Source organism: Pseudoliparis swirei, chromosome 13 (assembly GCF_029220125.1).
Source record: "Pseudoliparis swirei isolate HS2019 ecotype Mariana Trench chromosome 13, NWPU_hadal_v1, whole genome shotgun sequence".
Lineage (NCBI taxonomy): Eukaryota > Metazoa > Chordata > Actinopteri > Perciformes > Liparidae > Pseudoliparis > Pseudoliparis swirei.
In genome coordinates this window covers 76067-138403 of record NC_079400.1, presented here as the reverse complement: position 1 = coordinate 138403, position 62337 = coordinate 76067, and the positions used below count along the sequence as shown (strand labels likewise).

General features: G+C 42.4%; 2 protein-coding genes across 3 annotated transcripts in view; one reads left to right on the top strand and one right to left on the bottom strand.

Annotated features, from left to right (window-relative positions):
• Positions 1 to 4667: 4667 nt before the first annotated feature.
• cdk19 (cyclin dependent kinase 19) lies at positions 4668 to 27219 on the bottom strand. The gene is made up of 10 exons (XM_056429414.1): positions 27094 to 27219; positions 26735 to 26875; positions 13880 to 13937; positions 12978 to 13109; positions 9862 to 10005; positions 9287 to 9350; positions 9107 to 9179; positions 8168 to 8265; positions 7895 to 7973; positions 4668 to 7147 (listed from the first exon to the last, which is right to left on the bottom strand). Exons 1-10 carry the CDS (start codon positions 27217 to 27219, stop codon positions 6914 to 6916), a joined length of 1149 nt encoding a protein of 382 aa, XP_056285389.1. The 3' UTR covers positions 4668 to 6913.
• A 34098-nt stretch (positions 27220 to 61317) lies between these two features.
• The window catches only part of amd1 (adenosylmethionine decarboxylase 1), a 10564-nt gene continuing 9544 nt past the window's right edge, over positions 61318 to 62337 (top strand). For both annotated transcript variants that reach the window (XM_056429942.1, XM_056429941.1), the window contains exon 1: positions 61318 to 61610. In XM_056429942.1, the coding sequence (XP_056285917.1) occupies positions 61498 to 61610 (113 nt within the window). In that variant the 5' untranslated portion in view covers positions 61318 to 61497. The remainder of the gene's footprint in view (positions 61611 to 62337) is intronic.

Below are 62337 nucleotides of genomic sequence, written 5' to 3'. Positions count from 1 at the left end.
TTTTTATTTCAAATGTACCTGTCTAAAGAACTGACTGCAAGCAGTCGCTGCACTAGAATTATAATAAACTAAAACTTGATTGTCAAAAAAAAGAAAAGGCTTTTTCCAAAATAACTCGAGGAGATATTAACAAATACATCCTAATTTATTTATGTTTTGATTAAGTTTTTAAAGTAATGAATGTATTAATAATTCAATCTCTTAGATAAGTGTAGTGGAGTAGAAGTATCAAGTAGCATCAAATGATAATACGAGCATTTCCTATAACATCAAGTGACTTCTTTCAGTGCATACTAGAGTATGTGTACTTAAATACATAACTGCTTATCTTTACACACACACATGCACACGCACTAGCTGCCCTGTCCACGGTAAGATGGTTGTTGGAGCAAGTGTCCAACGGCAGCTCCCGGACAAGAAATACTGTCCAAAGCTGCCGCTCACAAACGAGAAGAGTCCAACTTCCTTAAAAAAAAGAAAAGGCTGCTTTCATCGAAGTAAAGCGAAGATCGGCCTGTCAAATCTTATCCAGGTAACAGAGTCATGCAGAATATGCAGAACTGAGAGCTGTAAAAAGATTAACACGTTTATCACTTTCCTTCTCTTTAGATAAAGAGAGGTCTAAAAATAAAAACTATATAATAAGAAGAAGATTAAGTTAAATTGTGCATTCATTATTTACCTGCAATTGCATCAGCCAGTGCTGTTTTTTCTTCCTGTGTGACAACATGTGACCGTACTTTTCATCTTCAAAAGGACATTGTTCGTTTGGTTATCCAAGGCAAATATTACACTAGAGGGGACAGTAAAGGGCCCTTCCGCCTGTGTTTGTTTTGATGCGATCACTTCCACGTGTGACACTATTTATAATAACATCGAACTGAGCAAACACGTGACGTGAGGGCGGAAAAAAATTAAAATACAAAAAAAGGTCCTTTATAATCTACATATATGAACACAGCAGTGGTTCTTACAGTTTGGGAACAGTGTCTTTGTAAGTGACATGGTTCTGTGTCTGTGTGTGTGTGAGCGACGCCTTTGCATCTATCTTACATTATATTCACCAGCACGACGAGGCGGATTGTTTTGGTTCCTATGTTTGTTTGGCCTTCCTGTTGCAGTGTCGTTGAAGGCTGTCTGGGAAAGAGGTCAAAGGTGAGGGAGGGCCAACAGTTTGAATTATGTAATGCACAGAGGGAGAGCCGACCCGGGACGGCAGGGTGCCCTGTGGCTGAGTGGAACCTTGGACGCTGCTTTGGTAACCGAGGTGGGAGCCAGAATACTGACGGAGAGACAGAGGAGAGCAAACACCAGTATAAAAAAATTATATATATATATATATATTTATGTGAAGTTAATTTTCCCTTTACTTAAATAAAGCATGTCACCTTTAGGTTTTAGTGTCTTAAACTTGCATTCTCTCTACCGACCAGCAGGGGGTTGCAAGAAGAAGTCTGATCTATGAGAAAATGACTACTTCTCTCTTGATTTATTTCTTCAGTAAACATTGTAAACATAAGTTTATGGTCTCAATCTCTACTTTTCAAGTCTTCTTCAATACAGTAAAATGCTCATGTATTAAATGATGGTCCATTTAGAGTCAAATAGGCCATAAAACAGGGTAGGCTTACTGTGATTGACAGGTCGCTGCCACTACCAGAGCCGTATAAGGCGTATAAGTCTCTTAGGTCCCTCCAATTGATCCAGAATGCTGCAGCTCGTATTCTCACTAAAACTAAGAAAAGAGATCACATCACTCCTGCACTAGCTGCTCTGCACTGGCTCCCAGTAAAATCAAGAATCACTTTTTAAATTCTTCTCTTAACGTACAAAGCCTTGATTGGTGATGCACCATCATATCTTAAGGAGCTTGTAGTACCATATTGCCCCACTAGAGAGCTGCGCTCACTAAATGCGGGACTACTTGTAGTTCCTAGAGTTTTAAAAAGTAGAATGGGAGCCAGAGCCTTTAGTTATCAAGCTCCTCTTCTATGGAACCAGCTTCCACCTTCAGTCCGGGAGGCAGACACAGTCACCTCATTTAAGAGTAGACTTAAGACTTTCCTCTTCGACAGAGCTTATAGTTAGGGCTGAATCAGGTTCACCAGGTCCAGCCCCTTGATATGCTGCTATAGGCTTATAGCTGCCGGGGGACGTTTTAGGATGCACTGAGCACCTATCTCCTCTTTTTTCTCTCCTTAGGGATGAATTTTCATCTCTCAATCACACGTTACTAACTCTGCTTTCTCCCCGGAGTCCTTTTGACTTCACGTCTCATAAGGTCATCGGACCCTATGAGACGGCATAGATCCTATCTGCCTGATGGATCATCGAGGTCTGGGTCGTGGAATTCCTGCTACCGACGACGCCACTGTCCTGTTGAGACTCCGCCCACTGTTGAGACTCCGCCCACTCCGCCTCTCTACCGCCATCTGCCTGATGGATCGTGGAGGTCTCCATCGTGGAATATGCCTACGATGAACTATTCATACACTCTGTCATATTCATTGAATGTATTTTAACTCTAAATCTGTCCTTCTGTACACATTACATCTATTGCACCTGTCTATCCTGGAGAGGGATCCTCCTCTGTTGCTCTCCTGAAGGTTTCTTCCCTTTTTTTTCCCCCTGAAGGGTTATTTGGGAGTTTTTCCAGATCCGATGCGAGGTTTTGGGGCAGGGATGTCTATGTGTACAGATTGTAAAGCACTCCGAGACGAATTTGTAATTTGTGAAATTGGGCTATACAAATAAACTGAATTGAATTGTTACTACTCCACATAGCTTATATGCTCATTTTTGTTCTGTTTTGTCCCCCTCTTATAGACAGTCTATGCTTAAAGCAAACAATTATCGCTCAGTCAGTTCAAATAACATTCTAATGCGGCACAAAAGTGATTAGAATGCATTCTAAAAAGATTGCTATTATTTGCAAGAAATTGTCAGTAACTAATTATCAAATTATCTTACTTGACCTCATCAGTGATTGTAAAATGCTTTATAATGTGGAATACTTATTGTTATTAGCAGCACTATGGAAGTGCTTAGAACTACAATTATACAGTGCTGGAAGCAGATTTTGTGTGTTTAGAATGCATTACAGATCGGGGCAAAAGAGTGTTTTCATATTTTAACCGGCAAAGAGAAGCTTCACATCTGAATGCAGTTGATTCACGGGATGACAGGAAGCTAGGACCTCGGCTGAACTCGTGACCAGTCTACTCTAGCCAGCCCTGGTCACAGTGTGCTACTCTGCATCAGGGCTCTCAAGTCTCACGCATTGAGCGTGAGACTCACGCATTTCGGTCTTATCTCACGCACTCCCGCCACACATCGAATTCCTCACGCTGAAAAAACCTCTCGGCTATTTAATGCTTGAATGCAGGGGTGCTCAATACGCCGATCGATTGTTCCGCTGCAGAGCTCCGACGCCGGTCTGCGCGCATTGGGATGGAGCAAAAATAGTCACTAGCACCCCCGTCAACAACTCTTTTCGGCTCGATGCCGTCGCGCGCAACGGTCAGCTGTATCGGGTGCTGATGGAAATCTCACGCTTGCCTGTCTTCAAAACTTGAGAGCCCTGCTGCATCTATTCAGGAGAATGATTGGAGAGTGATGCATGGTAGTGGTGGGAGTGGGTTGACACAAGAGATCAATGAGTGGGAAAAAATGGGACGCTGTAGGTGCCGCTCAACCGGTTTATTTCTACGTGTGCTGAGGCATGAGCAGCTGTCTCACACGCCGCCTCAGCCACTGCTATATATACACACCTCTATCGGCTGATGTGTACTTTACGGCTATCAGACGCCCTCGTGTGGTATCGCCAACACGGCACACTTGCAAAGAGACGAGACGGCACTGAGAGGTTATACCAGTGACCTCTATCCCACATTGCCCTGTGCCGTTGCAGTCATTGACACACTCTCCTCCCTCTCCCACGAAGCCATCCTCATTTAATCAACCTCGCTCCCTCACTTAGAAATCTCCGTGAACTAGCGCCAACGACAGCAGAGAGGGGTCGGAAACAGAAGCTGGCGGCTGGGCACCGCAGCGAGTCGCTATCAGCTGTCAGCAGGACGATGTGGAATGTCCCTATCAGCAAGCTGTTGTTGTCTGGTGTCTGTCTTCCTCTCCAGCTGCCCAACACACACACACACACACCCACACACACACACCTGACATTCCTCAACACCAGTGGCGGGCCGTGGGCCTGGGGCCTGGGCCTTCAGTGAGGTCCTACACAGTCCCACCCGAATTAATCCACCTCTTATTACTATCATTATGATGCCATGGCTCTAGACCAGGGCTGCTCAATACGTCGATCGCGACCTACCGGTCGATCGCGGCGTAGTATTGGTAGATCGCATCATGACATTAAAAAAAATTGGCCCGCCCCCGTCATTTTCTCTATAGCACGTCTTTGTTCATTTATTAAACTAAACAGCCGTCTGATGTTGATCGTATCTACACAACAGCATGTCATTTCTCTCGGCTCTCCGTCTCGCGCGCTGCAGAATGCGCGCATCGGGACGGAGAAAAAGAAGAAAAAAAGTCACTTGTCTTGCACTAGTTTGTTCACTAAACAGGGCATTGTCGCACCCAAAGCAGTTTCACCGTGATGATAAAGACACATAACTATTCACTGAAAATAAAAGAAAGAAAACTAATAATTTGCAACATAGGCTATTTGCCATTTTATTTTGTGCCAAACATACAGACACATTTAATAAAAAATAGAATGCATTGTATGCCTACTCACCAAAGACTGATTATTTGAACACAAAATCCATCCTCTTTCTTTCCTCAAGAAGACTTCAATGACTCTGTTGTACAGTCTATCAAATTCAGTTTCCTAGTTCTGGAGGTTCTGCATTTACCTGCCCATAGGCCCCGCCTCTCAATATTGGTAATCCAATCAAAAGACGTGCAGCACTACGCCTGCTAGCTGGCTCCTGTGCCGGTTCCGGGGCCTTCTAGAAGGCCTAGAGGAGCCAACTCTAAAGCTGATTGGTTGACACAACATTGTCATTCCCATTCACTTGAAGCTACCAGCGCCCGCAATGTTGATTCTGAAGGCCTAAGGGCAGATTTTAGCCCCCTGGCAACACACGATGGCTGAATATGATTGGCTAAAAGATCTAACATAAAGACCAGCCCTCCAAATCTCAACCTGGGGCTGGCAGCAGCGCAACCAAGAGGAACGCTATGAAATTAAGAGAATAACTCTTACTCTGGGAAATAATTGAATACATATTTGTGGGAAAATATATTGAGAAAAAAATATATATTCTGATGATGTTTAGGCCAGCAGAGAAGGCCTTGCTGGCCCTGACGGCCCGCCACTGCTCAACACCCAGTTACTTCCAAAAAACTCTTTAGCATCTGTAACATTGGCAGGTGACAGACACAGCCAAGGAAAGGTAGAAACGTTTTCATATGTACCCTCTGTCATTATCGGTTATTCAAGGATTTCCCCAAAAAATCATAACGTGGGTAAAATAACAAGATTGTTTCGTCAATTAAAAATCCAAAATGTTATCAATGTGATGACATGTGGAATTCCACAAACGCCTATTGGTTTGTGGAATGCTGGAGGTTCGCATTCTCGATTTTATTTTTTGCAAACAGAAGTGACAGGAGAGTGTGTCAGCCAAGTATACAGGCCCACGCTGAACAGAAATGTTTCAAGTAACTTTCATGAAGTGAGAACACACTGTGAAAGGGTTAAAGTTGTGAGACACAACGTATGGTAGCCCCTACTGGTTTTCAAACCTACTGGTTTCCCTGCGCGTGCGTTGTGTTCTCTTAACATCTGCAGCGGGGCTCTGGCTCGCTCACCAGATTCGTCACACATTCACAAACATATTGCTGGAGATCTTCAAGCCACCGTTCATATCCATTTTGGCGATTACGATTGTATAAGTGAGCAGTGCATCACAGCCACGTATGAAGAAATACATTTTCGAAAAAATAATAATAAAAAGATCGCCCGACCTGGTTTCGATCCCTTTCACGCAAAAGGAGTCTGCGCTCAAAGACACGCAGTCTGTGCGCTGCGCCACCAGATATTAGTTTAATCCCAAGTCATTTATATATTGGCGGCTGTAGCTCAGTGGGGTAAGAGGGCCGTCCTTCAACCGCAAGGTTGTGGGTTCGATCCGCGCTCTCCCCATTAGTTGCAAGTTGAAGTGTCCTTGAGCAAGGCACTGAACCCCCAGCTGCTTCCCGGGCGCTTCACCGCAGCCCACTGTGCCTTAATAACTAAGGATGGGTTAAATGCAGAGAACTAATTTCCCCTTGGGGATTAGTAAAAGTGTATATTATTATATTGATCCATTAAGTCACATTTCTTATGTTTTCATGGGAACAGTTTGGTTGAAGGGATCTGAAACAACTGGTTACCTTGAGCGGATATTTACACTTTGAAACATGTTTATAGTGATGCTTGTTCGCAAAACACTTTTGCCACACAATACCGACGCATTTTCGTGTGTGACTGTTTACCTGTGGAAATATACATTACTGTTTTTAATTTTTAGCCATTATTTGATCAATATTCTGTGCGGCCCTCACACCCCCCGTGATTTTCTTATTCAGCCCACTTGCTACTGAAGTTGAATAGCCCTGCTGTAGATTGTGTAGAACCTAAAGGTTGCCGCCATGCTTTATTTAAGTTCAAGACACATGCATATTTTTACAGTTCTGGTAAGATGCATTTCATTGTCTTAATACCGTTAAATGATCTAATAATCTAAGTCAAATTTTGCAATAAATAGTAAAAACATCAAACTTTATTTCTTGAAGTATTTTTTAATTGTTTCAGGACAACAATAGAGTCCTGCGGCACAAAGGAAGAAAATAGATCTGGATTTTCTATACTTTAGTGGATATATTTATGCTGTTGTGGGTATTTTTATGGTATTTGTGGACAATTTGTGGGTATTGGTGGACAAGAAGACAAATAGAGCAACCTTTCTCCTGGAGAATAAATCCCACAAACATGGTACTCCGACTGTAGCACCCCATCGCCTGAGGGAGCCCCAGAGGGCTCGATCCGAGGTTTCTTGTTGTGGGCGCCCTGGTCCTGGCTGTGTTGTAAACCCCCTCCGGCGGTGTCGCCTCGCTCTAGCCTTTCGTTTCTGCTTTGTCACCGAGGTGACTGAAATGCGACATAACTTATTATTATCTAAACATCACTTTAACAATTTTGCATATTTCGATAGCCTCACATCTGTTCTACTTCACACTTGGTGGGTGCATTACATCAGTGTCGAATTTGGCGCAATTTGGAAAGGCGATACCTTCAATATAAAGACATAAAAATAAATGAAATAATCACAGTGAAGAGAAACTTCTGAACACAAGGAATGACTTCCCAACTGATAGGACACATGCACAAAAAGAACTGGGTTCAAAACCACCTGTTTGTGTGTTGAGGTTAAAGTGACGGTAATGAGAGTGTTGCCGATAGTCATGGAGGCCTTCCGTCTATTACCCGAATGTTTCCACGTTGTTAAAAGAAGCCAGCTGATGGGATCACGCTGCAGATTTGTTGCCCAAAGATGCCCTTTAATCTTTAAAGGAAAAATACGCTCCGACAGCCTGCAATGCAATCTACTTGCCTCCAATAGTCAATTCTCTCTCCCACCGTGGCGTTCATTGGAAAAATGACTAACTGTCCAAAGTGAAGTGGTAGATTTCGGATAACGATAAAAAAAACATTTAAGAGAAGGACATTTTGAGCCATTCAAGGGATTAAGGCGGATGTCTTGGACTGGGGTTGTATGACGTACTGTAGCCTACTTATCCAGTGTGTTACCAGACAGAGATGATGGTGAATTTAAGTGTATTTTGTATTTTAAAAATATTTTCCCCGGTCTTGATAATTAATTACCTTTTCTGTTTTCTCCTCGGGCTCGTCTTCGTTTAGAAACTCTCGTTTAGGGTAGGGGATCTGACACCCGGCAAACACACTAGAGGCAATCGCAGAGAACGTTCATATTACTACTCTGATTCCACAACGCCGACCAAAAGTTACAGGACAAAACACAGGTGGGTTTAAAAATGAAAACCGCAAATAGGACTTCTTGGGGTCTTTTTCTTCTTTTTGTTTTACTTGAATCAAGGCAAAAAGAATAGCCTCTTGTAAAAGTTTACCACGGCTCACTCGGTGGTTGGTAACGGGTCCTCTAGGAAGTACGGGTCCTGCAGCGCCTGCTCTGATGTGATTCTTTTGGTGGGGTCCATCGTGAGGTGTTTCTGGAGCTGAAGACAGAGAACCATATCACCGTGCTATGAGGTAGTTCAGCTTCTTAATTCACGTCAGAAAGTACGAGGACATGTTCTGCATTGTTTTGGTTTAATCAAAGAAGTGGCACTCACAACGGACATTTAAAGTCCCAGTGACGGGACGTTAGAGCCCCTTGATCTTGACGTAAAAACTAAACATTTGACCGCTGTGCAGTTACAAGGGGAATTTAAAATAAAATCCTTTGCATTTGATTGGACCGCTAAAAAGTGGGCGGGCTCAGACTGTAGCGGGATATGGAACTGCAAGGACAGTGGCTCCACACACACACCTCTTTTTTTGTTTTAAAAGTTGCAGGTTGATTAATTGAATTGAAGGAAATCCATTTGGTACTAAGCATATCTTGATGAGTGTGAATGATTTAGTTTTTAGTATTTAGTTTTGTGTTTTATATTTATTTCATTGATGCTCTGATGTGCATCGCTGCTGTGATTTTAGAAATTTCCCCACTGTGGGACGAATAAAGGAATATCATATCATATCATATGAGTGGATATTGATATACAAATACAAAGACAGTTTTTGCCATATATTGTTTCCCAGAATTTGATCTAAAAGCATTTTTTATTTCATTTCGACTTCAAGCCTGCGCTAATCCCCAAAACGCCTGATTTGGCGAGAATGCAGCCCTGGGCAAAATAGATCTGTCAACAAGATTTCTATGTGTATGCTAACCCTGTTAACTATGACACCTCCCTCAATCATACCTCATGGTTGTTCTTCATAACACAGTTCAACACAATAAGCAATGTTTCAAAGGACAAAACAAGATTTCTCTTAATGTTGGAACAGACTTACCAACAGAAACATCTTGCTGTCTGGTTTGACCTTGTGCTTCTCCATGTATTTGATTAAGCTGCTGTTTGTATACCTGTTGGATGAGAAAAACAACGATTCATTAAAAAAAAAGCAGTTAGACGGTATTTCATCATTTGTTCGTTGGTCTATAAGTTTCAGATTGTCACAGCATCCGCTCACGTTGTCCGCCTGAAGTCTTTCTGCAATGTTGGGTACTCTGGCATCTTCCTGATGTCTTCCCAGTCTGTGCAGTAAAAAACTTTATGAACTATATCTACGATACTTTTAATTTTTTGGAGAATACAGCACTTTTTTCACATAGTGTGAGTGAAAGCGAGATAGGAAGCAGTGATGTAGATTACCATAGTAAGGCAGTCAATAAGGTTATGAAAAATGTAAATAGGGCATTAGCCGAGTCAACGTTCGCTTAGCTTAGACTGGTAATAACTGAAAGGGTAAGTTTGGTAAGATTTTTATTGTACTCCTGCGTTCAGTGAGGTCAAATGAGTGTTTTTGTCAACATAGTCCGGCGGCTTTGACGTGAGCGCTTTAACTCAGGAATAAAGCAAATGTTGATGCAAAAATCAAGATCAGATCAAATGCACACTGTATTAAGAATATTTGCATAGCTTTCCCAGCTTATTTTAAATTTTTGAAATGACCTATAAAGCCCCCCCCCCCCCCCCTCATACAAAATTAAATAGTATTGGTGATGTAAACCAGTGCCATGTTTGACGCTGGTCCCGTGTGCAGACCTGCAGGGAATCCCATGATGCTGAATATCCGGTCGAGCTGGTCGTGATGGAAAGGATTACTTGTTTTGATGTCTTCCTGGCGACAGTGAAAGATGGGCTCGGACGTGAGCAGCTCTGCAAAGATGCAGCCAATTGCCCAAATATCTGGTGCATGTAGACACAGACACACAAACACATACACACACACAGATGCTATTTAGTTAGAGTGAACTTGAGGTACATTAGCTAAAGTGCATAGAATAAATCAAAGATACTTAACCCTTGTGTTGCCTTAGGGTCATTTTGACCCAAATCAATATTACACCCTCCCCCCGCCTTAGGATTAATTTGACCCCATTCAATGTTTAATGTCGGTGTTCTTTCGGTAGTCAACAAACAAACATAAAGTGCCTCACACTTAAACTTGGAAAACAATATTAATTCTAATAATTTTCTGGAGGTTTTAATTGCTGGCGTCAAATTGAACCCAAAGGGTAAAATATGTTAGTAAATATAAAGGTAACAGGAGGGTGAAACATTGAATCGGGTCAAAAAGACCCAAAGGCGGGGGGAGGGTGTAATATTGATTCGGGTCAAAATGACCCTAAGGCAACACAAGGGTTAAACAAAAGGTCGGAGCAGTTTTGACCCAAATGATTGCTGATCTTAAGATGAAAAAGAATGTTCTACCGTTTCATTGCAACAATATTTTGATTATTTCCTCCCTTGGTTTCTGATATAAAGCAAAGTGAGAAAAATATTACCAGACATCAAGTTTTTTACATAAAACGATACACTGTAATTGGATTGGACGTCAACTATTCCAATTTAACTGAAAAATACAATTCAATAGGGGAACTGACTGATGCCCACTTTTCAAAACTCATATATGTAATTTCTTTGGTCAACCAATTACATTTGCATAATTTCTTTCATTGTCTTATATTTACCATTTACGACTGCAGTACACTTTTGAGCCACAAGACAGAGCGGAGCCTGAATGTTCTGATAATCATACTTACGGTATGTTGTCCCATTTAATAAGTGAACATGTGTATCATTATAACATACATTAAACAAAGTTGAGATTTATGAAATGTATATATAAGTCCTGTTGTGGTTGCGAAGGTTTGGCATTTTTAAAAAGCTTTAAAAAACTTCTGACTAAGAAGACTGTAGCAGGCCTGAGGCCGCCACCCGTGGGTTTCCCCCCCCAGCACCAAGGATCCACCAGACAGCAAGAGGTTTGGTTCAAAGACATATTTTATTCCGCACACACGACACCGAGCAGACCGCAAATCACGTGCCTCTGCTCACCTCTCCCTCTCCACTCTCAAGTGGGAGCTTTTATAAGGGTGGCCTCGGCTGCTGAGTGATTGCCAATCACCAGCAGCCGAGGCCAAATCAGACACAGCTGCCACACTCCCCACCACTCGATTTAGGCCGGGGCTCCATCCGGCCTAACCTACTCCCCCTCCCCCCCCCATGAGAGCTTGGGCGGAGGAGGGGCCCTGGGGGACCGGGACCGGGCTCGGGAGGAGGGGGCTCTGAGGGACCGGGCTCAGGACGTGGGGGCTCTGGGGTCGACTGCTTAGGATGTGGGGGCTCTGGGGTTCGGGACGGGGAGCTGACGCCCGCCGGGCCGGGGAACGGGGAGCCGGGACCGGCCGGGATGGAGCCGGAGCAGCGGTAGCTGGTACCTCCGACAGGGCCCGGGGATCCGGAGTCGGCCCTCCACCGACGGGTCGGCTCGGGGGTCGGCAGCTCCGACGAGTCCTGGACCTCGGGGGTCGGCAGCTCCGACGGGTCCTGGGCCTCGGGGGTCGGCAGCTCCGACGGGTCCCTGGACCTCGGGGGTCGGCAGCTCCTACGGGTCCTGGGCCTCGGAGGTCGGCAGCTCCGACGAGTTCTGGACCTCGGGGTTCTGCAGCTCCGACGAGCCCTGGGGCTCTGGGGTCGGCAGCTCCGACGGGTCCTGGACCTCGGGGTTCGGCAGCTCCGACGAGTCCTGGACCTCGGAGGTCGGCAGCTCCGACGGATCCTGGACCTCGGAGGTCGGCAGCTCCGACTAGCCCTGGGGCTCTTGGGTCGGCAGCTCCGACGGGTCCTGGACCTCGGGGTTCGGCAGCTCCGACGAGTCCTGGACCTCGGAGGTCGGCAGCGCCGACGGATCCTGAACCTCGGTGTTCGGCTGCGGCGACGGGTCCCGGGGAATGGGAGTCTGCCACAGCGCCGGCGGGTTTTGGAGGGTCCCAAGGAACCGGCGGCTCTCCTCTGCCTGTGCCCGCCCCATCTCCTCTATCCGGGCCAGTATCCGGCCCAAGCTGCTCATCAGCTCCTCCTCCTGTCCTGGCTCCATCCCTTTCAGGCACTGGGCTCCAGGGGGCCCCACGTTGGGCTCCAATGTAGCAGGCCTGAGGCCGCCACCCGTGGGTTTCCCCCCCCAGCACCAAGGATCCACCAGATAGCAAGAGGTTTGGTTCAAAGACATATTTTATTCCGCACACACGACACCGAGCAGACCGCAAATCACGTGCCTCTGCTCACCTCTCCCTCTCCACTCTCAAGTGGGAGCTTTTATAAGGGTGGCCTCGGCTGCTGAGTGATTGCCAATCACCAGCAGCCGAGGCCAAATCAGACACAGCTGCCACAAAGACTACAATAGAATAAAGCTCATTTGGGTATATGAAGAAGAAAAAAAAGACAAAATCAGTCTCCCATTCATTGTCTATAATCAGGACCAGGAGTTATATGAGAGATGTGACAGTGGTGTCGATCTTCTCGTCCAACTCTGGAAAGCAAAGACGCGTTCTGTTGTGTAAAACGTGGAATAACTCCTTTTTATATCTGACCCTCTCTGTCTCTTTCACACCTCACACACATTTAGAGATAATCACAAACATACGCACGGTGATGTCACGTGTTCCAGGAATGACAAATACGCGTAGACACACCTGCTAAGTACCGATGGAGATAGATCACATGGGCTGGCGATGAAGGAATGTGTGTTCCTATTGACGCTGTGAGACCTTGGGAGGGAAGGGATGGGCTACAACCCTGGTTTTGCTGCTGAGACTGCAACCTTAAACAAATCTGTCACATTTTTTTCTCTTTAAACATGTTGCCCCCGGACTCACCGATTGCTTTGGTGTAGTGCCTGGCCCCCAGCAGCAGCTCGGGGGCCCTGTACCAGAATGTCACCACCACGGGGTCAAGGTCCGCCAGTGGCTTGAGGGGGGTGTTGAAGAGTCTGGCGAAACCCATGTCGGCTGCGGGAGGAGAGTGCAGAGAAGGCGGAGGGCGTTAGCGATAACGGAGATACGGCGGGGGTCCCCCGGGGGCCGAAATACTGACCTACTGATACTGAAACACTCAAGAGAGCACAAACACCGTCAAAGCGTGAAAACATTGACCGCAAGAAAAGTAAACAGCCTTTTTTTCCTTCACCTTTGTTCACCGATCTGTCTGTCATTCCACAAATACTCCATATACCCCTCTTTATTATTTCAAAGCATTTTAAGCAGCAATAAAACAGTTGATAAATGATTTTTAATTCTTTGATTCTTATTTTGAGTCCTTCGCTTACATACAGGGCTTGCTTTTGGGAATGTGTACTTGTCTGCCAGGAAGTCACAGCTGAGCTCGAACTTCTTCCGTCTTTTTGTTCTCAAGTCAAAATAATAAGGCCAGTTATCCAGTAACAACATATCCTAATAGCAGCAGCTACATATTTTTTTCATATAAGTCAAACAAGATAGCGTGAGAGCCTGTAATAGCCCTGAGACAATACCTTAGTACTACCAAGGTGTATAAATAGACACTCTTTGCATTGCAGCATTACCCTTCAACAGCCCCCTGGCCAGCCGGCTTACGCAACAGCAGTGATCGACCTCTGAGCCAGGAGGTTAAACACTGCAGCTACAGGACGCACTGGAGCTACTGGAGCCACAGTGGTTACAGTAACCGCGGTGATTTGGAGGTGCATCTCTAATTGGGACAGCTTAACACAATCTGAGCAGTTCACGGAAACTTTACTTACCGATTTTAACTCTTCCTCGCTCAGGACCTTCCCCCATCACCAGGATGTTCGCTGGTTTCTGCAGCAGAGAAGAGAAGTATAGGATGCTGGGGCAGAACAAGAAATGTTATGGTTCTGGCTCAAATACCCATGTTGTCACACTTCTGCACTGCGGCTTGCGTCGGCTTTCCCCCGTCGGCTACCGAAACCAACGAGAGCACAGTCGGCCATTTTGTAAAAATGGTGCACTTTAAATCCCGTAGCACACAGAAGAGGTTGTAAAAAAATGTATGCATGTCGGAGTGAAAGCCGGAAAAAAAAAAGACTGTTCAAAAAGTTTAAAAAGTCCAATGTCTATCTGGCTCTGAAACAAATAGGGGGCTGAATGCTCGCTGCTGCTGACTGAAGGTCCACGTCCCAAAGTGGCTTTCTGGTGGAAGTGTGGGCCTAAATGAAAAATATGAGTCCCTGGTGCGAATTATTGAACGATCTGTGTATGTATTAGTTGCATTTTGTTCCACAAAGTCAGGAAGACAATGTTTAAGTCAAGTCTCTTGTTTGCCTCACAAGTAAGAGAAGAATCCCAGTCTCTTCCACACAGTGAGGCGTCTGGCTTGTTGTTTGACGCTTGTGACAGATTGTTAATCGGTATCGGCCAATACAAAAAAAACACCCAAGTATCGGTATTGGGATGGGAAAAGTTGTGACTGGAGCATTACTAAATTGAACCAAACAAACAAAATAACAAAACCACCGTTCCTGTACGTTCAACGTGATTGACAAGACTTACGGGCGCCTCTACTTTTGCCCATGTGCACATCCTGCGCACACAACGCAACACGAGTTTAGTCCAATATCTGCGTTTTGAATGCTAAAATGCTTCACCGTGTTCACCAGCTAGCGGCTAAGTTTGTAACGGCGTCGAGCGGGCAGCAAATTTCTGAGTTAATTTCGGAGAGAGGGCGAGTGCAATCACTGGCACCGACAACTCACTGGCACCTCAGTGGCACCTCAGTGGCAAGTCTGTGGCAAGTGCCGCTCGGTGCCAGTACTCAGCGACAACTCACTGGCACCTCACTGGCACCTCAGTGGCAAGTGCCACAGACTTGCATAGATAATGTATTTTTTTAGACTTACTTACAATATGCAATACGATATTGCTGTACAATACTGCTGTACTATATTGAATATTGTTTTGCTACTACTACGTTTCACTTCGTAATATATAACACTTATATACCATGATATGTATAATGTACCCGCCTTTCTTTAATAATAAAAAATATATAATTAATTTTTTTACCATGTCATACTGTTATACCTCCATGAAATTCTCCTTTGAGGAGATGCCACTGTTAGTCTAAAGTTTAAGCACTGGCACTCAGTGGCACTCAGTGGCACTTGCCAGCAGTTGCCAGCAGATGCCACTACTAGTCAAAAAGTGCCACTACTAGTTAAAAAGTGCCACTACTAGTCAAAAAGTGCCAGCAGACGGAGGGTCGGCCGCAGTGACGAGTCTGCGACGATTTAGTGACAAGCTTCACTGAAGTGCCCGGACAGCGGAAGAAATCACTTTCATGATCACAGAATGGAGGAGCTGCGGTTTAGCTAGATTGATAGATAGATAGCTAAAATAGCTAGATACACAGATGGATATATATATATATATATATAATTAGTGTCTTTTTGTAGACACTTACTTACAATATGCGATAGTGCTGTACATTACTGCTGTACTATATTTAATATTTTTTGCTTCTACTACGTTTCACTTCGTAATATATTGTAGCGACCCTGTGAAGTGGCTGTCAATCAAAGTGTGGCACCGTGCGTGCTGGTCGAGGGGGCGTGCCTGTGATTGGCGGAGTAGAGGGGAGGCGGGGTTAACCTGTCGGAAAACGGGAGTTAAGGGTGGTTGACGGGAACCGTTGTTGTTGACTTTCGACCTGCTAAGCTGAGAGGAACACGCTGTATGTGTTGGTGGATGCCCAATAAAGGGAGGATTAATAACGTTGTCCCGTCTCCGTGTCATCAGTGCCATAACGTCCGAGACGTTACAATATCATGGCATATAAGTGTAATAGATTACGAAGTGAAACGTAGTAGTAGCAAAACAATATTAAATATAGTACAGCAGTAATGTACAGCACTATCTTATTGCATATTGTCAGTAAGTGTCTAAAGACACTAATTAATATATATATATATTAATTAGTGTCTTTTTTATATACACACACATCCATCTGTGTATCTAGCTATTTTAGCTATCTATCTATCAAACTAAACCGCAGCTCCTCCATTTTGTGATCATGAAAGTGATTTCTTCCGCTGTCCGGGCACTTCAGTGAAGCTTGTCACTAAATCGTCGCAGACTCGTCACTGCGGCCGACCCTCCGTCTGCTGGCACTTTTTGACTAGTAGTGGCACTTTTTGACTAGTAGTGGCATCTGCTGGCAACTGCTGGCAACTGCTGGCAAGTGCCACTGAGTAGCTGTGGCAACTACTGGCAAGTGCCACTGAGTGCCAGCGTCGCTAGGGGGATCTCGCCCCTACTGTAATTTCGCATGACAATCGTTTCATCTATTGCCACAATAAATAAACAATGACTGAGTTGCAGCTTTAGCGCTACAGGTTTCCACCAGAGAATCGTTGTGTTGTGGGTGAGAAGTATCAAACAAACACACAGCTTGCTGCCCATTGAATCAGACGGAAAGTTTTACATTCTAATGCGAACCCTCTGGCTTGGCGAACTTCAGATCTGCCTTAGAAACACGTCCCGTTGCCATAGACACCGCAATAATGAGGTATATTATTCGTGTGCGCGACACGACATGCCACGAGTGGCAAACACAAAGACAGATGACTCTTGAGAGGCTCGAGGAGTTCAGGCTCACCAGCTTCACCTCTTTCATATTCAAACAGGCTAAACTGAGTTAATGCGCCATATTGGCTGTATAAAAAAATAAGAAAAGTTATTAGCGCTTGAATGTCTAGTGAAAGGGCTGAGCGAGCGTCAGTGCCTCTTCAAAATGCAAAATGAGCATGCAGCATTCCAGCCCGAGGGAGGGAAGTGATTTATTGTTATTGCTGCTTTTTACTTGGAAATATGTACCAAAATGTGTTTCATGCCCCAAAATCGAGTATTCCTTTTGAATTCATCCGGCACAAATCAATCGGTTCCAGTTGGTTTCATAAATGGTTCAGGAGCTGGGGGGGAATAGCCTCCAACCCCCTGAGGAATGCTTAACTTAAACCTTAGGGACGTGGCCCGTTTTTACAAAACCATCAACATTTTTGCTTCCACAAATCAGGGCCAGTTCAGGAGCCACAGGGGCACTTATACAACAGTTTGGGCAAGTTGACGAACAGGCTGACGAGGCCAGAAGCAGCCACTGGTCCACTTCGAGTATCACAATGAACCCCTGAGCGCTGTTTACTCGCTTCTCCTCATGCCGCATCTCCTGCACGGCTTTCTGAACCCCGTCCAAAACGATCACGGCGACATGTGGTAATGCGGCAAAGCGACTTCTTCAGTGCTTTCCCTGTTTACATCCAACATAAATACATAAAGACAACGACACATTGTTTTTAAACACTCATTGCTAGCTCCGTTGGTTTAGTCACTCTAAAGCCTTTGGTCTGATCATGTCTGTTTGTTATTGTGTCATGTGACTTGACTCCTCTCGGTCATGAGTCAGTGTGATGCTCATGATTCATTCGAATAATTGAGGGTTGAGACGGGTTAACTGCATTCTGAACATCTAAAATGTACCTTTGCGTCATCACAGTGCTGTTGCTGTGCACAGACCATCAGTCCTGATAACAGCATCCGTTCCTATGCTGCTGCAGTATGGGACCAGCAGGCTTATGTATACAGTACTGTATAGCACAGTAAACATAGTTTAGTCTGGATTTACCGCAACCCCCCCACACTTCCCGGCAGAGATTTATTGGTACAGTCCGCAGAGAAGCTTTCTGCTTTGGCCTGCAGAGCTGCTCAGTCAGCATCTTGACTCAGCGAGCCATGCAAGGCGGTGGGCTTAGCACACTAGTTAGAGGCTGTTATATAAGCACCGTGGGTGTGGGGACGGGGAGAAAAGGAGCGGAAGAGCAGCAGGGCGAGTAGGGGGATGGGAGAGCTATGCAGTGGTGCAACGCACATGCTTGGTTGCAGAGGGGACCCAGAGCAGGCTGCACATCAGCGCGAATGCGCAGTTACGTAACAGCAGGAGCGGTGGAGCCACGGGAGGATGAGCTGGTCCGGGTACCTCTCCCCACAGCTCAGACAGCAGCAGATTATATTTCTGGCTTCATGCTCCTCTCATATGTATTAACGTAACTCGAGGCCAGATGTTTGGCTTTCATGTATAAACCGAAATGAGAGCAATACGAGGCCTTGGGGGACTTTTCCATAATACAGCAGCATGCTCGCTATGAATGTCGATTTGATAACACTTCCACCCACAGAGAAAGAGAGAGACTAAGAGCAAGGCACCTGCACAGATATGATAATCCGACCGACGACAAGAACCAAAAAAAGGACTAGTTGAAGAATTCAGGGAGCTCTTTGGACACAATGGCAGGAAGCCCTGGCAATGAGAGGGCTAAATAATGGCACCTCTCATAGGTCAAATCAGAGTTAGATAAGAGTCTGACAATGGAGAATTGTTTCCGTATGCGATGAAAATAGTTATGAAGGGCCGGAAGAGTTGGCTCTCAGATAAGATATTTTGTGACCTTCAGGTAGCAAAACAACTGCTCCGCTTCTGTGGGAGAGTTTATGTTGTTGTGAAGGAGTGGGGGCTTCCCTTCTGTCATACTCTGTCCTGCACAGGAGCACTGAGACGCTATTCGCTTAGCAGCTCAGTTACCCTTTGAGGGTGCTTCGAGAGTTAGTTTTTTTTTCGTGGGGCAGGTGGGGGTGGTTTATTGTTCTTTTGTGCAGTATTTGCACAATCATTAAACAGAAAGCCAGGCAATCCTTTGGTAGATTGCCTCATTTATGTCATTATCGTTGAAGATAAAAATTCTCCAAACACCATTTACAGAGTCTGCGTGTTGTCCATGTTTTCATATTGGAACGTTGATCCTTTGACAGTGTTTCCAGTTCATGACAGCTAATTGTAAAGTTTTGGTCGCCTAATAAAATTGTACACAGTTGAGTTGTACAGTTGAGTTGTACCCATAAATAAACAGTATGGCGAAAGCCGAAAACCAAGATGGCAACTGAAAGAGTGGATAAAGAGTCTAGCGGAGCCTGGTGTTTGAGGAAGAAGTTTCGAAGCCAGGGGTGCATCTTAAGAGTATTTATTTTAGCATAACAAACATAATATTCCTGGTTGTCTTAAGGATCCAGATACGGCCACCACTCCTGACGTTTCTACAGATAAAAAAATCCACAGTCCATCCTAAAGACAGTTTCTGTCGATCACCGATTCCGCAGTGGACCCATCTTACGTCTTCCAAATAGTGTTAATACTTGCATTTATAATTCGTTGAGCATAAAGCTCCCAGATTAGTGTGTCCTCATCCTTCAGCCTCCCCAAACAGAATGAGTTGTCACGCCGACGTCACAGGTCGGGAAGTGCAGGAGCTCATGCGCAGAGAAACAAGCCGGATCGAAACTTCATTAACAAAAAGGCACTCTTTAATGAGGCAAAAACAGGTTACAACAAAAAACAACAAGGTCCAAAAGGAGCAGGCAGAGGATCGTCATTCAGGGCAGGCAGGCAGGGTCAAAAACAGGCAGGATCCACGATGGGAACAGATACACAGGACGACGGGAAAAAAGACAACAATCCAGCAAAAGACAAGGGAAAGAGTGGCCCAATATATAGGGGGGAAAACAGGTGTACGACATGGAAACAGGTGTATGACATGAGACATTAACGAGACGAGAGTGGCTGAGGGCAGGTGCAGGGAATGACACAATCAAGGAGACAGTGAAGACACAGAGAAGACATAGAGTACACACAGAACAGAACCTTACAGACCAGCTGATCACCACTTCCGGTTCGCGGAGTTTTACTTCCAGTTTCAGAAGCCTATTCAAAATAGGAGCTTTCAGCAATCTCCTGAGATTAAATCACTTCTCCCATAATCAAAACATCTCATTCATACAATCAACTTCCTATAGTTATGATAACAATAAGACACCATACAACATTACAGTTACAAATATAATACAGTGACCATACTTTTCTATGCTTTTATAATACATTCTTCAGAATACTCCTCATAATATCCCCTATGTAAATTATCTTTCTATATGAATTAATTTAAGACATAAGACTTCCTTGTTTACATGTGCAAGTGTACATAAAATTCCCTACAACCGAAAAACCAAGATGGCAAATGTCAAAAATCTAAGATGCGAATGGCCCAAAACCAAGGTTGTGACGGCCATAAACTTAGATGGGTATGGCTAAAAACCCAGATAGCGACAGCCGGAAACCAAGATGGGGCTGGATAAAACCAAATTATTGTTCAGCCTTCTTATGTCACTTCTGGTTCCATGAAAAAACAGGATGGCGACAATAACCAAGATGCAGGCGGCCATAAACTGTGTTTGTGATGGACAAAATGCTGAACTTGGGGCAACCAGTGTAAAACGCCCAGTGGTGTACAGTAACTAAGTAGAAATACTTTTTTACTCTACAATGTCGGGGACTGTGGTAGAACACAGCCTCCAAGCAAGCAGGTATGGTGAATCAGTGGTGCTAGCTTGCAAGTTAAATCATTGGTTAAACAACTTAATGTGCAATTGTAAATAAGTGCTCTCAAAGCCGCGTTTTTTAAAATTCTCTATGCCCAGGATGTAGTAAGTAATGACTGGGTTGTTACTTTCGGTGCTGCTTTAGTATTGATCATGTTTTTATATTTGAGTCATTTTATGGATGATCAGATTGAGTTATGAAGGTATAGCAGTCGCCCAATTGCAGATTCAGCTTGAGCAAAACCTTTGCCTACTGTGTTTAAGTCAGGCCCAGAGGAGTTTACAAGGCAGGTGTCCTTTCTCAAAACACTAACCTGATGCACCAAGTTGATATTTTTTGCCTAACACAATATTATGCATTTTCCCTCTCCATCCTCTGGTCAGAATGACTCCTTCATAGTGTCATATTGCTTTTCGGAGAATGATGATGATAAGTTCATAATTAATGCAAAAGTATACTTATGAACATTGTTGCTCCTGGATGGATCTCAACCAACCCAATTATTTCTGACTCAACTCCTTGTCCTTGGTCATTGTGGCCACAGCGCTTAAAATAATTAAACTTCCTAATTCTCAAAATTCTGACCCTTTGCTTTTTTATTAAAAGCATTTACTTGTAATTTTACATTTACAAAAGTACATTTAATATTTTGGAACATTACTTTTGATACTTAAGTCCAATAAATATCAAATACTTTAAAACTTTTACTCACGTAGTATTTTCATAGGCGACTTTGACTGGAGTCATTTTCCAGTAAGGTATCTTTACTTTTATTCAAGTATTGCTTTTGGGTACTTTATACACCACTGAAAACGCCGTCTGGAGGGATTTAAGATCAACTTGTGTAACACGTGTAACATTTGCAACATGTGTGACCCCGGACATTTACTGGACTTATTACTCTCTGACGTCAGATTCTGGGAATGACTCACTTGCTGACTGATTCACTTACCATCCAAAACTAGCTGAATAAAGCAAAAGCAGAGAGTCAGCACATTTTTATTCAACACATTGTCATTTCAGCTTGACAATAGCCTCCTTGGCGCCGCTGTACAGAAAGAGCCTTTAATGCCTTCACAAATATCTCCAGTGGATCACCAGAGAGAGGCAGAGTGTGAAAGCCCGCTCCCTGCAGGTTTATGTAATGTGATGTCCAGCCACCACACGATCACAGAGGATTGCCAGGGATTACCTAAGAGTGGAACACCTTATTTAAAGAGGATGGAGCCCCTGTAGATGAACCTAAACCGTGTGACTAACTTCTGAGCCAGTGTATTCTAAGAAATCAACCGTCGTCTAATCCACATTTCAGTTGGACCGTATCAGCTCAAGTCTTATATTCTCCAATGAGAATTATCTGGAATTAGCCTCCTTCCAGAGCATTTGACATCAAAAGCACTGAGCGTGCAAGTGACTTTTTTTCGTCCAGATGTGCGCACACACGCCGGCATCCGAGCTCTGCGGCGCGCGAGACGGAGATCGGAGTCGTGTTAACGCGACACGTAGAGACAGAATGACATGCTGCTGGTTCGAGACGACCAACAACAGACGGATTGGAAGCTCATTCTGCGCATGCGTTAAATGCGTTAAAAAACAACAACTAATTAATCCTGTAATTTAATTAACTGAGTTCATGCGTTATTTTTCACAGCACTAATATATATATATATACATACACACACACACACAGATGGATTGTGGGAGTTTTTCAGCACACAGTCAGAGATGAGAGAGAATGGAAATTGCTCCAGCTCTGTTTGTCACATGAGACCGATCTGATGGTTCTGCAGATCGGCCCGCTGGTTTAGTTTTGACCTAGCCCAAATTGATATGAAAGACAATCAGTGCGTTTACATGATGGTATAATTCGAATCTTGCTTTCGTCGGACTATGCTATCTTTTGGGGGATCTGCTATTATCCCAATATACATGGCAGTGAGTAATTCGAATCATTGGCCGAAAGCATGTCATATCCGATACGATAGGTGGCGCTGTTTTCATTACAACTCGTGGTGATACAGCCATTTCCGCTTGACCTCTTCACCACTACCAACAACAACCAACAACAACATCAACATTTTGAGAAAGATGGCGAACAGAGAGCAAGGCGAAGCTACATCCCTTTACTATTCTTGCATGATGTTAATAGGAGTACAGCTAATGCAAATGGCGCTATTGGCTGATTTGATAACGGAGAGAAGACGTCGTCGCCGAAGGTACATGGAGAATTTAATTCTGACAACCAATATGTTGTTGCACTTTGCCATTGTACCGCAAAGGTCTCTGCGAGCAGTCTCGATGAAGAGCAGAAATAAAGTCTTCTGGGAGAGAGATGTGTGGTGGCTCTTGTGTTCTCCATAGCGTTGTTTGTTTGTTTTCTGCCAGCCAGGCTCCCGGCAGTGACAACTTATCGTCTCTTTCGACTTCACGACATGGGAGGGAGGGGGGAGGAGGGCGGCGGGATCTCAAGCATGCGCAAAGACGCAAAGTCCAGTTCCTAATCCAATTCACCGTTACATGCCGCGATAGTCGAATTATCAACCGGATCGGATCGAGTTATCCAGGGGTGTTAATCGGATCGTAGTCGGACCGCACATAGTCGAACAAAGGTGTTTACATGAAACGGATAATTCGATTTCAGTCCGACTAAGCCAGTTATTCGAATGCATGTAAACACGGTCAATAACATCTTACAGGAGAACTCCACTGATCTTACACAGTAATGTATTTGTAGGTGTTGGGTAGTTACTGCATATGTGAACAAAAGTAGATCAAAGCTGACTTAAGTGACACCATCATGAAACTTCTTACAGCTAATTCAGCTGAATGATGCTTTTAGCTGTAAAGAGCTTAACACATCTGAATGATGCTTGTAGCTGCTACAAGCTTAACACACCTGAACCATGCTTTTAGCTGCCACTACCGTAACACACCTGAATCATGGTTTTAGCCACTACTAGCTTAACACACCTCAACCATGCGCTTTTAGCTGCTAATAGCTTAACACACCTGAATCATGCTTTTAGCTGCTACTAGCATAACACACTTGAATCATGCTTTTAAGCCACTACTAGCATAACACACATGAAACATGCTGTTAGCCACTTCCATTTGATTTGATATTATTGACCAGATAAGAGTGTATATTCGGCTACCATTGAGCTAAAGTTATGTTGACTGGCTTAAGCAAAATTGACATATAGTGGCAACCCTTTTGTTTTAATTCCTGCCAATCTGCACACAAGACACACAACAAGAGGCCCTGTGTTCTCGCTCCCGCCTGATGGAATGAAGTCTCCCTAAGCAAAGCCCTTTGGGAAAACCAACGTGGGAATCTCAAAGAAAAAAGCAGTGTGTTGCTGCCAGGTTAAAGGGGAGACTCGTCAGACAATATTTAGAGCTTAGGACATTCTGCACTTTGGCCATCATAATCAGACTCCTAATAGTACACCACAGCCAGACAAAACAACACCTGCACTGAAATAACATAGCTCTGCCGGTTGGAATGGCTCAAAGTGTGACCAAAGTGTGGCCAAGATGTAGCCTATAATTAGTTAGGTTTTTAACCACTATCATGGTTAGAGATATCAAGAGAATAAACTTTAGTAGCCTATCTGATGGGAAAATATTTCTCTCCAAGTTTTAAACTCATTGTGTTTAAAAGTTGAATGTGGGCTAATTATTGATTTTTTGCTTTACCATCATTTTCTTGACCTAAACATCTGATTTGCACACAAACTTAGGCCTACAGTAGCTAACATTAGCATAAGTAGCGGTTTGGAGAAAAGCTGAGCTGCTTTGCGTTAAATTCTTATAAAGGCCTTATTAATCATTATACTATATTCAGTTGCACAACGAGGCAATATAAGCACGGCAGTTTGCTTATTGGATTAAATCCACAGTGGGAGTAAAAACAAAACAATTTGTATAGTTGTTTCGCCTGAGTTTCAGCAGTCAAATGTAATGTTTAAGGGCTCGATCACACCAGACGCGACTCTCAAAAATGCGTCGCTAGCAAAACCATTGTTACGTGCGATAGGCCATGATAAGTCATGATAGGTCATGATAGGGCCTTTCATGCGCATCTTTTAAATGCCGCACGGTGTGTTTTTCTAGCGTTTTTAGGCGCGCATACATTTACATTTTCTTTTTAACTTTAAACGCGAGGCACGGAGTCGCACAGCTCATCAAGGTCACACTCGGCCAAGGCAGCCTATCGGATCAAGCAAGAGGTGGGCTTTACGTCCTGTTTGTGTGGTATGAACAGCGAGAAATTCAAAAGAAAATGGCAAACTCCGACTAAACACTAATATTAGCGGTATTTAATTTCGAAGAGCTTTATAATCAGGGGTGCACATAACTGGTACGCAGGTACGCATGGGCGAAAATAATCAACAATGCGTAATGCCACTTGTGATACTTCGTGCCTTTGAGTACTTGACCGATCTGATGTTGATCGTCTAACCAACAGCATGTCATTCTGTCTCTACGTGTCGCGTTGACACTTCTCGGCTCCCCGTCTGCCGCGATGCGCGCACACAGGTGAGCACACTCTCACTAGCACCCCCCCCCCCCCCCCCCCCCCGTAGGTGGACGTCACAAAAGCTGACGCTACATATGGAGTGAGTACCAAACACCATCTCCCGGTACTCACCTGAGTAACTCACTGAAAAAGTTATGTGCACCCCTGTTTATAATTCTAAATCGAAACACTACTCCAACTGTCTCCTGCTCAGCCGAAAGTACAACTGAAAGCGCTTGTCATCGAGACACAATTCGCGGAATAGATGGTGGTATTCGCCATACTCTTTCCTTTTTTTTAATACTTCGTGAACCCAAAACCGCTTTTTGGGGGCTTTTTCCTCCTCCTCATCCCACAACACAGCAAGAGCGCGACGTCTGCTTGAATCGCACGCAGGTCCGCTCCACAGGCGTTTTTGCTAAGGCATTTTTAAAGCGCTTTTACAAGTCGCGTCTGGTGTGATCGGGCCCTAACACTGCACTTATTTAGTAGTAGTTACTGATGACTGTAAACCTAGTGTAAGAGCCATTTTGTTTGTTTTTGTTTTGTTGGACTTCCCACCACTAAGGGTCGTAGGGTCGCTGTTAATTTGTCATGACTAGTCACGGACGTCTCAGAGAGAGAGGACCCAAATGCCGACATTACTGCAAAACCCAATCTTTAATCCAAACAACTAACAGGACGACAAACACGCGGACCAAACAGTACGAAGCCACACTGGCAATGAGACGAACAGGGTTTACATACACAGGCAAGGTGAGAGGATTGGACAACGGGGAACGAGACACAGGTGCATGGACACAATGAGGGCGGGGCCAGCAATCACATAGAAGGAAACAATCAGGGGCAGGGCAGACAATCACAGGGAGACAGACGACACAAGGACTTCAAAACAAGACACAAACTACAGATCCTAACATAATTAGGACAAACGTCAATATTAATCAGGGGGAGCAGATGGCCAGAGGTTGCTAGTCTGGCAGGAGCACACAGTGTTTTGACAGTGGGAGAACAGGTGACAATATGTGACAACGAATGTTATGATTGCCTTAACTTTTTGGAACAGACAAATGGGTTTTGACAGGGAACGTATCTTTTTGCGTTTGTGTTGGAAAATGTTCATGTTTATTGCACCCGTCTAAACTAATCTTCAAGCAATCATAGTGAACTTTTTTCACTACACCTATATTGTATACACCCTGTAGTAGAAGTGAAATGCTGCCCCCTTTTTTGTTGGAACATGTGGCCCGTTATTACACATTGCACCTTTAAATCAGAGTGTAGAAAAGCATGGTTGTAGAGCTTCTAAATAGAGGTTTTATTATTGAGACCCAGGTCTTTTTTTGCTTGTTTTGAGCGAGTTTTTAATTTATGTTATTTAACCTCATCAGGAAAAAGTAATATATTTTCAAATTGTTACACAACATAATTTAACCACATTTAAAAAGCACCATTATTTTCCAGGTGGTGTAATGACATCACACGTGGCTGCCGTAAGACAAATACAAGTGTGTCTGTGACGTTAACGGTGTCCATTTCGGAACGGATACGGAGTGCAGTGTGTGCTCGGGCTGGTGGGAAACTGGAGCAGTGTAGCTGTGTACACTGGAGCAGTGTAGCTAATATAAAGCAGCTCACCAGATCCCGGTGGAGCACCCAGTTGGCGTGGAGGTAATGGATCCCATCCAGAATCTGATACAGGAGAGACTTTACCATCCCTCGGGGCATCTGCATTGGCTTCTTGTTGGCCTTGGAGGCGCGGTGGAACTTGATGATGTGCTACGAGGGCAGTGAGGCATGTCAGTTCTGACCCTGTGGCTACAACAATCACAAGGAAACAGCCTCTCCCCACCTTGGTAATGCCTTGTAAATTAGGAAAACTCTTTTATGATGTATGCTTACGGGAGTTCTAATGTGACAGGGAAAAACGTTTTTAGTTTGAAAATATTATGTCATGTTTTGTTATGTCATGTACACACATGTACAGAGAGACTCACCCATAGGTCGTGCTCGGCATAGTCGAAGAGAAGCCAGACCTTTCTGTCGCTGTGAGACAGGAACACCTTCTGCAGGGCGATCACATTTGAGTGTTTCAGTTCTCGTAACAGCTGGAAGAAACACATTATGATGTTTTGAATGTGGGCACTTGCATGATTATGTCATTATATCATCTTCACATTAATGGCCCAAAATGGTCTTGAAATTAAAATAATATTGGTTATCGCAGTTATTTTTCGTTAAAAAAAACTATCTTGATATTATTCTCAACAACACAGAAGCTAAAAAAGGCGAATGAAATGCTCTGCTAAATTATGAGAGATTAGTCAAATTAAATGCAACACTGATTTACATTTTTTTTTAAAGCCTGATGGTCACATATAATAAAATGCCATTCCTTTTTCATTTCTCAGTGAGTACCCAGCTGTAACGGCAGCTGAAGGCCTAATGGAAGTAAGCAGAGACACGGCTACATAATGGAGGACTTTCTCTGGAACAGAGGCTCTTTCTCTGGCATTGTAATATGTTCTTTTGTTGTGTCTTTTTATTTATTCAGAAACTAAATACAATAAATATGGCCTTTATAGAATTTAATGGACAATATGACAAAGGCACAGGCATAATGCAATGCCTTTCATATATTGCTATCAAATAAATAAAATGTTAAAAAAACAAAAAGATATGTTTATTTTATTCACACTTTTAAGCCCCACCCGATTTTTTGGGTTTCTGCTCGAAATAACATAAATAACATATGCAAACTAAAAAGGGTGTAGCTCTGCAACCACAAAAGCTATTTGAATAATGTTAGTGTTATAATGAAGGCAACACATGTGAGCTTTTGTTCAGATATTAGTATATATGTTACTGGTTAAGAGTAAATAAAGATGAAACCTCTATGAAAATAGAAGTTTCATGTTTGACTAGAAAAAAATGCACTTTCAGGATGAATATCTCTTGGAAGGATGCACAAAAAAGGCCTGAAATCATCCATATAATAATACAACTTGTGAACAGTCTCTCTGCAAAGTATGACTTTGAAAAAAAGCAGAACAATAGTTAGAGAGTTTTTGGTGAAGAGAATTTAGGCAAGACTTTTCTCAAGTACCAAACCATATATTTCACTTTAATATTACTTTTGGTGTTCAATACATCCAAATACATCAGTCTTTGGCTTTAAAACAGTAAACCAAAGCGTGCGCGTAAAGCCATTTTTTTTATCCGTCACGCGCAGCTGTTGCGCACACAGATAACTCCGCTGGGGAAGGGCGGATTTTAAAAAACAACACTGCATTGGAATCCTTAGAGCTAATAGAATCGTACCAAGAAAGACAAGATTGACACCACTGTGTGAGCCAATAGGAGACAGAAAGGCGTCGCCATTTTTGAAATGTGAAATCCAATTTGCTGAAATTGAACTTCCTGAAAGCTGACTTTGACGTATTCCTCAAAGGTCTGCCTTGTTTTGAAAGGGAAATAGACATACACAGAACACATGCCAGCTTGAATCTATAGGAGAAAATAGTTTTTTCTTCTCCTAAACAACAAAAGTAAGTTGAATTTGCTGGCTATAAAGCTATGAAGCAATTAATGTGGCTGTGTTCTTTGGCTCATAGCTCCGTGATGCTTTGGTGCAGAAGGATTCTGTGAAGATATTTAGAATCTGAGTGAAGTCCTTTTGCTTTCAAATATCTCGTCTTTTACGATAGCACAGAGCTACGTGTCACTAGTTCCGGAAACGTTCTGAGTGGACCGACTCCTGACAAAATTATGATTATGATATTTTAATCATTATTTCAGTTGGTGTTTGAGTTATGTTGAAATGGCTTACTGATTCTTATAGCCCAAGTTGTCTTATTTCATTTTATGTGCAGCATCGATTTATTTGCTCCTGTTTATTATAATGTTTTAGACAGTTTAACCACAATGTCCAAAAAGTCCCCCAATTGGAGCTCAAAACAATCCTTTTGAAAAAACATAAAATGACTCACCTTTCATTTATTGATGAAACCTACAAACATCTCTAAAATCATGTTTACACGCGTGTATTGAAAAACAAAAACACCTTGGTACACAGTCTGGCAGTGACTTTGCTGATGGGTTTTACCCACTCCCATTCACACATGTGCCATTCGCTGACCCAACTACAACACCATCCATATTCAAACTTTAGGCGCGGCCTCTAAAATGTGCATTTGGGCACATTTGAGCACTATCTGTGCCATTTGACTTTTCTCAAGTACCAAACCATATATTTCACTTTTATATTACTTTTGGTGTTCAATACATCACAACTACATCAGTCTGTGGCTTTAAAACAGTAAACCAAAGATAAAAGAATGATAAAACAAAGTGGTGCTGTGCGCGTGCGCGTAAAGCAGTGGTCCCCAAACTACGGCCCATGGGCCGGATCCGGCCCGCCTCAACATTTGGACCGGCCCCCTGAACAATACCAGAGACGCGTTCCGATTTATTATTATTTTCACCTGGCCCGCTGCCGTTGAGATTGCAGTGAGACGCGGAGAAAATGTGAAGTGGTGCTCTTCGCAATAAAACATCTTTGATGGGACGTGTCGCGTCTCGGCCAATCAGCGTTCAGATGGCCACAGCGTTTGGGAAGTTAGGTTAGCTTGAATGTTAGTCTGCTACATCTGCTGCTGTCACGCTGCACGGTGTATCGATACTAACAAAGTACCCGTACGTTAAAAACGATGTGATTTAGCATATTTTTAGTATCGATACTTCATTAAAAGAGCGCTCAGAGCGCACACGCTGCTCCGCTCCGTTAAATGCTGTCTGCACGCGCAGCGCTCACAGACTGCGAGTGGCGCGCACATCACGGCTGAGCACACTCTCACCTCTCACTCAAATGCTAATTTCCTGAGTAACAAGTGTTGGCTTCTCATTTACATATGTGAGTTTGGGGATTCTCGCACACACTCGAAAATAAACTAAAGCTGTGTCAATAACATATGGTGTATGAACCAAGTCAGCAGCCTTGGAGTGAAAGACCCTCAAATTTCAGCGAATCCTTTGACACGAATCCTGAGCAAACCCAATGTATCACGTACATCATCTTTGGCGTGTCTGGACAAGTGGCGTGTCAAGGCGTTTCTGCTCTTGTCCGCCCTTCATCTTACTTCAACGCCCTGTGGTGTTTATGTACCCAACGCTTTATTTCTTTTTCTCTGAAATGCCAGAGGGTGTGTAAACAAAGTGTTCTGTGATGGAGACAACAAGTGTGACTGGCCAAACGACTTAAAAAACTCACTTTAAATCATAAACCATGAATTCAAATCCGACATTAATGGACATGCTTTATCGCCCTTCATACAATCCCTTTCAAGAAAGGAGTCAGGTGTGAAATGTAACATAATGAAAGATTTAAAGCGTTTAATTGCCTATAAACAATATATTTCAAATATTTTAATGGTCTTGGAAACAGGAATTTGGTTATTTTTGATTTGAGAGCAAAGGTCCGAGAAAACGGGGGTCTATGACAGCCTCGGTCTTTGTTACGGTCCTTATAAATAAAGATTAAACATGACATTTAGCTTTAGCATTTGTTATTATTTGATAACCGCTAAAAAGAAATAAGTGTGAAATGGTCTTCGGGCACGTAGATTCCTGAGTGCAAAAAAAGAAAACAAACACATAATGTTAAACCCTTGCACTATATTTCACATTTAAATAAAATGTGAAGTGGAACAAAATGAGGGCAATATTGCAGGATTTGTATGCAGGTGATTTGAGCTCTGAATGTGGAAATGAGGTTTGTGTTTCATCACAACCATAATCCACAGACTATAATGAGACATTGTGATAAAGAACCCGGGGCTTATGGTTTCTATACACCCCCAGCTCTATGGCACCAGTTTCACACCTAAACCCCCTCCCCCCCCCCCCCCCCCACACACACACACACCTGAACATGTGTTTGACCCATCTACTGTGTACTAGCACTCAGTGCGTTTACATGATGGTATAATTCGAATATTGCTTTAGTCGGACTATGCTATCTTTTGGGGGATCTGCTGTTATCCCAATATACATGGCAGTGAGTAATTCGAATCATTGGCCGAAAGCATGTCATATCCGATACGATAGGCGGCGCTGTTTTCATTACAACTCGTGGTGATACAGCCATTTCCGCTTGACCTCTTCACCACCACCAACAACAACATTTCGAGAAAGATGGCGAACAGAGAGCAAGGCGAAGCTACATCCCTCTACTATTTTTCCATGGTGTTAATAGGAGTACAGCGAATGCAAATGGCGCTATTGGCTGAGTTGATAACGGAGAGAAGACGCCGTCGCTGAAGGTACACGGAGAATTTAATTTATCGTCTTTCGACTTCCGGGTCACGACATGGGAGGGAGGAGGGCGGAGGGATCTCGAGCATGCGCAAAGACGCAAAGTCCAGTTGCGAATCGAATTCAGAGTTACATGCCGCGAGAGTCGAATTATCAACTGGATCGGACCGAGCTATCCAGGGGTGTTAATCGGACCGAAGTCGGACCGCACATAGTCCGACTAAGGTGTTTACATGAAACGGATAATTCGATTTCAGTCCGACTAAGCCAATAATTCGATTGCATGTAACCGCACTGACTGTAGTAGTAACGGGTTAACAAGCGGGTTGTCCTGAAATGACACCAGCTAGTTTATTTACTGAAACATGAACCTGGCTTCCAGTCTATTTTGTCTGTAATAAGTGATGTTCAGTGTCATCACTTCGTCACTTGGTTATTATCTTAAACTGATTAAACTACTCAGGGTCACGGGGGAGAGGGGGTGATGTGTCTTTACGAAGTCACAGCGACTTTTGATCGGCAAACTCTAATCAGTTCATCCTTGAGTCCAGGTTGATGTTTATGCCAAATTTAAAGAAATTCCGCTCCAGTCGGTCCTGTGTTTTACGAGATTGGACCGGACGGACGGACAATAAAAGTATACAATATCTTCTTCCACTGTGCCATGGAGCTCCACTGTCCAGAAACTATTAAACAACACATTCAATGTTGAACGCTGTTGCACTGACTCACATTTATTTATTACCTCAGGATGCAATGAAAACAGTTACCTGTTGATCATTTCTTGACGATGAGTGAATCGATTGGAATCAATCCAATGTCAGAAAGCCGTGGAGAAAGCACAAAGGGCAGGCACGTGCACAGATAGACCCCTCGTGGTGCTCAAGCACCAGCCCTTTTGCCCTAGATGAGTAAAGTGCCCTTTCTGCTGGAGCCCACTTTTTTTTCATTCATCAGTATTTAAGAATAAAAGTTACTCTGTCATCAACTCCACACAAATGTGTTTTGATATCCGATGGGGCATTTATTTGAGTTCTTGTGAGAATTTCGCCCCGACATGCCCGTCATTGTTTTATGTGTTATCTCTTTGTTTGGTCTGTTCCAGTCTTACAACGACCAATCTTGTTGAAAACGGACAACACGGCTCAGCTAAGATAGTTTTAATTGACAGTAAGGTAACAACACAAGTGATTCAAACTATAGTTTCTAGTCTTCATCATTTTCAATAAGACATTTCCTCTTGGCTGTTGATGTCTATCAATATCGCTCACTTTGAAAATGAGGTCAGAGGGCAATACAGATCCATATCAGACTGGCGAGGAGGGCGATAGTGGCTGGCATGACGACCCATTAGCCAATGAGAACGCTTGTGCTGTTGTTGCCATATATCGTTCCTCCATCTGCCTGATGGATCGTGGAGGTCTCCATCGTGGAATATGCCTACTACGAACAATTCATACACTCTGTCATATTCATTGAATGTGTTTAAACTCTAAATATGTCCTTCTGTACACACGCCTCATTCAAAAATAGGAACACATCGATAGCTTAATTATACATAAGAGAAAACATAGTTATTCATATTATCTTTCATATATACTGTAAATGCTACACACTGGTCCTTTAAGCCATCTGATGCATGACTATAAAACGTTTACTTATCTCTGCAGCAAATAAACACATTCACACGAGGACTAACACCGTTAATGTTGAATGTTTGGAAGCTGCTGGTATAATAATATCAAACAATGAGTTCTGGGAAAGCGCCACTGCGAGCACCAATCACACTTCTATAATCCAGCCTGAGCCACGGGAAAGCCCAGTGCCCTGTGGAAAAATGTCCCATGTGCAGAACATCTTGTGACTCACTTTCATGTGCTATTCAGTAAAGGCCAGCTAGTGCTGAGGATTGAGGGCAGACCTCTGGATGTCTGTACCATATTGACCGTTTCTTTGAGCCAGAGGTAAGACTGCAAACATGGCAGGAATATATATATATATAATATATATACACTACCGTTCAAAAGTTTGGGATCACTTAGAAATGTCCTTATTTTTCAAAGAAAAGCATTGTTTTTTTCAATGAAGATAACATTAAATCAATCAGAAATACACTCTATACATTGTTAATGTGGTAAATGACTATTATAGGTGGAAATGTCTGGTTTCTAATTAAATATCTCCATAGGTGTATAGAGGCCCATTTCCATCAACTATCACTCCAGTGTTCTAATGGTACATTGTGTTTGCTAATCGCCTTAGAAGACTAATGGATGATTAGAAAACCCTTGTGCAATTATGTTAGCACAGCTGAAAACTGTTTTGCTGATGAGAGAAGCTATAAAACTGGCCTTCCTTTGAGCTAGTTGATTATCTGGAGCATCAAATTTGTGGGTTCGATAAGACTCAAAATGGCCAGAAAAAAAGAACTTTCATGTGAAATTCGCCAGTCTATTCTTGTTCTTAGAAATGAAGGCTATTCCATGCGAGAAATTGCAAAGAAACTGAAAATTTCCTACAGCGGTGTGTACTACTCCCTTCAGAGAACAGCACAAACGGGCTCTAACCAGAGCAGAAAGAGAAGTGGGAGGCCCGGTGCACAACTCAGCAAGAAGACAAGTACATTAGAGTCTCTAGTTTGAGAAATAGACGCCTCACAGGTCCTCAACTGGCAGCTTCTTTAAATGGTACCCGCAAAACGCCAGTGTCAACGTCGACAGTGAAGAGGCGACTCCGGGATGCTGGCCTTCTAGGCAGAGTGGCAAAGAAAAGCCATATCTGAGACTGGCCAATAAAAGAAAAGATTGGTATGGGCAAAAGAACACAGGCATTGGACAGAGGAAGATTGGAAAAAGGTGTTATGGACAGATGAATCCAAGTTTGAGGTGTTTGGATCACACAGAAGAACATTTGTGAGACGCAGAACAGGTGAAACGATGCTGGAAGAGTGCCTGACACCATCTGTCAAGCATGGTGGAGGTAATGTGATGGTCTGGGGCTGCTTTGGTGCTGGTAAAGTGGGAGATTTGTACCAGGTAAAGGGATTTTAAATAAGGAAGGCTATCACTCCATTTTGCAACGCCATGCCATACCCTGTGGGCAGCGCTTGATTGGAGCCAATTTCCTCCTCCAACAGGACAATGACCCAAAGCACACCTCCAAATTGTGCAAGAACTATTTAGGGAAGAAGCAGGCAGCTGGTATGCTGTCTGTAATGGAGTGGCCAGCACAGTCACCAGATCTCAACCCCATTGAGCTGTTGTGGGAGCAGCTTGACCGTATGGTCCGCAAGAAGTGCCCATCAAGCCAATCCAACTTGTGGCAGGTGCTTCAGGAAGCGTGGGGTGACATTTCAACAGATTACCTCAACAAATTAACAGCTAGAATGCCAAAGGTCTGCAATGCTGTAATTGCTGCAAAAGGAGCATTCTTTGACGAAAGCAAAGTTTGAAGAAAAAAATTAATACTTCAAATACAAATCATTATTTCTAACCTTGTCAATGTCTTGACTATATTTTCTATACATTTTGCAACTCATTTGATAAATAAAAGTGTGAGTTTTCATGGAAAACACGAAATTGTCTGGGTGATCCCAAACTTTTGAACGGTAGTGTATATATATATTTAAAACAATTTTTTAAAGAGGCTTGTTTGTCCCTCTTCTGAGTTAAATAGGTCATGTTCTTGCAAAGGGCAGAGAGAGAGAAAGCATTCACTGGACAGGAACCAAACATTCGGAGCTAATCCGGACTCCTGCGGCCTGGGTTTCCAGTACACCTTTTTAAAGAGGTCAGGTCGAGACACAAATGTGTATTTTGTTACCTGGGATCAGAAAGAAGACATCGAGCAAAGGTGGTTTTAGTCAAGGCTTGGAGTCGACTTGACATCCTGCTGATGTAACCGTGGGTTTTGGAGAGTCGAACCCAAAGAGGCATCTTGTAGAAACTCAACGTGGCCGTTACTTAGTAGCAGAGACAGCAATTTGAGCGCATCTCCCTTCTTTTTTAATGTTGTTACCCAGAATGTTTTTCTCTAATGTCTTTCCAGAACATTTCCATGACTGAGAAACAAAAAAGGCAGAATGTTGTACTTGGATAATGAAATGTATTACACATTTTGCATTCGCATGCAGATATCTGTTCATAGATCTGCCAGTGTTGCCAGATTCGGCAAAATTGGAAATTCAAGGATCCAGAATTCCAGTATCCAGTAGTAATATCCACTAAATGCAATTATTAGTGTTCACTAAGAGCGTTTAGAATTCATTCACAGCCATTAGTTTAAAGCATACTATAATGAAATGACTAAAATGTTACTTATCAAAATAAAAGGGAAAAAAGCGTAATCTGGTTCAACAACTTGCGAGTGAAGAATAACACAATGTTTGCCTCGGAATGGTTAAAAGTGTATCTTCCATCTGCACAAACGTTTCTCTTGTTAAAGTCGATTTAGCTTGCTCAGTGTCTCAGATCCTATCGGCTATCAGCATGGTGGGTTTCCAATGTAATCAGTGGACATCCAGGACAAGACATTCTCTTCTGTGTGCTGGTCAATTGTTTACTGTCCGATTAGCAAGTTGTGAGACGACGTCTACTAACGGATTGCATCATTCTGGCCAATGCAACTGTTTTACTTGCATTCGAATAACCAAAGCCCGCTAAAACGTTATTGGTCAATACCACTCAAACTACAATTGGACTACAAACAGAAACCCAAATCTTGACTCCAGATTTTGCATTTGCATGCAGATATCTGTTCATAGATCTGCCAGTGTTGCCAGATTCGGCAAAATTGGAAATTCAAGGATCCAGAATTCCAGTATCCAGTAGTAATATCCACTAAATGCAATTATTAGTGTTCACTAAGAGCGTTTAGAATTCATTCACAGCCATTAGTTTAAAGCATACTATAATGAAATGACTAAAATGTTACTTATCAAAATAAAAATTGAACGCTGGTTGAAAGGGAGTTCCAGCTCTAGGAAACAACACTAAATAACCTATGTGGGTTATCCCACATCTTAGGGTTTTGAATTGTTTCCCCATCTCCTCAGACTGGCAGAGAGATGAGGAAAAAACGCTCTTCCCAGGATCACGCTGAGAACTGATTAATGCCTCTCTCGTGTAGCTGGCAAGCTGGGGGTCAATAAACCTGCTCCAGCCTGCTCTGTTTAGGACTCCCCCTGCCACTGCTACTCTGTCGGCCTGGGGGAGCATGCACACCAAGCCAGTTCTCATCCAGAATGCAGAAAGTGACAGCCACTGGCACCGGTTAGACATCAGCACGGAAGGTGGATATTTTGACTAGGCTGCAGCTTCAGGAGCGACGTGGTTCAGAGACTATGAGATCGGAAGCACACCGTCTGTAGTTACATTTATTTTACCGCAATGACAGCTGTAGCAGATTCACTCGTGTATGTTTCAGCAGGTTTTTGTTTGGAAACGCTGGCTGCCTTCATGCAGACCGGTGGAGAAATAAATGAAGTATGCAAACTTATGTTTCTACCTCTGTGGTGAAAGCACCGTTCAGCCAATTCCTTTTCTTAACGGAGATCGTTATTACTGAGGGAGTGATTGCACACTCACATGGAATTAGGCCACCAAAATCAAAATGGTGATTCATACTGTGTGTGCCCACATGGCAGAAAGGAAGAAAGGGTATTATTTTTTAGGCCGGGGACATTTGGCCACGAAAAAGCCATTGTGACCGACAGGGGAAAAACAACTAATTTAATGGGAGTAATGAAATCCATGAACAATGTTTCAATTCAAGTAGGTCAAACTTATTGGAGTGAACAGATGTGAATCAGGAGCAGGTGGGTGAATAGGCTTTCCACAATAAAATGGAAACCGTGGAACCTTTAGGAAAACGATTTCATATTCATCTCTTTCAACACAATCATATTGTGTTGAAACAATGTCATCCATTCTTTCAACATACATTCTGGAAAAAGCTGGTGGAAATGTTTAACAAATCAACACGGACATGGACACATGTGAAAAGACCCTGGACATTTCATGTAGCAAAAAGAAGAAAAAAAACACATTGGAGCCAAACCAACCTCCCTCCACCCTTCCCATCAGTTGCTGAACTGCACAGATTGCTAAACGAAGCGAGGTGGCGGTTTGGGAGGCACAAAGAGTCCTTTGTCCTGCTGGGAAAAAGTTATGTTTTCCTTTTTTAGCTAAACTAATTTCTGGTGGTTGTGGATGTTCAGGGGAGACAAGCGAGGTGAAACATGCTCTGCTGGGAAATAATAATGTGGGGACCGTAGGTGAGGAATATAGGTAAATGTGGTTGCATGTCTGGTGCACATTTTGGAGGTGTTTCCTTTTAATGTGGATGACGGCATCCACATTCCGAAATATGCTCTTAAAGGGGAACACCAACAAATACAAAAATTACAATATGTTATTTCCAGGGCCTGGGAAAGTTCAAACAATATTTGAGAACATGAGGTAACTCACTCTAGAAGCCCGTAAGCAGAGCGATTTCACACTGGAGGGAGTTTTTTTTGTCGTGCGATTCATTCATGTGTCCATATGCTCGTTTTCGTCATAAGTATGAAAACAATACATTTTTGTCTTTATTTATTGTTTTGTGTTCAATACTCATCTCTCTTGTCTCTTGTGTTCCCATCAATGATGCTCTGTGCTCAAATGCAGTTGTTGGACAATGTTATCTGCCCAGAGAATTGTTTTGGTTGCTACTGTTTACATTCCTTATGATGCAAATACAAGTAAAAATAAAACATTACACGGCTTTCATTGTGGAGTGAGCTCTTGCACTCATTCTCATTATCAGTGAGTTTGTAGCAGCTAGTTTAAAACACATGCATACAAGATGCATTGTTGAGGGTGTGTCCCTATCTATAACGGACTTCCTAAATTGTATTATTATTAAGAGTCTGAACAAACATGCCCTTTGCATTCTTTTTTCTTGTTTTTTTAAATTGGTCAGATTTGTGGCGAAAAGATTCTTCTTGAAGGGTTTCTTAAAAAAGCTGAAACATAACATGCAAGGTTTTTATTTGTGTGTGTGTGTGTGTCCACTACTGTACATAATTGTAGGCCTCGTGGATATCAGTAGATAAGGAATATTTGTTTGCGGTTTGTTCTGTTCTGCCTGCTCAGGCCCCCGGGAGAGACTGTCATGGTCTGATTTGATTAGACTGGAAAGAACGAATGCTGCAAACGACACTTCAAAAAGACATCCCGTCTTATTTTTGAAAATTCACTGACAAAAGATCTTTAAAAAAACATCATAATAATTAAAGCTGTAGGCAGCAATGTACGGGCTCCCACACCTTTGTGCACGTTAATGTACTGGCTGGACGTCAGCTCACGTGGCCAAGAATGTCTCTGATCGTTCGATAGAATATAGTGCATAGAAATAGGCTAAAATAATTGGAAAAAACACACAAAAATAAATTTTCAGTTCCTGAATAGTGTCATTCCTTCCATCGTACAAACCGGTTTCAGTCTCTTCGGTTTTGCATCCATCCAATTGTTTTTTTGAAAGCGTCTATACCTCTTATCTGTGCCACATATATATATTTCTATAGATCCTTGCAAAAAATAACAATGAATATAAGGGGATATCTGCTTCTATAGTTTTGTCAATCTCTTCCTTATTGTGTACAAGAAGGGGATGAGCTACTCTTTTTCTTGAGGAAACTTGGATCCTTTGATGTGTGCAGCAAGATGTTAGAGATGTTCTACCAGTCTGTTGGACCAGTGCTCTGTACTTCTCCGTAGTCTGCTGGCGGAGCAGCATCGGAGCTGGAGACACCTACCGACTCACTAAACTGGGGAGGAAGGCTGGATATTATTTTACACCTTTGAAACTGTATAAAATGGGATTGAGGCAAGATAATAAATGTTGATAATGTAATATAGAGATGGGCACTTTTCTACATGCTATGTGGCAGTGCTCCAACGTGTGGCCTTTATGGAAGGCAGTACTGAAGATATTAAAAGGGTGGCTCAAGCGGCCTTTACCAGAATCCCCACAACTGTGTTTATTAGGGGACACATCACTGGTGCCACCAGGCCTCACCAAAGCAGACATTAGACTGTCATTAACAGGTGTCATGGTGGCAGCAAGGCTTATCCTGTGAAATTGGAAGAGCCCACATACGTCCACGCTCACAGACTGGCTCAAACTCATGGAGACGGCTGCTTTTGTATGATTGCCAGGGTGAAGAACAGTTCAAGCCAAACTGACCAAGCATGGAAAAGTCTGATGGCTTTTATTACAAATTAGAGGAGGGGTCAAATACTCAGGGGTCAGATTTGGGTTTCGAGGGAAATGCAAATATAGATGCAGGGTTGTGTATACACACTTACAAGTAAAAGATAATTAAGGGGGTGCCGGAGTTGCTTTTATTTTTAGGGGTATGTATGTATGTGTGTATGTGTATACAGGACTGTCTCAGAAAATTAGAATATTGTGATAAAGTTCTTTATTTTCTGTAATGCAATTAAAAAAACAAAAATGTCATGCATTCTGGATTCATTACAAATCAACTGAAATATCGCAAGCCTTTTATTCTTTTAATATTGCTGATTATGGCTTACAGCTTAAGAAAACTCTAAAATCCTATCTCATAAAATTTTAATATTTCCTCAGACCAAGTAAAAAAAAGATTTATAACAGCTGAGTGTTTGTCAAGGCTCAGGAAACCCTTGCAGGTGTTTCGAGTTAATTAGACAATTCAAGTGATTTGTTTAATACCCTACTAGTGTACTTTTTCATGATATTCTAATATTTAGAGATAGGATATTTGAGTTTTCTTAAGCTGTAAGCCATAATCAGCAATATTAAAAGAATAAAAGGCTTGCAATATTTCAGTTGATTTGTAATGAATCCAGAATGCATGACATTTTTGTTTTTTTAATTGCATTACAGAAAATAAAGAACTTCATCACAATATTCTAATTTTCTGAGACAGTCCTGTATATGTGTGTGTATGTATGTGTGTGTATATGTATGTGTGTATATGTGTATATATGTATCTGTATATACACATATACACATATACATACATGTATATGTATGTATGTATGTATTTGTGTGTATGTATATGTGTGTATATATATGTTTATGTCTGACATTTTTCTACTTGTTTTATTTTGATATGTCTAAACAAATAAAAAAATGTAAGTGACAAAAAGGAAGGCTGGCTCCATCATTTGCTGCAAACAGTACTATCCAGAACAGGTGTTGGAGAGGAGGACACTGAAGAAATGATTGTCCATATTGGATAACCCGGACCACCTTCTGCACCACCTACTGCAGGGACAGCGGAGCATGTTCTCACAAGGACGGATTCTGGAGAACATTCCTGCCTATTTCTATAAAACGTTAAAATAAATCCCCTCTGGCCAGATCCTCCTCCAATTGAACAATATCAATAACCCTTGCACCGCTTCCACATTGTATACACTTCGATACACTGTATACACAGTGAAATTGGCAGTGTCAATTTAACAGTTAAAGAGTTCATTTTAACCCTCAGGCAGTGAACACATGGTCCCCAGTGTTACTTATACACTTCTCAGTGGAGGATAATAACTTTTTACTCTCATCAATATTTTATATAAAAAAGTGATTTAGAGAAATTCTTTCTAGAATTAAAACGTGCGTGATGAAACTCAATTTGAAAGGAGAGTAGGGAGGGAGAAGCTTTCCAGAGTAAAGGTGATCGTTGTCACCAACACTGGGGGCTATTTACTCTTGCTACACTCAACAACAACAAAAAGTTGAGTCAACTTAAAAAAGTGAGGCAACCAGCTGCAAAGCCTTTTTGAGTTCACTCAACTAAGGGCTAATGTGTTGTGTCAACTTATGATAAGAAGTTCACTCAAAGTGATATCTTAAGTTTGTCAAACGTAACATTACTATTCAGACGTACTTATGTATTTAAGTTAACACTACTTAAAATATTGCATTTGATAGTTACATCTACTCATGTACTTAAGTTCAGAACACTTAAAATATTAAATTGGAGAAAGTTTAAATTGTGTGTTCTTGTAGATTAAAAACATAGATCAACAGCACTTAACATTTTTTGTTGAGAAATGTTTTGTTGAGAGAACTTACTTTTAACTTAAAATGTTTTGTTGAGAGAACTTACTTTTAACTTAAAATGTTTTGTTACTAAATTTCACTGCCCATTATTTGAGTACACTCAACATTCTTTGCAACATTGCCTTCATTTAAATTAATTAAAAATGTACACAGTTTTCTTTGGAAAAGTCAACAGTTAAAGAAAACAAACTTCTTCAAACACAAAATGTTTATTAACAAGAACTAAATTTGTTTGCATAACTATATGAATTCCAGGTGTCAACACTTGAACATAGACAGCAGAGGGTCAACATCCGTAAAAATCAAAATGGCTGCAAAAAGAAGAAAACATTCTGTTTTGTGAATCCAAAATCAAGGCCTTGAAACAAGCTTTGGAACATGGTTGTGACACGTGTGTAGCCGTCACTAGTAGGTCCCCCCCCCCTAAACCACCAATAAGCAACAAGCAGCCAGAGGGATATTCGGTAATAAGGTTTATTCCGACAGCAGACTGTGTCTCTGCTCTCCACGCTCCTCTCATCTCCTGTCTGTCCAGCTCCTTTATGGAGACAGACTCAGATAACCAACACAGATCGTCATCAGCTGGACTGATTACCAATCTGATTACCAATCAGTCCAGCTGATGACAATCAGACACCGTTCCCTGAACCACACCCCCGCTCCACCCACTCTGCAGCCGAGCCTTAACACCCCCCGCTGCCACAATGGTATATGATGGAACATATATACAACACAGAAGGACAATGGCATTCCCTTGAAACTGGGCTGTTTGAGAAAACAAGCATACAGAGACTATAATAAATATTCACCGCCTCTTTTAAATTTTCTTTTTTTTTCTTCCCATTCTGTAACAATACAATTTAAAAGTCAAAAGACATTTTTATGCAGATTTTAAAAACTAAAATATACCACTTTCATACAAGAGTCACCTCCTACACATTAGTATTATAGTATTTCAATCTTCATAGTCTGTTAAATTAAATAAATAAATTGAGCAAAATACAGGGAAACATTTGCTCTAATGGTACAGGCTCCCGTTAATTCAATAAGTGACAAAAACCTGAACTGGAGCAAATCTGCCATTAAACAATGGACAATATCCTTCCAAATCTAATCCATATCTAAATATAATAAACAAACAATGGTATCAAAAATCAATGTCTTTTAAACAGGGGCTAAAGAAAATATTTTTATATTATTTTATTATTTAAAATATAAGATTATAGTAGTATATATATGTATTTACATATATATGTATTTATATATGTATTTGTATATATATATATATATATATATGTGTGTGTGTTTACTGACATACATGCGCAGTGGCCTTAGTTACCTCAGCAGATGCCCAAACCACGATATTAAGTTTTCTCAACTTAACATTTTAAGTGGATTCCACTCTTTATTAATGAAATTGACATTTTGAGTTAGTTCAACTTTTTTCAACGGCATTTGTTGACTCAACTTTAAAAAATGTGTTAGGACAACAAATTTGAAGTTGGGCTTTTTAGAGTGTAGGGTTGGAATAACTCTGAAAGAGCCAATATGCTTTGACACTGAATTTTTAACACTGGGTGATTGACTGTGTATCTATGTATCTATCTATGTATCTATCTATCTATCTTTCTATCTATCTATCTATGGTTTCCTTTATGCCAGGCTGGTGATATCCTCATGTGTTATCTTCAATTGTCTTACTGAATTGTAATTCCTTGATTTTTCAGGTGCATTTGTAAGTGTTTTTCTGCAACACTAATAAAGTGGTCTTCTACTTCATTTGGGTTCTCACTGATCGTCTGTCCTTCTTTATGACTTGCAATAGAGCGTTTTGTTTGGAGGTGCCTACACTGATGATTTGATAGGAGACATACAAAATGGCACGTGATTAAAGGATGACAATCTGAAAATGAATGTCAAATTTGGGGCGGAATTCTATATTGTTTTCTGCAGACAGACGCTGGTTTACTCTAGAATAAATTAGCCTGCAGGCTGAACGTGCAAACAACCCCTGGTCGCTCATTTAAGCCCATTTGTTTAAAAAAAAAAAAACCCCACTAAAGTCGAAAGGGGACTTGAGTTTAAAGAAAACTGCTGGCAAAGTAAGACGAACCGCGAAGATGCAACATCGTGTCAGTTTCTTGAATGTACAACTGAGAAACGTTCGATGTAATAGAGCGTCTTGTTTGGAGGTGCTTACACTGATGATTTGATAGGAGACATAAAAAATGGCATGCAATTAAAGGATGACAATCTGAAAGAATTGTCAGGGCGTGCATGTCAAACCCACGTCAGCCCTCGGGTGTGTTCAAAGTCTAGGATTTTTATTAGGTAAGTCATCACGTGGAATAGTAATATCACCATTATCCCAATGTAAACCTGTTAGCACACAGTAAGGGCGGAGGAGTAATAACAAACAATATCCTAAATAATCTGTCTGATCACTTCTGTGGTTACAGCACAGATTTTGCTGCCAGGCCAATAATGTGTTCGTGAAAAAAAGCTAACTTTGTCCAAGAAAGACAAAACAAACTTGAAACAAAAGAACTAAATGAAAACCAAAAGTAAACCTTTTTGCACTTCTATTTTTTTTTTTGCTGTCCGCTGAGTTGTTTCACATATTCAGATTGAATGAACAACACCAGGTTCCTCCAAGCTATGGAGTGGTTGTGGAGGTATCCAAACACACCTTTTCCCACATATGAAACCTCACCATAAGTGGCGGGTATTGACGCCTGGGAGACGTGTTTTTTTGAGTGGGACTCCATTGTGAGAAACAGCACTCGGGTTTGTGAGAATGTTTCATTCAGAACATTGGGATTGGTTGGTTGACGTCCCAGATCCTATCCAATGATCAGAGACCCTGATCGGAAAGTGATGGGAGTCATAATCTTTCAAGAAAGAATTGCGTTGCATCAATGTATAGTATATATATGTAAATAATTCGGTCTCTTCACGTTGCTCTCCTCAGTAGGGGAAGATGATTTGAGACATACGTTTGCTACATTCCCAATGAGGGTACAGACTTGACTTATTGTGTCCCGGCATGATCGGGTGACTAAACTGCACAGCACCTTCGTTAATGTTATCAATTACACCTGCGCTTCTCCTACTATGACTATGACTATGTCTGTAAAGGTCTATTCTGACCTTGGTTGTGGTTTTCGGTGTGAAGCGGCTGCAGGAAATGGTGAGTTAACTATATTACTTACTAAATTGTGCTGTTTTCTTTAAGCCCTATAAAATGGCACTTTGAATAAATGCAAGTACTTTAAAAGCAGGTCTCTCCGTGATTTTAGTTTTTTTTTTTCTAACTCAGCTCAAGCACAAAAAGACTTCCCAAGTCCGCTTTACATTACTCAGAGTCTGGGATCTTGTGACAGTACCTCTGCTTTGTGAGGTTGCTCAAGCCCAGAAGGGACTTGGTTTTGTGCTGACAGGATTGTTGTAATTAATTTTTTCATTCGTCCAATCAGAACAAAACTCATAACAACATGGAACCATGTGTTTACATTTTGAGATCTACATAATAAGTTGTCTGTTTTGCTACTGTATCTTGTGAAATGTCGCTGGTTCTCTTGACTAACTACTTTCAAACCTACAGAGGCGACATCTGCCCTCGCTACAATGACTATTCATGTGTGACCAGCGACGCTGTGTCTCTGACCTTTGTCCTCCTTTCTGCAGGTTGGCTACAAGTGCTGGAAATTCAGGAATGTGTCTTTGCATATGCAGTTGATCCAGAATTCTGCAGCTCATGTAATCACTAAAACTAAGAAAAGAGATCACATTACCCCTGTATTAGCTTCTCTGCACTGACTCCCCATAAAATCAAAAATCACTTTTAAAATTCTTCTCTTAAACTACAAAGCCTTGATTGGTGATGCATCATCATATCTTAAGGAGCTTGTAGTACCATATTGCCCCACTAAAGAGCTGCGCTCACTAAATGTGAGGCTACTTGTGGTTCCTAGAGTCCTAAAAAGTAGGCTGGGAGCCAGAGCCTTCAGTTATCAAGCTCCTCTTTTATGGAACCAGCTTCCACCTTCGGTCCGGGAGGCAGACACAGTCACCTCATTTAATAGTAGATTTAAGACTTTCCTCTTCGATAGTGCTAAAAGTTAGGGCTGAATCAGGTTTGCCCTATAGTCCAGCCCCTAAATATGCTGCTATAGGCTTATAGCTGCTGGGGGACGTTTTAGGATACACTGACATCTATCTCCTCTTCTCTCTCTCCTTATGGATGAATTTTCATCTCTCCATTGCACATTACTAACACTGCTTCCTCCCCGGAGTCCTTTTGACTTCACGTCTCATAGGGTCCATTGGACCTGGCTGGGCCCTGCTGATGTGCCCCGTCCACTCCTCCTCTCTACCATTTCTCTAGATTGATGGTCTTGTAACACACAGAGGATTCTGGATCCTGCATAGTTCATTGACTTTGCTAATAAGTTTTAAGTTTGTCCTTAAACAGTTAAATGCATTATAATCCAAGCATAGAGGGACTGAAAACACATGAATGTCTCATGTGAGCTTTACGGCCTTGTTAACAGACCTTGTTTGCTGTAATGTTACATCAGTCCGTCAACACCGTCAGTTTTGTCCCACCCTAAAGGTGCGTTCACACCAAAAGCAAAACTATTTTTCACGTCGCCCAAAACGCGTGAGTTTACTCGCTCGACCATTTGCCATGTTCAAGCCATGAGCGTCGAGACGCTGCGCGAGGGGCGGGGCTTATCTCCGTGTCTCGTCTCCGTAAAGACCGTTATCATCTCCTTCATCCACCAGAATAACTAACCACTAGTTCTGCTTGATATTTGTTGTGGACATCCCACACACTAAAGCCCTCGTGTTTGGGTTCATGACATCACCCGTAGGCTCACTCAGCTCGGTCACTTTCACCGATGAAGTTACTGTTACGTCTGAAAGACTTCCGCTTCCAGCGCTACGAGAGCGGAACTCAAGAGCCGATTGGCCCGAGTTGCGAGATTACTGCCTCAAAGTTGAAATATTTCAACTCGGGGCGAAAATTGTGCCGTTGAAAACGCGCCGTTGAAAACGCGCCGCTGTAAACGCGTCGCCCACATCGCGTCGCCCCAAACGCGCCGCCCGGGAAAATATCGCGTCTATCGCAGCCACACGCATCTGTACGTTGACTTTACATGGGATTCGGTCGTTCGAAAAAATAGTTTCGCTTATGGTGTGAACGCACCTTAAGATGTGGATTTTTGTCTTTTTTTTAAAAATGCCTTTTACTTCTGTTCATTTTATTGAGTTAATTCACTAAAACATTGCATGGACTACATGCAGTGGTGACTTAAATGCATATAACCACGGATTATATAGGGTTGTAAATTAAAATTTCAAAATAAATAACAAAATTATGTTTTTCCAATGGCGTTTTTCCTCAACTGTGTAAAATAATAAAAAAGGGAATACAATGTTTTTTTTATCACTTAACTAGGAGTAGGCAAACTTTTACTAGATATTTAAATACTTTAAAGTGTTACTGAATCATTTAAATTAAAATAAAATGATTTATAATGCATCAGACGGAGTTGACAAATGTCAACACACAAATTGGATAAATGTCATTTTTTATAAAAAGGGATTTTATAAAAAACTTGTTCCTTTACATGTTTTTGTTAGGTCAGACCTGTGTTTATGAGAACATATATTCCAAATGAATGTGCTGCCCATTTTAGTTTTTTAGGTTTCAAAAGTAGTTTTGTCCCTTATCTAAAGAATCAGTGATATATATATATATACACTAATGTGTTTGGTTGATTATACTTTTTCCGAGGCACAAATGTTCCTCGCTGGGAGTGACAGATGCAGGGAGAGATAAGAGCGAGGAAGTCACACACACACACACACACACACACACAAACACAGACACACACATATATATATATACACTACCGTTCAAAAGTTTGGGGTCATCCAGACAATTTCGTGTCTTCCATGAAAACTCACTTTTATTTATCAAATGAATTGAAAATTGAATAGAAAATATAGTCAAGACATTGACAAGGTTAGGAATAATGATTAAAATTTGAAGTATTAATTTTTTTCTTGAAACTTCAAGCTCAAAGGAAGGCCAGTTGTATAGCTTATATCACCAGCATAACTGTTTTCAGCTGTGCTAACATAATTGCACAAGGGTTTTCTAATCAGATATTAGTCTTCTAAGGCGATTAGCAAACACAATGTACCATTAGAACACTGGAGTGATAGTTGATGGAAATGGGCCTCTATACACCTATGGAGATATTTCATGAGAAACCAGACGTTTCCACCTAGAATAGTCATTTACCACATTAACAATGGATAGTGTGTATTTTTGATTAATGTTATCTTTATTGAAAACAGTGCTTTTCTTTGAAAAATAAAGACATTTCTAAGTGACCCCAAACTTTTGAACGGTAGTGTATATGTTTTATTCTTCACAAAATATATATACAATTATTTGTGTAGGATTATTTTATTTTGAACAAGTCTGTACTCAGCGTACTTGGAATTGATACACGGCCTGTTTTTTTCACCGTGTGCAAATCACTGTGGCAAAATGTTGTCCCGGAGACACCTGCCATGCCGGGAACTATACCACAGGAGAGGCTTGAAGTCCTTTGACAGCTGTTTCTATTTCTGTCTGTTTGTCTGAAGTATGAAATAGGAAGTGGGGGAGGAGCCATTGCCTTCCCCCTTCCCCCTCCCCCCTCCCCATTGAGACTGGTGTGATCACACTGCAAATACATTTTGATTTGGCCTAAATGTAATTGAATGAAATCAAAACACTTTGGTCCAGCTTTCAAATTGATGTGACCAGGAACACAGAATTTGAGTGCAATATAAAAAGTAAATTATTAGTTAACCGCACACAATATGAACAAGAAAAAACACATTTGCAATGAGCAGCTGGATGAACTACCAATATACATTTTGTGTTTATCAACTGACATTACAACACAACACTGTCAACATGATCAGTCAGTGCAACTCATGTAAGTACATCTCTGTGTCATCACAATGCCATCAAGTCATGTGACTCAAGTCAGTGTGATGGCTGTAACTGAACACTGTGAGCTTGTAGTTGGGCTCATAAGCACAGACAATCAAGGTTTTTCTGCATTTCCCCCTGCGCCCCACCTGTATAGAACCACTGTGTACACTCTATACAGGTGGGGCGCAGGGGGAAATTCCCCTCTTTTTCCCCTCTTGATTTTTCTTTATGTGTTTTTGGTTTGATGCCCTAAAATAATAATCTGTGGTTAATAGTAGCTGAAGAAACTTGAATGTCTTGTTCTACGGTAAAAAATTACATAAATAAATATCTCACAGGTGAATTTTGAGAAGAAAAAAGAAAGTAATGCAACAAATGCAGTGATCTAACAAACAAAAACTAGAATAAACATTTTTAAACTAGTTGTAATTTACAGCGATTTCCCGACAGGCAGACATCGATATTCCAGTGCCTTCTATTTGTTTCAATGCGAAGTCCTTCTCATCTTTCCTGTCGGGATGTAAAGAGAAAATTGGGGAGCAACATTACTGGACGTTGCACAGATTTCCTCCCTACACGAGAATATTCCACCCCCCCCCCACCATTCAAATAACACAGCGGCTTATATCTTGGCAACATTTCAGCCACTGCTTTTACTTTCCAGCATTTTAGGGGGACAGGCCCTTGTGAATTACATCTGAGCATGAAAAACAGGTTCAAAATGTGAGAAGGCTGTGGTCGGAGCGGGCTCAGCAGGCAGCAGTGGCGGCTGGTGAATTTTTTTGGGGGGGGGGGGCGCAGTTGGGCGACACGGTTTAAATGAGAAGAAAAGAGGTTTTGAGTAGAATATTGTAAGAAACAAAGCTTTATTTCAAGAAAACACCGTGCTCAACACTGTCCAATAACAAATATCAACACACTGTAACTTTGGGCATGAGAGGTTCAGAGCAGAATGCTTTAAGAAACATTGGGTTGGGTTTCAGAGGTTTACAGAATAAAAGAGTTTCACCCTCACATGAAAGAGGGTTAGAGCAGAATAGAGTCAGAAAGCACATTGTACATTGGGTGTTTGACAGAGTAGGCCCCACTACTTGTAAAGAAAAGTAGCCCTCCTCTCTTTAAAGTTGGCAAACTTCTCCATACCTCTCTGGTTAAAGTCAATCATGTCTGTGACGAGCCTGTTTCCATTATTCTTGAGGGAATGTGTCTGTTTTTCAGAACTTCTTCGTTGTGTTTTCGATGCCAGTTCGGTCTCCTTCTGCTGCTCTGCTCTTCAAACAGGGTTAGCTTCATGCTGTTAGCTAGTTAGCTTCATGCTCTTAGCTAGATAACTGCAGCAAGATTCGTGCTTTACACTTGTCTGAAGCTCTTTAGATCCCTCGTGCCGTTGTAGTCCAGAGAGTTTCAATCCCAGGACTTTGGAACAACAGACAGGGGAAACTAAACAACGCATTACTCACTGAGCCGCCAGCTAACCAGCTCCGGTTAGCTACTTGCTTTGTCTCGTTCCCCATTGTCCAATAACCTCCACCTCCCTGTGTATTTAAACCCTGTTTGTCTCATTCCCCAGTGTGGCTTCATACCATTTGGTTTGTGTTTGTCGTCCTGTTTTGTCTAGTATTACCTGTAAGTTCAGAATTAAATATTTCTCAGGAAGAAGTTGTCGGCAGCTCTCTCGCTCTGACTACGACATCCCGTGACAGTTTCTGAGCATGTAAAGGGGAAAACCGTCTAAATGAAGACTGCCAATATATCAATGGTGGGGAATGTTAAATCAATATCTGTGAACATTAAGCACATTTGATTGTCAGCTCTCTAGTTTTCAGGTTTGTGAGTTATCGATGTTGATTACATTACATTTAGCTGATACTTTTATCCAAAGCAACTTACAATCATACACCATAGACTCAGTTATGGGGAGCAGGTCAAGGTTAAGTGTCTTGCTCAAAGACACATCGACTAGGGCCGTGAGCGGGAATCAAACCGCAAATCCTCTGATTGAAAGACAGACCGGCTAAGCACTGACCGAGTCACCCACTTTTACTTATTTGACTGTTTTAGAAAAAAAATTGATTTTGAAAATGGTCGTTGTTCCCCTTGAGGCCTGATGAAGCCAACTTTAAAAGAGTCTGATGGCTGCATCATCTCACAATTAATTTCTCGGCTCATCAGTTTTCAAGTGATGTATAAATAAAGTGTATTTATATCTGAGAGGCTGCTGAATGTTTTGCAGCCGGTCGTCTTGCTTAAAGCCCCACTATGTAGTTTTTCCCTTTTAGCGCCCCCTTCAGTTTTTGAGGTATTTAACGTTTACTTCAGTGTCGTAAATACCCAGTTACGATAGACGCAGCCTCGCATACACTTGTATTGAGTTGGGATCATGTGTTGTCCTGTATTATAATAATTATTATTATTATTGTTATTATTTGTACGTGTCACGGGTTATAAAAGGTGACGAGGGGGAGGTGACGCAAGGTTTTTTTTTTTTTGGAGCGCGCTGACAGGCGGCGGACTCAGAACGGCAGCAATCCGGCGACTGTTTCTATTTTGGATTTATACCAACGGGCGGGATCACTAATACGAAGACTGCGCAGGAACACTGTGAACTGGGCCCAGCACCTACCGGACTAGGGTGAAGTCGCGCGGGGATTGAACGCGGCGCCTCGCCACGTTTCCGCCTGGTCGGTCAGCTGTTTGCCGGCTTTTGGGGGGAGGGGGTGTGTGTGCGCGTGCATTCATTTACTTTTGTTTTGGGGGACTGCAAAGACTTTGGGGACTGTCGGGATCCGGGGATTATACTTCGTTTTGAGTGGGTTTGATTGTTTGTAGTGTATGTGTTCATTTTGGGGGCTTGCAGATGCATTGAATTTGATTTAATATAATAACATTTGGGTTTCCGCATATCGACTGTGTGTTTTTCTTTTACGACCATTTGAGCAGAGAGAGTTAACACCAGAATTCGCAGATCCGCCCATTCCCTTTTCTTTTTTAGCGTATTGTACCTTTTCCCCTTGATTGAGTTGCTAAGGGCGAATGAAACAACACAGGGCTCTCAAGTCTCACGCATTGAGCGTGGGACTCACGCATTTCGGTCTTAACTCACGCACTCCCGCCACACATCATATTTCTCACGCTGAAAAAAACTCTCGGCTCTTTAATGTTTTAATGCAGGGGTGCTCAATACGTCGATCGCGGTCGCCGCAGAGTTCCGACGCTGGTCTGCACGCATCGGGACGGAGCAAAGAAAAAGTCACTAGCACCCCCCATCAACAACTCTTCTCGGAGCTCTTGCCTGTCTTCAGGGGGGGGGGGGGGGGGGGGGGTGCTGATGGAAATGTCACGCTTGCCTGTCTTCAAAACTTGAGAGCCCTGACAACATAACCAAAAGAATGACAACATTTAGTATAGATGAAATACCGATCGCGTTTTCAGCCTGTATACGTTGTTTTCTAAATGTGGAGTACGTGTGATCGAATACAATATTGTTGACAACACCAAAAAGCTACATAAAAAAGCTACCCTTATACTGGAGCTGCGAGCGTGGAGTGGCACTTTATGACATTGCGTAATCACTGCCAGAAAGCAGGTCGAAGTACATCCGCCCCGGAGCGGGCGACTCCAGAATCTTACATAGCGGAGTTATTTCCCCACAGACCCCCGATGGCAATAGCGGAGGCGCAAATCGTCATATTAAAAGTCATTGTAGCGGCACCATTTTTTTCAAGCTGTTATTTTAAGGTACAATTGTTACATAGTGTTGCTTTAAGTAGAAGAAAATGACCACAGTGGTTGAACAACTAATCGGAGAACTCCTTCTCACTGACACCCTCTGATGCCGATTCACACGCTGCAACAGCTGCTCAGAGATCCAACAGTGAGTGATCGACACTATCCGGGTAAAGGTGCGTTCACACCAAAAGCGATGCAATTTTTCGCGTCGCCCGAAACACATGCGTTTACTCGCTCGACCATTTGCCGTGTTCACGCAATAAGCGTCGAGACGCTCCATGAGGGGTGGGGCTTATCTCCGTATCTCGTCTCCGTAAAGACCGTTATCATTTCCTTCATGCACCACGGAATAACTAACCACTAGTTCTGCTTTATATTTGTTTTGGACATCCCACACACTAACGCCCTCATGTTTGGGTTCATGACATCAATTGTAGGCTCATACAGCTCGGTCACTTTCACCGATGAAGTTAACTGTTACGTCTGAAAGACTTCCGCTTCCAGCGCTACGAGAGCGGAACATCTAAACGCTGTTATTGTGTTCATAACATTATTGTCCGTCTTGTTTTGATTCAACAGCGGCGGGACAGCGATGACGCGCGGAGCAACTCAAGAGCTGATTGGCCCGAGTTGTGAGATTACCGCCTCAAAGTTAAAATATTTCAACTAGGGGCGAAAATTGCGCCGCTGTAAAAGCGTCGCCCACATTGCGTCGCCCCAAATGCGCCGCCTGGAAAAATATTGCGTCTATCGCAGCCACATATGTCTGCACGTTGACTTTTCATGGGATTCGGTCACGCGAAAAAATCTCACCGCTTTTGGTGTGAATGCACCTTAACTGTCACCGTGGTCGGTCACCTCCGCAGCGTGCCTGATTTTGCTTGCTTTGTGCGTGCGATCAGCAAAAAGGCCTCTAAAAAGTACATCACTGCGGTCTGCGAGCGGCACTGCAACTGTCTGAACAAAGTTTGCTTTGGACGCAACGCTTCGTGCGCTATGATCGTAGACCCGTAGTTGACCTGACGTGACACACGGACAGGCCTAAAATGTAAAGAACTGAACAGAACGTGACTAAACTTGAATATATAATTAAATAAAGTTGTGTTTTGCCACTCAGGACAGCTAATCATTCATATTTCATGGTTGTCAATACAATTATTCTTAAATACGAGTCATTTGGTTTGACAAACCCAACCCAATGTCTTTGGGTCTGTAGTATTGACCAATCACGTTTGAGCAGGAGTTTGCTGAATGCAGGGAAACAGCAAAGGAGCGGAAGACAATGACCCTAAATGTGATTTAGCCTTTCGTTAGTTTAAAATTTGCTTGAAAACTGGGTACGTGCGAAGCAAAACGGATGGATTTGTCTTCTCTCAACTCCAACTCGGGTCTTGCGTCTCGACTTGGTAATCGGACTGTAGACAATAAGCAGCGTGCGGGACAGGAAGTCTGTCCTGGGATGTAAATGGATTGTACTTGTATAGCACTTTTCTAGTCTTCTGACCACTCAAGGAACTTGAACACTACATGAGATCATTCACACACTGATGACAGGAACTACTATGCAAAGTGCCATCTACCCTTCAGGACTTGAACTAACATTCAGTTCAATTCAATTTATTTTGGATATCCCAAAATCACAAGTTTCAATTTAGCCTCAGAGGGTTTTACAATCTGTACACATACGACATCCTCTGTCCCGAAACATCGGCATAGGAAAACACCCCCAACCCCCAAAAAACTTTAATGGGGAGAAAATGGGAAGAAAAATTTAGCAGAACAACAGAGGACAATCTCTATCTGGATGGACAGAAGAGCAATATATGTCATGTGTACAGAATTTACAACATAACAGAGTTACGACACATTCAATGCATATGACAGAAATTATTAATATAATAAGAATAGGAGGCATGATGAAAAGCATACAACTTCTAACAATTCATACAACTTTTGCACAAAAGTTAGAGGCCCTTGCCCCACAGAGGCGTATCCGCCGTTCGACCGATAGCCAATGGGTTCCCAGATTTCCTCCAACGTAACAATGTAAACAGTGACAGGAAGTAGTGCACGAGCGCACAACTAACGCCAGCATTATCATTAGCTTGTCGCAATATACTGAAACGTGCCCACACAACTCGGATCGACACATTCTGGCCAACTCACAGCCTTGCTCTGTTCAAACATTAGTACTGATTTAATGTGTTATAAACACACATGGAGAGGCTGCTTGTGACCAAAAAATTTCAGTATTTTCAACATTTGAGAAAAGAAAAAATAGGATCTTTATGCGTCTCAGTGATTTATTTTACAGATGACGACAACTCTAAAAACGATAGTGCACAGGTCACGTGGGAGATCTCTCACGCAGAGAGATGTACCCACACTGCTGTGTTTGTTTATCCTAGTGGCTCCTAAAAAAGGTGCTAGCAGTGTATGGTAACACTCCACCTACTTCTTTAAAACACTCACACCACATCTTCACATTTTGTTTCAGGCACTATTTTACTGCCAACTGGGACTAACTGGCTTAAGTTGCATATATCCCCTTAGTGTGAAGCTGAGAAACATTAAAAAACATACAAGTGTAATAATTCATTTATGGAACATTGTGTGCTGGGGACAGAGTGTGTTTTTGAAGCAATTTTAGTTGTCACTTAAATTATGATTAATAATAATAATTTCAGGTACAGCACTAAGTTGGTTTAAATCCTATTTATCAGAGCGATCTCAATTTGTATTTGTAAACGATGAAGCTTCGATGACCACCAACGTTAGTCACAGAGTTCCCCAAGGTTCTGTGCTTGGACCAATTTTATTTACCTTATACACGCTTCAATTCAATTCAATTCAGTTTATTTGTATAGCCCAATTTCACAAATTACAAATTTGTCTCTGAGTGCTTTACAATCTGTACACATAGACATCCCTGCCCCAAAACCTTGCATCGGATCAGGAAAAACTCCCAAATAACCCTTCAGGGGGGAAAAAAGGGAAGAAACCTTCAGGAGAGCAACAGAGGAGGATCCCTCTCCAGGATAGACAGGTGCAATAGATGTAATGTGTACAGAAGGACAGATTTAGAGTTAAAATACATTCAATGAATATGACAGAGTGTATGAATAGTTCATAGTAGGCATATTCCACGATGGAGACCTCCACGATCCATCAGGCAGATGGCGGTAGAGAGGAGGAGTGGGCGGAGTCTCAACAGTGGGCGGAGTCTCAACAGGACAGTGGCGTAGTCGGTAGCAGGAATTCCACGACCCAGACCTCGATGATCCATCAGGCAGATAGGATCTATGCCGTCTCATAGGGTCCGATGACCCCATGAGACGTGAAGTCAAAAGGACTCCGGGGAGAAAGCAGAGTTAGTAACGTGTGATTGAGAGATGAAAATGCATCCCCAAGGAGAGAAAAAAGAGGAGAGAGGTACTCAGTGCATCCTAAAACGTCCCCCAGCAGCTATAAGCCTATAGCAGCATATCAAGGGGCTGGACCAGGGCAAACCTGATTCAGCCCTAACTATAAACTCTGTTAAAGAGGAAAGTCTTAAGTCTAATCTTAAACGAGGTGACTGTGTCTGCCTCCCGGACTGAAATTGGAAGCTGGTTCCATAAAAGAGGAGCTTGATAACTGAAGGCTCTGGCTCCCATTCTACTTTTTAAGACTCTAGGAACTACAAGTAGTCCCGCATTTAGTGAGCGCAGCTCTCTAGTGGGGCAATATGGTACTACAAGCTCCTTAAGATATGATGGTGCATCACCAATCAAGGCTTTGTACGTTAAGAGAAGAATTTTAAATGTGATTCTTGATTTTACTGGGAGCCAGTGCAGAGCAGCTAGTGCAGGAGTGATGTGATCTCTTTTTTTAGTTTTAGTGAGAATACGAGCTGCAGCATTCTGGATCAACTGGAGGGACCTAAGAGACTTATTAGAGCAGCCTGATCATAAGGAGTTGCAATAATCCAGTCTCGAAGTAACGAACGCGTGAACCAATTTTTCTGCATCTTTTTGAGACAAGATGTGCCTGATTTTTGAAATATTACGTAGATGAAAGAATGCAGTCCTTGAGATTTGCTTTACGTGGGAGTTAAAGGACAAGTCCCGATCAAAGATAATGCCAAGATTCTTTACAGTGGTGTTGGATGCTAGGGCAATGCCGTCTACAGAAACCACATCACCAGATAATTGATCTCTGAGGTGCTCAGGGCCGAGTAAAATTACTTCGGTTTTGTCTGAGTTTAACATCAAGAAGTTGCAGGTCATCCATGTTTTTATGTCTTTAAGACATGCTTGAATTTTACTTAGTTGGTTGGTTTCCTCTGGTTTTATCGATAGATATAGTTGAGTTTTCTTTATACGTTGAGTATCATCTGCATAGCAATGAAAGTTTATGGAGTGTTTCCTGATCATATTGCCCAAAGGAAGCATGTATAAGGTTAATAAAATTGGTCCAAGCACAGAACCTTGTGGAACTCCGTGACTAACGTTGGTGGTTATCGAGACGTCATCGTTTACAAATACAAACTGAGATCGATCTGATAAATAGGATTTAAACCAACTTAGTGCCGTGCCTAGTGCTTCAGTAGGCAATATTATCAGGAAACACTTCATAAACTTTCATTGTAATGCAGATGATACTCAACTTATAAAGAATCTCGGCGTTATCTTTGTTCGGGACTTGTCCTTTAACTCCCATGTGAAGCAAATCTCACGGACTGCATTTTTTTATCCATGCAATATTTCAAAAATCAGGCACATCTTGTCTCAAAAAGATGCAGAAAAATTAGTTCACGCATTCGTTACTCCTAGACTGGATTACTGCAACTCCTTATTATCAGGCTGCTCTTATAAATCTCTTAGGTCCCTCCAGTTGATCCAGAATGCTGCAGCTTGTGTACTCACTAAAACTAAGAAAATATATCACATTACTCCTGCACTAGCTGCTCTGCACTGGCTCCCCGTAAAATCAAGAATCACATTTAAAATTCCTCTCCTCACCTACAAAGCCTTGATTGGTGATGCTCCATCATATCTTAAGGAGCTTGTAATACCATATTGCCCCACTAGAGAGCTGCGTTCACTAAATGCGGGGTTACTTGTGGTTCCTAGAGTCTTAAAACATAGGATGGGAGCCAGAGCCTTCAGTTATCAAGCTCCTCTTTTATGGAACCAGCTTCCATCATCAGTCCGGGAGGCAGACACAGTCACCTCATTTAGGAGTAGACTTAAGACTTTCCTCTTCGATAGCGCTTATAGTTAGGGCTGAATCAGGTTTGACCTGTTCCAGCCCTTAGATATGCTGCTATAGGCTTATAAACTGCTGGGGATGTTTTAGGATACACTGGGCACCTGTATCCTCGTCTTTCTCTACTTATGGATACATTTTCATCTCTCCATTGCACATTATTAACTCTGCTTTCTCTTCGGAGTCCTTGTGACTTCACGTTTCATAGGGTCCATTGGACCTGGCTGGGTCTGATGCCATGGCGCTGCTGATGCCCTGCCCACTCTTCCCAGGGTTTTTCCTGCATAGAGAAAATGTGGGCGCGCGCCTAAACCGTTTTCCCGAACGCCTATGACAAATACCGAGCGCCTAAGGCAAAAAAAAGTCTGCGATGGTTAAACAAAAAATAACTGTGTTCATCACGTGCATGTCAGCGAATATGTTCTCAATAGTATGTTTCAAGTAGGCTACAGCCGAACCCTCGTTCTGTTTTGATCAACAGTAATCGAGTTGATAAGCGTGTCTTCTTGTCTGATCAATACGCAACTGTGAGGTGCGCGAATGGACAGAGCGGCCAGCTGCTGATCACTCACTCAACGTTGACCACGTGTTTTACTTTGACCATGCACTGAGCTAGTGTCTCAAAATTGCTACAGAAGGGCCTTTACAAAAAGTCTGTCTGTGACATGTTGAAATGAGAATATATCAGCCATTTTACTGTATTTCCTCTTTAATCTGCCCAGCGTCTTTTAAAGAAGCCCTCTGATGTGCTAATTACACCGTATCCCCGGCACTAAATCCATATTAGCCTTGAGAATGTGATTACCTCACAGCATTAAACAAAGCTCTCTCTATTAAGCCGGAGAAGACTGTCTGTGTTCACCTTTTGACCTCACGTCACGTCTCTATTATCCAATGTTGTAGCGACGAACACAATTAAGACCCCGCATCCAGTATTGTGTGTGTTAGGTAAGATGAGACAGCAAATACACATAACATCATCAGACACACCTGGTGCAGCCTTAATCCCTATCCTTTACCTTATAAAAATTTGAATAACATCGTTAACCCTAACCCCCTAATCCTAACCCAGGTTTATAAAATTGCATTATTACAACTTTATGACTAAATTGAAATTTTAGAACAAGTGATGTGGATGTGGTCATGAAAGGCACCAAAACCAATCTAGGATGTTGGATCAGTACATCACTATTTCAGACTATCACCCTGTTTCTTTCTTTGTTTGACCAGCAGCCCATACCAACTAAGATATATCTTTAAAAGGGAGAAGAAGAAAAATATGAGCATTGCTCATATCACTACTCATTAATTTTCGTACGAAATCCATTTCAAAATAAAGTAAAACGTCACGGTTTTAAGTACTATGAACTGGTATTCTTCCAATTGTACTACTAACACATGGTGACACCGATAGTAGAGCAGATGTGTCCGCCTGCCGCTGGTATTTTACGTTGTATTCACATCACGTCCTTGACGGTGTTAGTGTGTAAACACATACCAAATTTAGAATAGCGAATATATTACATTAAAATTGGAGTCTCGAAGAAAAAAGTTTCTCAGCGCACAGTGTTACAAATGGGGAAAGAGGGTGGCAGCTCGGCTCGCGAAAAGTGGCTGAAATGTCTCTTTCGGGTTGAACGACCATACCAGTGCGTTTAAATACATTGCAAAATAAAAAATAAAGTAACGTTAGCTCCGCTGTTTCACTGTGTTGTTTTGACAAGGGAGAGGGTGGGGGGAGAGGAGGAGGAAAGGGAGGAGGGAGGAAGGGGGAGACCGTTGGCGAGTGAGGGAGTGTGTTACATCAGTGGTCCCCAACCTTTTTTGAGTCACGGACCGGTTCCGTGTCAGAAATAATTTCCACGGACCGGCAATATAAATGACGTAATACATATGACGTCATACAATTATACGAAGGGCATAAAGTGCCAAAACTACAACTCATCATTACGCCGAATTAGTGTGAGCCGTGCGCTTGTTTACCTGCAACGAGCCGCTAATGGAGACGGCGACACAGACGTGTGTTTGGTCCGCTGCTCCTCACCGAGTTCTGGTCGCTGTCATTAGAACACCGGCAGAGTTGTTGTGTGAAATGTCCCTTAAGTCCACCGTCATTTGCATCTCCAGCACATTTTTTTCTTGCTCGGACGGGCTCGATTCACCGGGTGGGTTTGTTTACAAATGGGTTGCAGGTCTATTCTTTTGCAGTCGGGTCTTTTGTGGTTGGAGTACCGCTCAAACTCTTTTAAAAGCCTCTTCCACCCGGTCAACGTCTGAAACATGTAGAATGTTCCGCTGTTCACTCGCCCTGCAGCAGCGACTTTATCGGCCAACTTGAAAACAGTTGTCATTTCCCTGAAGTGACAGAATTCATTGAGCAGGTTGAATCTGTTTGAAGATTCTTTGTCACTGTGCCGCCAGCAGAGGGTTTGGCGCGTGAGACTCGCCTGCAGCGATAAACCCGAACTTTAAGACTCCTGAACGCGGCTCAGACGTACACATGGGTGGATCCGGTCCTTTTTCAAAATAAAATATTTTTCCGACTGATTAAAAAAAAAAAAATTGTAAAACTTTATTTATTCACTTTTTTTCCGCGGCCCGGTTCCAACCTGTGTTACATGAAAACAAAAACAGAAGAGACACACGGGTTATCGCTTTGGGAAGTTCCGCACCTAGCACCCCGGTCAACACACCCGCGGTGTCCGGAGAAAAGGCGCACCGTGCGGTCAGTTTCCTGTCCGGACAACAACGACATTCGCGGTTATCTTACCCGTCTTTGCGCTTAGCTTTATAAACGTGCCCGTAGGTGCCTCGACCCACTTTGCAGCCTTCATAATCGAACAGATCATCCACCTTCTCTCTCGGCCGCCAGCTTTGTTTTAAAGTCGTAGTCCATTTCAGCCCATAAATACGTCTTAATTTACAATAAAATAAAATAGTAATTATTACATTGCATTAATTAAATAATCTGGTCGTTTTATTCCCCCACCATTTCCTTGTTTGGGATTTTGGTCTGCTCCTCTTAATGTTTACTGGCTGGTTGACGTCTCTAATTGGCGCGCGGGGCTCGCCGGGAAGTGTCGTTCTTTTATATATATATATATATATATATATATATATAAACCATTTACTTAATGTAATAATTATGTATGTATTGTGATTATGAATGCCAATTTCCAAAGCAAGTTCCAACACAACTGTATTATTTTAACTTTTGGTATTACTTGTGGACGTGTGCAGTTATAATGGACGATATAATACTGTTACAATACACATTATCCAAAATGCTATAGGCTCATATTATAACCGTTAAGTCTGTTCTGAGCGGTATATATTATATTATCATGCGACGCTACGTGGCAGTCATAGAGTACTCAGACATGTCATTTATATGAACACAAGCAACGTACATGTCTGATAATTACATGTTTACATAAAAATATGCCCAAGCATATTGGAGCTCAAATTATAGCACTATATTCATGCGATAAATAGGTGAAATAGTCCCACGTTTTAAAATAGTCTTATATGAACATTGCTAACTGTTGTGCGAATATAATTTATTTTATTAAATGTCATTTGGTCTACTTTATATGTGTGCAGAAAACCATTGCAAACTGAGTGCAGGCTGTAAAGAAAATAAATAGAACGTCACGTGAGGAAACCCCTGTTTCTACAATGAGTGACAGGGCTCAAAACCAATTGCGTATCACAAACCAGAGTCCTACAACCTGGTTGGCCCAACCAGGGACAACCGAGACTGACGTAAGGGCGACTACCATATAAATTCACCGCGCCATCTCCATTCAATGCTTACACAGTATGGCCGGCGATATTAGCTAGCACTCGCTAACGGTATTCTCTGCTAAAGGGAAGACGGTAACACAAGAAAATCAACACCTGGATTGCTTAAAGGACTGTACCTCAATAAATTATAACCGATCGAAGAAGGATTAATCAAGTTGTAAACATTACAACCGAAGTTTAATCATTTTTGTTGGGTGTCTGTTGTCTCATGATGGAAGATAATGGTGCACATTTCTTCGAGGGGACCGAGAAGCTGTTGGAGGTGTGGTTCTCTCGGCAGGATGAAACCAAAGGAACCGGGGACCTCCGTACCATCCCGAGGTTCGTGTTCTTTGAACGTCTCTCAAAGTGTCGCGTCAGTCCTCAGCAGCAGCAGCAGCAGCAGCAGCAGAAGTAGCATATGGATGGCTGAAACGCCGGCCACATGCGTAGCTTTATTCCCGCAATTCATTCGTGACATGGAACAAGTTTCACACGACAACATGATTTTGTTTTTTCATCCGGAAATCTATTTTATGTAGTCATGAGCTCATACTCTGTTAGCTAGCCAGCTAGTTAGCTATAGTCCATTCCTAGCTAGCAAGCCACATTTTTGACACCAGCGCCTGCTATCAGGGAGCTAGCTAACACAGGCACTCGAAAATGGCCACCTCCCCCTTTACCAAGCTGAGTCATTAATTCTCCAGCTAATGAAACAATGTTATATGGCAGTTATACACGTCTGGCACGCTTTCTCGGCCGTTATGGTGAGCGACAGCGCAACGATAAACTGTTTAATAGCCGCCGTAACCGTAAGTTGGCGCCCTGTTTATAGCTCGCGGTTAACGCGAGCTAGCTGGCTAGCTGGCTACTTCCAGGGAGAAAACATACACACGTCCAGCCGTCGACTGCTGGCTTCTCATTCGCACGACTGTATAACATCAACGCGCCTCCCGTCATTAGCCTTATTTGTCAACTAACTTTGGAGCCACAATGAGACGGGCTGGATCCTTTTTAATGAAAATAAAAAAGTGCATCTATTAATCTCCCCTGTCGGTGTGCAAGCGTT

Excerpts from the sequence above, each read along its gene's own strand:
- cdk19 (XM_056429414.1), bottom strand. The coding sequence starts at position 27,219 with ATGTGTTTCTTCCAGCTGTTACGAGAACTGAAACACTCAAATGTGATC. Across the intron at positions 26,876-27,093 it reads ATGCCGAGCACGACCTATGG|CACATCATCAAGTTCCACCG; the intron begins GTGAGTCTCTCT and ends CTGCCCTCGTAG. Across the intron at positions 7,974-8,167 it reads GACCCGTTACCAACCACCGA|TGTGTTTGCCGGGTGTCAGA; the intron begins GTGAGCCGTGGT and ends GATTGCCTCTAG.